Here is a 60,948-nt window from a genome sequence, read left to right as displayed (position 1 = left end):
GGTATGTCCCTTGTATGCCTATTTTGTTGAGAGTTTTAATCATAAAGGGATGCTGTGTGGGGGGCACCCAAGATGGCCGAATAGGAACAGCTCCAGCCTCCAGCTCCCAGTGTGAGTGACACAGAAGACAGGCTATTTCTGCATTTTCAACTGAGATACTGGGTTCATCTCACTGGGGCATATCAGACAGTCGGTGCTGGTCAGCGGGTGCAGCCTGACCAGCGAGAGCTGAAGCAGGGCGAGGCATCACCTCACCTGGGAAGTGCAAAGGGGAAGGGAATTCCTTTTCCTAGCCAAGGGAAACTGAGACACACAACATCTGCAAAATCACGTAACTCCCACCCTAATCCTGTGCTTTACCAAGGGTCTTAGCAAACAGCACACCAGGAGATTATATCCCACACCTGGCTCAGAGGGTCCCACACCCATGGAGCCTCCCTCATTGCTAGCGCAGCAGTCTGAGATCTAACTGCAAGGCAGCAGTGAAGCTGGGGGAGGGGCGCCTGCCATCGCTGAGGCTTAAGTAGGTAAACAAAGCTGCTGGGAAGCTCGAATTGAGTGGAGCCCACCCCAGCTCAAGGAGGTCTGCCTGCTTCTGTAGACTCCACATCTGGGGACAGGGCATAGCTAAACAAAAAGCAGCAGAAACCTCTGCAGATGTAAATGTCCCTGTCTGACAGCTTTGAAGAGAGCAGTGGTTCTCCCAGCATGGAGGTTGAGATCTGAGAATGGACAGACTGCCTGCTCAAGTGGGTTCCTGACCCCTGAGTAGCCTAACTGGAAGACATCCCCCACTAGGTGCAGACCAACACCTCACACCTCACATGGCTGGGTACACCTCTGAGACGAAGCTTCCAGAGCAAGAATCAGACAGCAACACTCACTGTTCAGCAATATTCTATCTTCTGTTGCCTCCGCTGCTGATACCCAGGCAAACAGGGTCTGGAGTGGACCTCAAGCAAACTCCAACAGACCTGCAGCTGAGGGTCCTGACTCTTAGAAGGAAAAATAACAAAGAGAAAGGACATCCACACTAAAACCCTATCTGTACATCACCATCATCAAAGACCAAAGGTAGATAAAACCACAAAGATGTGGAAAAAACAGAGCAGAAAAACTGAAAATTCTAAAAACCAGAGTGCCTCCTCTCCCTCTCCAAAGGAACATAGTTCCTTGCCAGCAATGGAACAAAGCTGGGTGAAGAATGACTTTGATGAGTTGAGAGAAGAAGGCTTCAGATGATCAAACTTCTCCAAGGTAAAGGAGGAAGTTCGAACCCACCACAAAGAAGCTAAAAGTCTTGAAAAAAGATTAGACAAATGGCTAACTAGAATAAGCAGTGTAGAGATGTTCTTAAATGACCTGATAGAGCTGAAAACCATGGCATGAGAACTACGTGACAAACGCACAAGCTTCAGTAACCGATTTGATCAACTAGAAGAAAACATCTCAGTAATTAAAGACCAAATGAATGAAATGAAGCGAGAAGAGAAGTTCAGAGAAAAAAGAGTAAAAAGAAATGAACAAAGCCTCTAAGAAATATGGGACTATGTGAAAAGACTAAATCTACATCTGATTGGTATACCTGAAAGTGACGGGGAGAAAGGAACCAAACTGGAAAACACTTCAGGATATTATCCAGGAGAACTTCCCCAACCTAGCAAGGCACAACAACATTCAAATTCAGGAAATACAGAGGACGCCACAAAGATACTCCTCAAGAAGAGCAACTCCAAGACACATAATTGTCAGATTCATCAAAGTTGAAATGAAGGAAAAAATGTTAAGGGCAGCCAGAGAAAGGTTGGGTTACCCACCAAGGGAAGCCCATCACACTAGCAGCAGATCTCTTGGCAGAAACACTACAAGCCAGAAGAGAGTGAGGGCCAATATTCAATATTCTTAAAGAAAAGAATTTTCAACCCAGAATTTCATATCCAGCCAAACTAAGCATCATAAGTGAAGGAGAAATAAAATCCTTTACAGACAAGCAAATGCTGAGAGATTTTGTCATCACCAGGCCTGCCCTACAAGAGCTCCTGAAGGAAGCACTAAATATGGAAAGGAACAACCTGTACCAGCCACTGCAAAAACATGCCAAAATGTAAAGACCATCGATGCTAGGAAGAAACTGCATCAACTAACAAGCAAAATAACCAGCTAACATCATAATGACAGGATCAAATTCACACATAACAATATTAACCTTAAATGTAAATAGGCTAAATGCTCCAATTAAAAGACACAGACTGGCAAACTGGATAAAGAGTCAAGACCCATCTCATGTGCAGAGACACACATAGGCTCAAAATAAAGGGATGGAGGAAGACCTACCAAGCAAATGGAAAACAAAAAAAGGCAGGGGTTGCAATCCTAGTCTCTGATAACACAGACTTTAAACCAACAAAGATCAAAAGAGACAAAGAAGGCCATTACATAATGGTAAAGGGATCAATTCAACAAGAAGAGCTAACTATCCTAAATATATAGGCACCCAATACAGGAGCACCCAGATTCATAATTCCTAAACAGTATAATTGTGAATTAGTGATGTTTGAAAGTTCTTTAAGAGATTCAAGCAAGCACCTAGGTTTGAGAGCCATTGATACCAGGCAATCCTGTCACTCACAGATGAAGCTGTCAAGACATCCAGATGAGTCAGATCTGATAGTCACTGCACACTGGCGGATGTGCCATGGGCACTGCTGGTTGTTATGACCACAATCTTTTCTCATTGGTCAATGGCCATCCTGTGTCCATAATGATGGTTAGTGTCCATGATAAAAATTTCAAATACAATTATATTTTGTAGCTAATAAGTAGTAACATTGAATTAGCACTCAGAGTCTTCCTGCCATGAAGTCAGTTGTGTGTTCTCTGCATTCCCTGACCCTCACTTTTTGTGTAGAGTTTTGTTTGTTACCTGATGAATAGGACAAAACTTGTTTTTGCCCATTAAACAGGTAATTCATGTTTTTGAAAGATAAGCATTATCTTTCCTTTATCACTTCTAATAATTCAACTCTGTAGTCCTGATCAGTGTGGCTTACAAACTGGAAGACAAAAGACATTTTAAAAAACCTAATAGCTAAGTTAGTTTTTGAAGCTATTCATATTGCTAAAATTAATGCTGTAGAGAAGAGAAAAAAGCATGCTGAATAGAACTCTGTTCTTAGAGATTTTTCCTGAAAAAGTCACATGTTATTTCTTCTCACCTCCATTGGCAAAAAAAAAAAAAAAAAAAAAAAAAAAAAAAAAAAAAAGGCTATGTGGTCATGCCAAAATTTAAGTAGGATTGGAATGGTCAGAATGCATTCATAAAAACTGAACTGAAAATATCTGGAGAACAACACCAATGACTATCGTGAATGCCAACATGCATCCCTAACAACCCCGTGCTGTCTGCAAACTTTTTATGTCTTGAAAAGTATTAGAACTTCCTATCTGAAGCCATACCACTCAGAGGGACTGCAAAATATATAATGACATCTCCTTTAGGGTGTCCTTAGAGAATTCAAGGAAAAGAAATTAAATAATTTAAAAAGTGCTTTTGGGTACAGCTATTCAGCAGTAGGGGGTAAGATTAGAGATAGATTGTAAAGATAATAGTAGGGTTAGGGTTGGGATTAGGGTGTGGGTCAGAGTCAGGGCCGGAAGTATGGTTAGAGGTGGGGTCATGGTCAGGGTCAAGATCAGAGTCAGGGTCAGAATTAGGGACCAGGGTAGGGATCAGGGTTTAGGGTCAGGGTCAAAGTCTGGAGACAGGATTGGGGTTAGGATTAGAATCAGAGCTTTGTTCTCCTCAGGACCCACCCAAGGCGAGGCCATGGCTTTGGAGCACCTGGCAGTGTGTCCACAGTGAAGACCAGAGTTTCGTTGTCCTCAAGACTGACCTGGGGAGACGCGGCTGCGGGCCAATGAGGAAGGTGAGGCAAAAGCTTCCTGTCTGCCCCCGTGTGCTAAAGAGGGAGTTCTGCCATGGGCTTTACTTCACACGTTATGTTCTACAAGTCTTGTTTTACAAAAGCATCCCTTCCTCGAGGCTTTGGTTGCTCATCATCATAGCGTGTCATAACATATGGTAAGATTTGGGTTTGCTTCAGTGGGGAGATCTTGGTATAGAGAAAGGAGAAATGCTTAGAGCCACCTCAGGACAGTTAGGATGAAAGCTGGGGATGGGCAGAGGCTGGAGGAAACATGTGCACCCCCTGTAAGCACTTTTATTCATGTTTTCATTACCCATTTTTCTTACAGTGTTAAAGTAGTAAAAATAGTATTGAAAAATTGAAAAGTAGGCATATTAAAACTTGCAACATTACTTAAGTTTAAATATATTATTTGTACCTCATCAACATTTTTTATTTTGTTGAGAAAGTCTAAGGTTAATTGGCAGCATATTTTAATAGTAGATAGAATAATGTCTGTTTTATAAACATTGACATCCTGCATTACATGTGTGAACCCTGAAAATCCGAGACAGGTCTCAGATTTTTTAGAAAGTTTATTTTGCCAAGTTTGAGGATGTGCCCATGATGCCTCCGCAGGAGGTCCCAACAACATGGGCCCAAGGTGGTTGGGGCCCAGCTTAGTTTTACACACTTTAGGGAGACATGAGACATCGATCAATATGTGAAAGATGTACCTTGGTTCAGTCCAGAAAGGTGAGACAACTTGAAGAGAAGGCCAGACAGGGAGCTTCCAGGTCATAGGTAGGTAAGAGACAAATGGTTTCATTCTTTTGAGTTGCCGGTTACCCTCTCCCCATGAGGCACTCAGATACGCATTTCTCTCAGTAAGCAGACGGGTGACTTTGGACAGAATGAGAGGCAGGTTTGCCCTCAGCAGCCCCAGCTTGACTTTTCCTTTTAGCTTAGTGATTTTGGGTCCCCAAGATTTATTTTCCTTTCACAAGGTCTAACATGTTTTCCTATGAGCATTAATTATTCATTGTGTATTTTATTACACAAGGCACGGATTTTTAAAAAATCATCAACTTCATGACTAACTAAATAGACATAACTACATAGAGGTTCAACTAAATTTGGAAACATTCCAGAGTTTCGGTTTCTAATACTTCTTTGTGATTCTTTAAAAGGTAAAGTATTTTTTTTCCATAAAACATAGTAACATATAAAATCACCCGTAGAATGTCCTGCAATTTTTTTTCTGTAGTTTCCCCATTTTCTGCAAAGCCTCACTGAGGAAATTGACTTTGAATATCCTTTTACACTCTTCTGTTTTAGAAAGCTTTGTGGTAAAACATTGAATCTTCATGGTCACAAGTTCTGTTCACATCCTTTCTTTCTTTGAATATTTTTTCCTGGTGGCCAATATTTGACTCTGTTGTATTATGGCTAAAAGGTAGACATGGAACAAAATAAAGACAAGAAGTCTTTGGAAGAAGTGATCCAGTCACAATGAATCAATTTGCCATTGGAACATATTTTTACAAAGTCACTCTTTTGAAAATATTTAGTCATGAATTGAAAGAGAGTCTGGTAGGTTATTTTTCTTCCTGGTCTAAGGTGAACAGCATTTTAGAGAATGAACCCAGGACACAACCGCAGCACAAGAAAAAAATATGATAAATAAGTTTACACATATGTGTTACCACTGTAACAGAAAACATGTAAAGAACATTTATTTTGATTTATATATCAGTCTGCATTGTTTAATTTTTTGTGTCATAAATGCTCTTTTTCAAAAAACAGGACTAGTTAACAGTGTCAATTACTAGCAATTCATGGTATAAATAATTAAACAAGGAAGTGTTCAAAAAATATAACAATGTTTTAAATACAGTTATATTTTATAGCAGTTTTGACTTACACAGAAATTGTAAAAAAGAAAAAATGCAGAGATTTCCCTTGTAGCTTCAACCTACTTTCCTCTCTTATTAACATCTTCTGTCAGTGTGTCTCACATGGCTTATTAATATCTTACATAATGTGTCACAGTTAATGAACAAATACTGATAGAGTATTATTAACTAAAATTCATATTTCATTTGGATTCCCTTAGTTCCATCTTACCCTGACCCATCCAGGATCCCGCATGACATGTAGTCATCACGTAGGCAGCTCCTGGATGTGACAGCGTGTCTGGCTTTCCATCTCAGGATGACCTTGACAGTATTGAGGAGGACTGGTCAGGAATTTTGTAGAATGTCCCCCATTGTGATTAAACATGGAATTTTTCTTATAATTAGACTGGGGTTCTGGGTCTGGAAGAAGTAGATCACAGAGGTGAAGTGCTACTCTTGTCACTTCATTTTCTCAAGGTGAACTGTCACCTTTGATGTTCACTTGGATTGTTCGGCAGAGCTAGTTTGTCAGGTTTCTCCACTGTGAGGTTATTTTTTCTCCTTGTCCATACTGCACGTGTTCTTTTGGAGCAAGTCACTATGCGGATCCCACACTTAAAGAGTGAGGAGCTCCACCTTCTTGATGGCTGACTGTCTACATCAATTATTTGGAATTCTTTTGCAAAGGAGATTTCTAATCAACTCCATTTGCTTATTCACCTATGTATACAAACACAGACACCTAGATAATTACTTAAAGCTTTAGTTACTATTCAGCACTACAGCATTATGTTGCACAATTCATTCCTGTGTTGGTCATGGGTAGCTCTTTTTATTGGTTCCTGTTTTTCTTTTAATACAAGAATTAATTTTTATTTTTATTACATATTTTAATTTTTTTTCGTACATAGTTACTTTCTGATACTTCAAGATTATCCTGGCTCATATATTTACTATCCCAGTTCTAGTACCAGACATTTCTTCAAAGAGCCTGATTCCTTTGAGAATGGTAGGAAAACTTACATCTGACTGCTGAATGAGTACATTGTATCTTGTCCCTCCTTAGCAATCCTAGGAGGTATATGTGTGTATCTAACAGACCTATACACATCTAATTATAAAGGTTTCTGTATGGAACTGTATGTATCTACATTAAGCCAAATGTAAGTTTATGTTGATGTCTCCACCTCTGATGTACTATAACATGAATCATTCTAGCCTTCTCCCCTTGCTAATTTGTAACCTCCCACTTCAACAGTGAGAGACCTGGTTCCTACCATCTGCAACTTGTGTAAGTCATTGTTTCATTCCAGATACAGATATTGTGGTTTTACAATTGTTCACAATTACCCCTGTTGGAAAGAACCTTATAAAATGGAATCCAGTGATGAAGTATAGTTCATGTGCCTTCAGTCACAGATTCTATTCATTTTTGAAGTGACTTAGGTCAACACCATTTTCCTACACCTTCACTGAGTTTTTTCCTACATTTGTGTCTTAGTCCGTTTTGTGCTTCTGTAACAGAATACCTGAGGCTGGGTAATTTATAAGTAAAAAAGGTCCATTTTGCTCACAATACTGGTGGCTGGAATGTCTGAGATTGGGCAGTTGCATCTGGTGGAGTCTCAGTCTTTTTCACCTCATGGTGGAAAGTGGAAGGGGAGCAGGGGGTGCACCAGAGATCATATAGCAAGAGCGACAGCAGGAGGGAGGCCAAGGAAGCCAGACTCTTTTTAACTCCCTACTCCTGCAGGAATTAATCCATTCCTGTGAGAGCAGAACTCACTCACCCCCATGGAGGACATTAACCTATTCATGAGGGTTCCATCCCCATGACCCAAACACCTTCCACTAGGCCCCACCGCCCCACACTGCTACACTGGGGGTCAAATTTCAACACAAGTTTTTGCGGGGACAAATCACATCCAAACCATAGTAATTTGTAGCATAATTTCTTTTTCACATGATGTATTCTGCGTTGGGATACTCCACATCCTGAATAATTTTATTTAATTTGAATAGAGTTTGGCTTACCCGTTTGTCTGTAAAATTCTGTGTGTTTTGACAAATGCATAGTGGCAGGTATCCACTATTAAAGTATCATATGGAATGCTTCAAACCCCCACCCCATGGAGCCAATGGCTTCCCAGCTGTGTAGTTTGCCTTCTGCAGTGTCTCATTAAATGAAGTTACACTGTGTGTATTCTCCTCAGACTGTCTTCTTCCACTTAGCAATGTGCATGCAAGATTCACTCATGTCTTTGTGTGAGTTGATAGCTTGTTCCTTTCTACGGCTAAATAGTATTCCATTGTATGAATGTACCACAATTTGGTTATGCATTTGGGGGAGCAAAACCTTCCTCTTCTAACTTTGTTCCAGGGTTGGAGACCTTCAAATTAACTGACAATAGATACATTAATAGGAGAGACAGTATTTGGCTTCTTATTCCACAAGTATCATTGTAGGACAAAATTTATCAGATGGCAGGATCCAGTTTACAAACAGGTAAAACTAGCCCAAAGACAAGAAACTAGACTAGAATCTGATGACCCACAAGGGCTATAGATTTCCTTTTATTTATTTAAATTTTTTATTATATTTTAAGTTCTAGGGTACATGTGCACAATGTGCAGGTTTGTTACTTAGGTATACATGTGCCATGTTGGTTTGCTGCACCCATCTACTCGTCATTTATGTTACGTTTAGTTTTCCTCAAAGAAGTTTTTTTTTGAGACAGGGTCTGGCTCTGTCTCCCAGGCTGGAGTGCAAAGGTGCAATCTCAACTTACTGCAACCTCTACCTCCTGGGTGCAAGCGATCCTCCCTCCTCAGCCTCCTGATTAGCTGGGACTACAGGCACATGCCATCATGCCCATCTAATTTTTCTATTTTTAGCAGACACGAGGTTTCACCATGTTGCCCAGGCTGATCTTGAACTCCTGGCCTCCCAAAGTGCTGGAATTATAGGCATGTGCCACCATGCCCATCCGACTTACAGTTTTCCATTGAAACATAAAATTATTCTCTGTAGTAACCATCATTTTTGATCATAGATAATCAAAGAAAGATTATTCTTGTTTCAAAAATAAGTCTAGCCTTGTTAGATTTTGCCTGATCATTTATGTTAGTGCAGCAAGAACAAGAGCTGACCACATAGGTGCTTTCAAGCTTCCTTGCTGCAAGTTTTCATACAGAATCTCAGATTGGACTTTTAAAGGCCTTATTGAGGCTAAAAGCCAAGCCAAGAACATATTATCAAATTTCAGCTGCAGACCTTATAGCTTGTGTGAATTCTTCTCTGCTTGAGGCCCTCAAAATAGCCCCAAATTCCTGGGCCTACAAGGAAATGACCCTCCTTACTAATCTATAAGGCTGTGAACCCCATAAACTAGGTATCAGACTGGCTTTTCTCAGAGTGCTTTGTAAGCATTGACTCCATAAAAGTCAACCTTAGTTCCTTACAATTACTGGTCATAACTGGTCTGAGGTACACTTCCTAAATATGATATTTCAGTAAAAGCCTTGATAATATAGCCAAAGTTTCCAATTATGTCGTGTTACAAGGTGAACAGATTTTTACTGGACTTTTGCTAACAACTATATTGTCATGAAAGTAAGAGTATTCAGTAAGAATTTCAAAATTCTAGAGAAATCAGGTGGGGGAAAAAAGATAAATGCTCTATTTCTGTTTACAAAAGCATAATCTACTAAAATTGTTGTGATTTAGAGTTAGCTTAAGAGTGGCCAGGTGTGGTGGCTCATGCCTGTAATCCCAGCACTTTGGGAGTCCGAGATGGGTGGATCACGAGGTCAGGAGATCAAGACCATCCTGGCTAACACGGTGAAACCCCATCTCTACTAAAAAATACAAGAAATTAGCCGGCGTGGTGGTGGGTGCCTGTAATCCCAGCTACTCGGGAGGCTGAGGCAGGAGAATGGTGTGAACCCAGGAGGCGGAGCTTGCAGTGAGCCGAGATCGCGCCACTGCACTCCAGCCTGGGCGACAGAGCGAGACTCCATCTCAAAAAAGCAAAAACAAACAAACAAACAAAAAAACAAGAGTTAACTTAAGAGAAAGAGATTTCTTTTTTTTCTTTTTTTTTTTTTTGAGACCGAGTGTCACTCTGTCTCAGTTTCTCAGTGTGGTAGGCAAAAACATGTTTATTAACAGGCCAAAATATCTAGTTTCTCTGTAAAAATAAGAAGCCAAAAGTATGTAAACTTGAATTACTTATGTTCAGTAATTAATGTTTTAGTATTGTATCTTATTTATAAATGATGTAGATATTTAATGGAAATATTTTACTTAGCTTAACTTTAAGGTTAAAAATTACCAAAAGTATTTTGGAAACTACTATTAGACAGATTTACTGTAAAAAACTTATTATTGAAATAATGTTTTTCGCTTTTCACAAGATGGCACCAAAAATGAAGGAAGTTCCTGCCGCTCCTAAAGCCGAAGCCAAAGCAAAGGCTTTAAAGGCCAAGGAGGCAGTGTTGAAATGTGTCCACAGACTCCCAAAAAAAGAAGATCTGCACCTCACCTACCTTCCAGCGTCCCAAGACACTGCGACTCTGGAGGCAGCCCAGATATCCTGGGAAGATCGCCCCCCGGAGAAACAAGCTTGACCACCATGCTATCATCAAGTTTCCACTGACCACTGAGTCAGCCATGAAGAAGATAGAAGACAACAACATGCTTGTGTTCACTGTCAATGTTAAAGCCAACAAGCACCGGATCAAACAGACTGTGAAGAAGCTCTGGGACGTGGATGTGGCCACGGTCAACATCCTGATTCTGCCTGATGGAGAGAAGAAGGCATATGTTCAACTGGCTCCTGATTATGATGCTTTGGATGTTGCCAACAAACTTGGGATCATCTAAACTGAGTCCAGGTGGCTGATTCTAAATAGATGTATATCTTTTCACCATAAGAAAAAGGAAATGATGTTTTTCATAAGAATGACAACTTAAAATCTTAAAGCCTATAGATTTGATTCTAATTATCTAGTAAGTATAATATTAGCTTCTTGTAAGCACTCAAGCAGAATAGAAACTTGTTTGTTGGCCGGGCACGGTGACTCACACCTGTAATCCCAGCACTTTGGGAGGCCAAGGCGGGTGGATCACGAGGTCAGGAGATCAAGACCATCCTGGCTAATGCTGTGGAACCCTGTCTCTAGTAAAAATTAAAAAAAAATTAACTGGGCGTGGTGGCAGGTGCCTGTAGTCCTGGTTACTCAGGAGGCTGAGGCAGGAGAATGGCCTGAACCCAGGAGGTGGAACTTGCAGTGAGCCGAGATCGCACCACTGTACCCCAGCCTGGGTGACAGAGAGAGACTACATCTCAAAAAAAAAAAAAAAAAAAAAAGAAAAGAAAAAAAAGAAACTCGTTTGTTTTGTATTTAATAGTGGTAACTCTGAAGACATAGTTGTTTTATTACACAAAAAATATTAAATTTATCTTATTTAACTAAGTTTTATCCAAATCGTGTTAACTTGAAAAACATTTGGATCAGTTCCTATATTTCTAGGAGTTTGGGGAATATTTATTTATAAATGATTTTTTTTTTCCAAGCCAAGTTAGAATAGAACACTTTTAGAGGATTTTATAAATGAATTTTGCAGTGCTATCCAGAGTTAAGAAAAATCACATATACAGAACATACATTAATAGACATACAAACACAAATAGAGATCTCATAGCTTTCATCCTGAAATTTTAGCCATGAATCAGGCATAAATATTCTGATGGTTAATTTTAGATGTCTGCCTGATTGGATTAAGAGATACTAACATAACTGGTAAAGCACAGTTTCTGGGCATAAGTGTGAGGGTGTTTCTGGAAGACACTGAGATAAGGAAGATCCTCCCTGACCCAATGTGGATGGGCACTGATATGGTATGACTGTGTCCCCACCCAGATCTCATCTTGAATTGTAGTTCCTATTATCCCTACATGTTGTGGGAGGGACCCGGTGGGGGACGATTGAATCATGGTGGTGGTTACTGCCATGCTGCTCTCATGATAGTGAGTGAGTTCTCATGATCTGATGGTTTTATAAGGGGCTTTTCCCCTTTGGCTTAGCACTTCTTGCTGCTGCCATGTGAAGAAAGACATCTTTGCTTCCCCTTCCGTCATGATTGTGAGGCCCCTCCAGCCATGTGGAACTGTCAGTCCATTAAACCTCTTTGTTCTTTATAAATTGCTCAGAGTCAGGTACTTCTTCATAGCAGTATAAAAATAGACTAATACAGGCACCATCCAATTGCTTGAGAGCCCAGATAGAACAAAAAGGAAGAGGAAAGGTGAATTATCTCCTTCTGAAACTGAAACGTCTTTCTCTTGCCTTTGACATCAGAACTTCAGGGTCTCAGGCCTTTGGCCTCAGAATGAGAGTTACACCATTGGCTTAACTGATTCTGAGTCTTTTGGACATGGACTGAGCAATGCTACCAGCTTTCCTGGTTCCCCAACTTGGAGACAGCCTATCGTGGACTTTGTCAGCCTTCATAATTATGTGAACCTTCTCTCATCTGTCTATCTACATATATCCTACGGATTGTGCCTTTCTGGGGAACCCTGACTAATGTGATGACAATAATACAAAATTCACTAGTTTATATCAAAGACTTGGTTTTTGTCTTTACCCCATTTTATGTTTGTATTATAACTGTGTTTCTGGAAAATGGAACAAGTTTTTATCTTCTTCATATGAGGGCTAAAGCTTTTTTTCACCAATGTTTTTGGAGATTTTTAAGATTTTCAAGATTTTCTTTTGACATATAATCTTATGAAGCTGAGAATTAAATTTTGTTTTATTTTTTCTATTTTATTTTTCAGCCTCAGGTGTTTGCTTTTGCAGATCCTTGAGCACACTGAGAGCTTCCAAGGCATGGAGTGGGGTGCCTAAAGTTTCAGTGATTATAGGGAGTTGAGAGACTCAGTTAGGAAAGGAAAGGTCTAAAGGACGCAATTTGGAAGATCAAAATTTTCTTGAAAGAACTGTTAAAGTTCTAAATAATTGTTGGTAAAGTCATGCAAACAGGAAAGGAAGTAGACAGAATTAGTTCCATATTGGTGGAACACACAGTCAGCAGAGGTTTGAGAAGGGAAAATTTAGTCAACTGAGAAGTTCCCATGAAAGGAGCAAGACCAAGATCACAGAGACACCATGAAACAAAAAGCCAGGAATAACTTCCAACCCAAGAGGAGAACACAGAGGCCTCAAAACCAAAGCTAGGATAAGAAACTTCTAGCCCAAGAGTTACCTTTCAGACAAAGAAGCTTGAGATTCCAACCCACCTTCAGAGAGTACTCAGTCAAAATGTTACTCAAACTGTAGACTTTTCAATGACTTAGCCATGCATGCAAAAGGCATTCCCTAAGGTGGCACAGAATATGGAGCCCCCATATCCAAAGATAGCCAAGGAGAAAGAAAGACCCCAGTTGCCAGAGCCAGTGGGCAAAGGCAACAGAGAAAGAGACAAGGGTCCTTATGGGATGAGACCCTTGCAGATTTAGACTTATACAAACTCCCGAGAACTGGCAGGATGACAACCATAAATGGGGTACCAACATTTCTACTCATTGGATTACAAGTTCTCAGGCATCCAAAATGATTAACAAAATGGAGATTTCTAGGACTTCTGTGGGAGAGTATGGAAGGTCTTTTTGAACTTTTTAATGCTGTCAACTGAAGAATGATGAGCTTCCTAAAATCGGAAAGGAGAGATTTCATTATGTTTTTGTTTTTTTGAGTCGGAGTTTCACTCTTGTTGCCAAGGCTGCAGTGCAGTGGAGTGATCTTGGCTCACTGCAAGCTGCACCTCCCAGGTTCAAGCGATTATCCTGCCTCATCCTCCCAAGTAACTGGCACTACAGGCATGCGCCACCATGGCCAGCTAATTTTTGTATTTTTAGTAGAGACGGGGTTTCACCATGTTGGCCAGGATGGTCTCGATCTCTTGGTCTCAGGTGATCCACCTGCCTCGGCTTCCCAAAGTGCTTTGATTATAGGCATGAGCCACTGCACCCAGTGAGAGATTTATTTCCTGTAAAGGGTTGCAGCCTGCAGGATAGTTCTGACATGCTAGGAAGCATAACCTCCAGCCAGAAGTCAGAAACAGACACTTCAAGGGAGAGGTAAAGGAAATAGTAATTTATACTGAGTGGCATGGCCAAATACACATATTTAATAAGCTCTAGGAGGAGTCATGCATATTTATAAAAGGAGAAATGCATGCATGCGCAATTGAGTTTCTTGCTCCTTCATGGGTCCAATGTACAAAAAAATGGCAGTGTTAACATGATCCCAGGGTGGAGTTTTCAGCCCTCTGACATTAAAAGTTGAAGCAGAGGATATGAAAACTCGCTCTGTGCATCCTGTGTACGCTGTCCAGAACCTCTCCATCATGGGTGGTCTCTTATTAGGCAAGAGAGGAGAGGCAGCTTCAGGCAGTTGGTTGAAATCAGTGGTGGAGTCTTTTGAAAGGCTTGTTTCTGTTAAGTCCTTAGGGAAGAAAGCCTCGTCATGGTTAGCAAAGGAGGGGATATAACGAGGTGTATCTGACCCCTGTCATCCTATCCTGCCCAACTTGTAATAGGGGAGGAAAAATAATTTTCTCTCTACCTTTATGGAATTCTAAGATGGGACCCTCTGTAAATCCGAGAACTCAGTTTTGAAAGTCACTCTGGGATCCCCTCAGCCAAGAGGGGGTCCGTTCAGTCAGTTGGGAGCTTAGGATTTCATTTTCATTTATCAGTGCTAATGGGAATTGTGTAGGCTGTCTTCCTGGCAGCTGAATTTGAAAGAAACTCCTTGGATGGGGTTAATGGCAGCTGTATTTTCTGGGAGCTCTGCTTTCATTAGATAAAGTAAGTTCTGGTAAGATTTCTTTCTTCATCTTTGGTATCTCAAATGTTTTCATTTAAATAATCTTTATAACAACTTTTTTTTTTTTTTTTTTTTTTTTTTTTTTTTTGGAGAGAGTCTTGCTCTGTTACCCAGGCTGGAGTGCAGTGGTGTGATCTTGGCTCACTGCAAGCTCCACCTCCCAGGTTTATGGCATTCTCCTGCCTCAGCCTCCCGAGTAGCTGGGACTACAGGTGCTCGCCACCACACCTGGCTAATTTTTTTTGTACTGTTTTTAGTAGAGACGAGGTTTCACCATTTTAGCCAGTATGGTCTTGATCTCCTGACCTCGTGATCCACCTGCCTCAGCCTCCCAAAGTGCTGGGATTACAGGCATGAGCTACCGTGCTCGGCCCCTATGACAACTCTTGATGTCTGAGTGGGTTCCCACACAGTCATCTGTTGTAAGACTTTCTGATTCCTTTTTTTCCTTTGGTCACTATGAATAGGGCTTCTGTACATAATTGCATGGTAGCTTTTGTTTGGAAATAATATCAAAGTAGCTGTCAAAATACTTATGAATGTGACTTTTGGATTGTAAGATGAGACTTGTTTAGCTTTGGGAAAAACTGCCCAACTTGTAATAGGGGAGGAAAAATAATTTTCTCTCTACCTTTACGGAATTCTTAGATGGGACCCTCTTTAACAAATTACAGATTAAAATGAGAAAAAAGTAGACAAGTTTAAAAACATGTATACCTTATGGATACATGGGAGATACTCAGAGAAAAATGAGTAAATCCTCAGCAGGTGGCTTTCAATTTAAGTGTAAATGCTATCTTCAACTTAAAGAAAGAAGAGTTGAGGCTCAGTAGTGGGGAGGTAACAAGCAAAAGCACAGTAGACAAGGGTAAGTTTTCTTATACAGACTTAACTCCATGCGTTCTCTGTTCATAAGACTCTTCAGTGATTTAGTCATCCTTCTTTTCTTGGTTGGTGCCGAGAGAGAGAGAGAGAGAGACAGAGAGAGAGAGAGAGAGAGAGACAGAGAGAGAGAGAGAGAGAGAGAGAGAGAGAGATCTTTTAAATGGGGATTTCGTTTATAGATGTAAATTTTTCTTACACAAGGGTAACTTCTACTCTGTTTTCAGAACTTCCTTTTTTAGCATTTTTTCAGAGTAATCAGCTCAGAATAGTTCTTATGCCAAAGGGACATATTTTGGGGTGGCATATTCTGGTTTCCTACCATCATATTTTGGGGTGGCATATTCTGGTCTTACACACTGTCTCCCACCAGCAAAGAAGAGAGTTCTTGTTTTTCCTTCAGCAATTTGTCATTTTTTTTTTTTTTTGGAGTTTAGCAGTTCTAACAGATATAGACCAGCCATGCTATCTCATTGTGGTTTTCAGTTCTCTAGTACGTTGAGCATCTTTTTGTATGTTTACTTGCCATCTGTAGATCATCTTTGGTGAGGTATCTGTTCAGAACTGTGTGCATTTTTAATTGAGCTGTTTAACTTATTGCTTAGTTTTAAGAATTTTGTATATATTTTGAATACAAATTCTTTCTCAGATCTGTGTTTTGCAAAATTTTTTTTTCAATATGTGGCTTGTCTTTTTGTTCCCTTAACATGGTCTTTTCCAGAGTATAAACTATAAATATTAAGAAATCCACATTGTCATTTCTTCTGTGTATATCAACCTTTTATGTCATTTGTTAAAATTCATTACCAAACCCAAAGGCACATAGCTTTTCTTCTATAGTTTCTTCTAGAAATTGTATAGTTTTGCATTTTTAGTGTAAGGATGATTTTGAGTGATTATTTGTGTAAGTTGTAAAGTTTTCATCTACATGCATATTATTTCCTATGGTTTCCAATAATCGTTCCCTCACTGTTTTTGGGAAAGACACAGGGTAGTGGGCTCTGTTAGAGCAGATAGATGGCTAGACATGAACAGGAGGGGGAGCTCCTGGAAAAGGGAAAGTCTGGGAAGGCTCACCTGGAGGGACGACCAAAAATTCACATTTGGTGGCATCTGTAATGCTGGAGTGGATGGGCACTTGTCAATTGTGGGTAGGAGGGAGAAGAGGTACCTATGCAGAAAGAAACATGCTAGAACTCCTCTTAAGATGCCCCAGTCATCATTCACTCTGCAGTAATAATGTCACAATATTGGTAGCTACATGCTGATAAGGACAAAGGGGACATTCTTAAAAGAAACCTTGCACCAGAAGTACAGATTAGGGCAGAGAAACACATTCAAAAGAGATAGACGCAGTAGGTACAAATGTGACCACTGTCACCCTACCTGGGATGGCAGAAAGGAGCCTGGTGCCAGAGTGGATTCGGATCGATGACCACACATGTGCCTCAACCCACAGTGAGGAGGTCCCACAAGCCTAAGTGGGGCAAGTTGGGGACCTAAGGCAGTAGCAGGAAAACCAGACAAAGAAAACTGGTGGAGACCTGAGACAGAGGCAGGAATGTGAAGAAGTCCAAAATAAAATTCCCTGCACAGGACTCTTAGGCTGCTTTCCTGCATGATCAGCCTACTCCTCTCTATTTTTCTACAATAAGCTCTTCACACTGTATTTTTTTTTCAGTGAAGTTGTCTGCCATCTTTGTATTGCCTCTTGGTGAAAACCTTTCTTCCAAGTTAGACAAGAACTGGGACATCAATTTCCAGAACTGATGGCGCTTAATAACTGGCACTCCAACTTTAAATGGTGCAGGAGGCGGCCTTTAGGGGGCGCCAGCCGTCACACTTGGAGCAAGAGGGCCCTGCATAGTCCCCATCTGCCTGCAGGTGTTGTGCTGCGACGACACTGCCAGCAAGAGGGCCGGACAGTGTCCCCAGCTGCTAGCAGGGGGCGTACGACGAGTATACTGTGAGCAAGAGGACCCTGCAGTGTCCTTAGCTGCCAGCAGGTGGCGCACGGGCACCACACCATAAGCAAGAGGACCCTGGAGTGTTCTGGTTGGTAGCAGGGGGCGTGCTGCCACTCCACTGTGAGCAAGAGTTTCCTGTAGTGCCCCCAGCGGCCAGAAGGGGGCGTGCCCCCACTACAAGGCAAGCAAGAGGGCCCGGCAGTGTCCCCAGCTGCCAGCTGGGGAGCCAGCTGCCACTTCACTTGGAGCAAGAGGGCCGGGCACTGTCCCCAGCTGCCAGCATCGGGAGTGCTGTCACTACACTGTGACCCAGAGAGCCCTGCAATGTCCCCAACTGCCAGCAGGTGGCGTGCTATCACTATACTGCGAGCAACAGGGCCCTGCAGTGCCCCGGCGCCAGCAGAGGGCGCTGGCCACCACTGTAAGAAAGAGGGCCCTGCAGTTACTCTAGTCGCCAGCAGGGGGCGCACTGGCACAGCACCGTGAGCAAGAGAGCCCTGTAGTGCGCGGCTGCAAGCAGGGGTCACCTGAGCCCGGCTTCTCAGATTACTGATGTTTCGCCGGTCTCTGCGCCGCTCCCCCCCGCAGCATGCGTCTCTGCGCCTGCACCCGCCCCTTCAGGCCCACGCGGCGTGCGTCTCTGCGCCTGCGCCGCGACTCTCCCCCGCCCCCACCGCGCGGGCGTGCGACTCTGCGCTTGCGCCGCGCCGGCCTGCGACTCTGCGCCTGCGCGCGCCTGCGCCTGCCTGCGCCGCGCCTGGCGCGCGACTCTGCGCCTGCGCGGCCCTGGCGTGCGACTCTGCGCCTGCGCAGCCCTGGCCTACGACTCTGCGCCTGCGCCGGCCTGGCGTGCGACTCTGCGCCTGCGCTGCGCCGGTTTTCGACTCTGCGTCTGCGCCGGCCTGCACTGTGCCTGGCGTGCGACTCTGCGCCTGCGCCGGCCTGGCGTGCGACTCTGCGCCTGCGCCGCCCCGGTCTGCGACTCTGCGCCTGCGCTGCGCCGGCCTCTGACTCTGCGCCTGCGCCGACCTGGGCCGCGCCTGGCGCGCGACTCTGCGCCTGCGCCGGCTTGCGCCGCGCCTGGCGTGCGACTCTGCGCCTGCGCCGGTCTGCGACTCTGCGCCTGCCCCGCGCCGGCGCGCGACTCTTCGCCAGCACCAGCTGTACGTTTGTGAGGGTGGAGCTGCATTCTCAGCCCAGACGCTGAGAGCATCGCGAGGGCGGAGCTGTGTTCTTCTCTGCACAGACCTCGGGGGTACCGTGAAGGCGGAGCAGCGTTCTACTCAGCCCAGACCCTGGCGTGGGGGGCACCGCGAGGGCGAAGCTGCGTTCTGCTCAGCACAGACGTTGGCGGCACCGCCTCGCTTTGGGACAACTCGGGGCCGCATCCACAGTGAATAAAATCCTTCCTGTTTCTAGCCCTGAATAACGAAGGTCAGAGACTACTTAGAATGGTTCAGTGTGGAAAACGGGAAACCGAAATCCCTTCTGAATCCCGCGCACAGAGGTTCTCTCCACCCAAGGGTTAGGGTTAGGGTTTTAGGGTTAGGGCGAGGGCGAGGGTGAGGGGTAGAGGGTAGAGGGTTAGAGGGTTAGGGTTGTGAGGGTTAGGGTTAGGGGTTAGGGTCAGGGGTCGGGTTAGGGGTTGGGGTTGGGTTAGGGTTGGGTTTTAGGGTTAGGGCGAGGGTGAGAGGTAGAGGGTTAGGGTTAGGGTTGTGAGGGTTAGGGTTTAGCGTTAGGGTTAGGGTCATGGTCAGGGGTCGGAGTCAGGGCGGGTTAGGGGTTAGGGGTTAGGGTTGGGTTTGGGTTAGGGTTAGGGTTTAGGGTTAGGTTTAGGGTTTAGAGTCAGGGTTAGTGTTAATGGTTAGGGTTTGGGCTAGGGCTATGGTTAGGGCTTAGGGTTGGGGTTAGGGTTAGAGGTTGGGGTGAGGGTGAGGGTTAGAGTTAGGGTCAGTGTTAGAGGTTAGGGTCAGCGTTAGGGTCGGTGTCAGGGTTAGTAGTTAGGGGTTAGGGTTAGGGCTTAGGGTTTAGGGTTAGTGGTAGGGTTAGGGTTGAGTTAGGGTTAGTGTTAGGGCTAGGGTTAGGGGTTAGGGTTGGGTTAGGGTTAGGGTTTGGTTCCATGTTAGGGTTAAGATTCGAATTAGGGATCGGGTTCTGTTTTAGGTTAGGTTTAGGTTTCGGGTTCGGGTTCAGGTTAGTGTTCAGGTTTGGTTTTAGGTTAGGGTTCAAGCCATTCTCCTGCTCCAACCTCTCAAGTAGCTGGGATTATAGGCACACACCACCATACCCAGCTAATTTTTGTATTTTTGGTAGCGACATGGTTTTACCATGATTCCCAGGCTTCTCTGGTACTCCTGACATCAGGTATTCCACCTGCGTCCGCCTCCCAAAGTGCTGGGATTATAGGCATGAGCCACTGTGCCCAGTCTTCACTTTCTTCTCTGAGTCAGAGATCTCTAGCAAGATAGCCTTTTCACAACTTTTATTGCAACGGAAGTATTTCAGAACTTTGTCAGGTTAAACTGTTAAGGGTATGTCTGTTTTTCTATGATACACTGAATTTAGGAATGTATGACTCAGTAATGAAAGTTGATCTGGCATCACCCTTGGCATTTGAGTTCCCAGATGGAGAAGGGTCTGTTTTTCTGGCTTGATCATGGCTTACAGGAATGCAGCACCCCAAGAGGACCCTAGCTATTGAGAGAATTTTGTTTACATGACACTAAGCCCCAAATATCCTTAAATTATAAATAAAAGTTCCAAGGGTAATTTGTATAAGGGTCTTGTTTTTTGTTTTGAGATGGAGTCTCACTCTGTCACCCAGACTGAAGTGCTGTGGCGTGATCTCGGCTCACTGCAACCTCCACCTCCCGAGTTCAAGTGATTCTCCTGCCTTAGCCTCCAAAGTAGCTGAAATTACAGATGCCTGCCACTATGTCCAGCTAATTTTTTTGTATTTTTAGTAGAGACGGGGTTTCACCATGTTGGCCAGGATGGTCTCGAACTCCTGACCTTGTGATTTGCCCACCCCAGCCTCCCAAAGTGCCGGGATTACAGGCGTGAGCCACCGCACCCAGCCAGGGCCTTGTTTTTAAAGAAAATAAATTATATGACAGGTTTGTTTCATATATATATACACACACACACATACTATACTCGTGAACATTTTACTCAACATCTAAAAATCTTTAAGACCTTTCAGTACATAAAGCTTACATAACAAAATCTAGCAAAAGTGTATAAAATCTAAACACATTTCTAAAAGAAAGAGTGAGGCTTTCAGGGTGGCTATGCTGTGTTAGACATGGGCAGTGTTCTCTCTCTCTTGTGGTTTTGCTTATATGGCAGTTCCAGCTCACAAGAGCCCTCGGAGCCTGTCTGTCGGCCTGCATCCTGTGGCATTTGGCAAGTGAGATCTGTTTGATATAAGGCGTCCATAAAGCCAAAGTTATGATATCTAAAAATAATCAACACTAATTCCCCAGAAATTTTGTCTTTTTTGACCAAGCCACTGGTGCAATGTGGAGTCACTGCATTGTATGCAAAAAGAATAATGCCCTCACTCCAGAGTCTGAACCAGAACTGACACTCAGTGGTGACTCCCCCTTTATTCTAGGAGGTGTTAATATTAGCTATGGCAATGTAAAAACAGTGTTTCTGGAGGCAGCGGGGGCCGAGAATGGAAAGTCCTCTGCAGCCGTCAACATGGAGAGTGAGACAATGCAGGTGTTGACTCATGGAACTGGACGAGAATCTACTACTCCTTCTCTAGTGAGAGTCTCTGTCATTTGCATAGAAGGCTTAAACACAGGGAGGGCATGGAGATTCCGTGTAAACTTCAGTAAGCTGCATAAACAGAGGGCCGTGATGTGTTTTGTCTCTGACCTTTTCCAGGGAGATCTGACCCCAGGGTTGCAGCGTGATGCTCACTAACAGAAGCTGACTCAATTGTGTTATGTCTCTGATCTTTTCCAAGGACATCTGGACCCAGGGTCGCAGTGTGATGCTCACTAACAGAAACTGACTCAATTGTGTTTCCTGGTTGTGGGGAATGTCTTTAATTACTGCATGAATGTTTATAAACTGTTGGAGCTAAATACGAAAGTTGCTCTTCAGGTGCCGTCTCCACCGAGCCACTGTGTACATTTTCTTTCTCTCTCTTGCAGCTGTTCTCTTCCTACATACTGAACGAAAATGAAAAGGAAGTCATTTCTGCATGTGTCACAGAGGCATCCTTTGGTTCCAAAGGGAGCTGAGTTGGATTCCACAAGCGTATGGTCCTTGTAGCATGTGAATAGGATTCAGTCACAGACGAGAAGGAAGGGTTCGGGGGAGACTGTCATCGCCCTGTCCAGGCTAGCCCTCCAGCTGCCCAGGTGACAGGCTGGCCTGTGTTTCTGTTGTGTAAGTGTGTACAGCTGCTAATGTAGGATCCAGAAACATCTTACAAAGTAAGCCTATCCCTACATGTAGTTTTATGTGGGTATAAATTCATTTCAGTTCTTAACATGAACATTTGTACAGTGCTTCCAAGTGAGGGTTTGACTGCCTCACATCTGCAATCCTTCAAGTTTATCCTTCTTGGAGTCAGTGTCATGAACGTTTTCCCCTAGGTCAAGAGTCTGCTGTCAACATGATGTTCTCTAATTACACGGCTTCATACAACTCCCAGCTCTGTGGACATATATTTTTGTATTTAAGGTGTTCCTTCTTTTACTTCTGTTTATAGTTCATCCTTGACACTGCTCTTTTCCCACTGCCTTTATCTCAGGTCCTTCCCAAGCTTTCATCCTGGCTGACTTCTTTTGAGTAATGGAAGGAGAGGATGTGGGGTCAGTCAGCCCGACTTCTGATCCCTTCTCCACCCATTACTTGGCAAATTAAAGCTGTGTTTAGGCTTCATTTATGTCATCCTGGATTTCTCAAGAGTTACAATTTTTTGATATATTAATTACAATTATAGGATTGTTTAAAGATCAAACAAGACAATGTATATTGATGTGTTTTGTAATCTTTGTTGTTGTTTGTTTGTTTGAGACTGAGTCTCGCTCTGTCACCCAGGCTGGGGTTCAGTGGCGTGAGTGACCTTGGCTCACTGCAACCTCCGCCTCCTGGGTTCGAGCGATTTTCCTGTCTCAACCTCCCGAGTAGCTGCGACTACAGGTGCCTGCCACCACACTTGGCTAATTTTTGTATTTTTAGTAGAGATGGGGTTTCACCATATTGACCAGGCTGGTCTTGAACTCCTGACCTTGTGATTCACCCGACTCGGACTCCCAAAGTGCTGGAATTACAGATGTGAGCCACCGCGCCTGGACTGTAATCTTTAAAGCTCAATAGAAATGTAAGATCTTGCTATTATTATGCAATGATAAAATCTTTCATTCTTTGCTTTTTCCTTGGTTGCTGGCCTAGAAATTGAATCAATTCTGTTCTCTCTTTTTTAAAAAAAAAAAAATCTTGAACGTGTGAAATTGCTGATATTTTAACGATATGTTGCTGATGTTTGATCTATTTGAATGGTAGCTTCCTATGGTTTCTTCTTCTAATAGTTAAAACTCTATCAGGCCAGGCATGGTGGCTCATTCCTGTAGTGCCAGCACTTTGGGAGGTCAAGGTGGGCAGATCGCCTGGGGTCAGGAGTTTGAGACCAGCCTGGCCAACATGGTGAAATCCTGTCTCTACTTAAAATAAAAAAATTGGCAGGAGAACCACTTGAACCCGGGAGACGAAGGTTGCAGTGAGCTGAGATTGCATCACTGTACTCCAGTCTGGACAGCAGAGTGAGACTGTGACAAAAAACAAAAACAAAAAGAAAAAACTATGCTAAAGTGATATATTTGTATAGTGAAACCCCAGACAGTGCCACTAAGTGAATGATGATATAATACTCTTATTTCTTATTTTGCTATGACGTTAGTTTCTCAACAATCACTCCACCTGCCGGTTTGGTCTTTTTTCCCATTGGGATTGGTTTCCCTTAAATGTCTGGTGATTCTTCATTGTTCACATTTAGTAGTGACCCAGGAAGAAGAAGACAGGAGTCTGTTATCATTAGTAAAAGGCTCATCTAGAGGTTTTTTTTTTCTGGGAGTCGATAGGGTTTCCACATGTTAGTAAGTGATGACTTTGGTCTAGATGGTTTCCTTTCTCTGGAGAAAAACTTCTCCTCTCCTCTCTGGAAGGCAGGTGCTTGCTGTTGGTTGTTGGTGTTCTACTCACTGGTTACCTGAGGGGTGGGGTGCAGGCATCGGTGAGGGAGGATAATAAGGGTTGACTGTTAATGTACAGATTTTAATCAACCCTCCTGTTTTCTGACACCTGCCTCACTTCTCTGCCCCTCACCCCCAGGAAGGTCCACAGATGATGCTCCTTCTCAAGGCTACGAGGCCATCAAATCACTTTTTTGTCTCTGCTGCTCTCTCTACATAATGAATAACCATCATGGTTTCTTGGGAGGGCAAGGAAACAACTGGGTCAGTATTTGGTCTACCATCTTTAAGTTGGAAGCTTCTTCTTCCAACTGAAGCTAGAATAACAAAGCTTGAGAAAGGGTTTTTAAAATATCTAGTATCTCAACTTTTGGGGACAATTTGAACATCTTAAGGCACTAAGTTACTTAATTTTCTGAAAAGGGTGATGGGGGAACCATTAATTAATCTCTACTTTGTTTTAAATATATTCCACCACGTTTGTGTATTATAATTCACACTCAAAAAGTACAGATTTAATTTTGATATATTTTCTTTGAATAAATAACTTAACTACTCTTCAGTGCTGCATTTACGATGTGGCCAAATCTTTGAGACAAAATTATTTCTCTCTATGTAAATTAAGATGTTGTACTTTGAAAAATCATTCCTTTCGGCATTTTTAGATCTTTCTCAGTTTTCTGGAACCTTTTGTGCAAGAGCAATGACCTTATATTTGTCACATTATTCCTATTAAACACTTAGCTGTGGGCCTGAAAGAAATGTGCAGTTCTGTTAGAAAAAAGGTGGAGAAGGTAGTATCACTATTCCTCTTTCATGGATGGGCAAACAGGTTCAGGAATTTTCCAGAACTGAGGTTTTCTTATAATTGGGTGTTCTTTGTCTCACAATGTGCACTTCGTCCTTCTGTATGGATTTGTTTGCTGAGGCTGACTGAATTTCGGCTCTCACATGCTAAGTACACATTAATTTCTCTTATCCTTTATTCCCACATAGTGTACGAGTGATTTTGAGAGGGTCCTGTATGGCATGGTCCTCAGGTGCTTGGCAAAATGGGTCCACTCTTTCCCAGGTAATCCTGGCTCTAGGCCCTTTTCCATGTCCTGGCCTTCCCCAGCAGTCCCTGGAGCCCTCTGCTGACCAAAACTCCACAGTGAAGCACCACCCGAATGGTGACCTGTGAAGGGTTCCCAGTTTGGGACACGTTATTCCTCTTCTGTAAAAACTGCACCACTTTCAGATAGACTCTCAGGCAAAGGCACAGAAAATTATGATTAGATTAATGTTCTTTCAGAGGTTTCCTATAGCTGAGGTCATCTGAGCCAGTTGTTTTCAAAATGAGTTGTGGGCTTCATATCCTCAAATGTTGCATTTAAATTCTAGTTAAAAATAGTTTCACCACTGTATTTTTCCATTCTAAGACAGATTTTTTCCCATGCTTTACTTATTCTGGAGTTAGCCTGCATCTTACAATTGATCCACTGCGTTTCATATGATGAGATCTCTTCTGTTCTTCTAAAAAATTATCAATAGTTTTGTGATGCATATTGATTTAATAGCATCTCAGAATGTAAAACATCCAGGTTACAATCATTAACTCTTCTACAATATTTACATGCAAGAAGACAATATTTCTTTCTTTTTATAAGCCAAATTATATCTAGCAGAAACTCCCATGTATCGAGATGTGGAAGATTCCAATTCGTGGAAGTTCCTCATCATATTCTGTGCCAGACACTGGAGGCTGGGATGATGGCACTTCATGCTCCTCACCTTCCTGTCTCACTACTTTTCCTGTGACTGCTGACTGCTGGCCCTTTACTCTGAAGGGGGTGAGAGGACCACTGCCCTGGCACTGGGGAGGGGGATGCTCCTCACAGCACAAGAAGTGCCAGGAAGGCAGCCGTCACATGCCGGAACCTTGGCCACACCAACCACATCTGGAGAACTGCATGTGACTAGGGCCTAGCCCATTAGGAGTGCTACTGTTCTGGGAACATCTCCCCAGCATCCTCATTTTGTTTTCCCATTGGCTAGTCCAGATTAACTTAACCCTTAGATGATTCTAGATCTCCCTAGAAAATACCTAGGTGAGAGTTATCCAGGCAAAGTCTCTTTTCCTCCTTTAAACCCCTAAAGGCTATATTGTGTGTGTGTGTGTGTGTGTGTGTGTGTGTGTGTGTGTGTATGTGTTACAGAAAGACCTAATCTGCAAAAGCACAGCTTGGCCTTCAGGAAATAGATGGGAAAAGTGCTGCTTTATTATTTCCTGGTGCCTCCAAAGCACACACAAAGAGGATATAAGTTAGTACTTTCTCTAATAATTCCATCTGTAACATTGAGCATTTAAAAGTTTTAATAATACATTTAAATACCATGCCCATACAAGTGCATCATAAAAGGTAGCATGAATGAAACAATTAAATGTCTCAACCTGTCTTCTTGTAAGCCATGAAATAAATTTCTCTCATTATCTCTATGTATATGTTTACCATTTGTGCAAATATACCACTGAATAGAGATTGTAGACAATTTTTATTTTGACAACAGTCCACTCATGTAAAATTACACACAAAAATAGTACTGTAACCCAGGTGCATTGCCAGATCCAAGTAAATGTGAGCCAAGGCCCATGTGTTCATGCATGTGTTTTTATGATTTTGTCTGTTCCTTTTCTGACTTACATATTTATAATACAGAATGTGAGAAGAGGTAGTTCTTTGTAGTTATTTAGCTTTAAGACATAGAAAACTGTTCTAGAATCTTTAAAACTAAATTGCAAGAATTTTTTGAAAGTTGCTTGAAATTACAAGTCAAGATTTTTAAAAAATTATTCTTTGAAACTACTTTTCTGTATACATCAAGATTTATCAATAGCATATAAAATAAATCAATAGCAACAAAATAAAATGAGAAAGGATGGTAATGGCCACCTCATATTGCTTATTTCTTTTTTTTTTTTTTTTGAGACGGAGTCTCGCTCTGTCGCCCAGGCTGGAGTGCGGTGGCCCCATCTCTGCTCACGGCAAGCTCCACCTCCCGGGCTCACGCCATTCTCCTACCTCAGCCTCCCCAGGAGCTGGGACTACAGGCGCCCGCCACCTCGTCCGGCTAGTTTTTTTGTATTTTTTTTATTAGAGACGGGGTTTCACCGTGTTAGCCAGGATGGTCTCGATCTCCTGACCTCGTGATCCGCCCGTCTCGGCCTCGCAAAGTGCTGGGATTATAGGCTTGGGCCAACGCGCCTGGCATTGCTTATTTCTTTTATAATAACTGTCATATAAATTGAGCTCACAAAAATATTTATATTAATAAAATTATAATTTATCGTTGGTAATATTTGAGGTTTTCTTGTACATTTTTATGTAGCAAGAAAAACAGTTTTTACTGTTAAAATTGGTTTTTAAAAAATCAGAGCAAGCCTAAGCCCCTTCAGTTTATAAATACAATAACCTGAGGCTCATCAGTGCTGGTGACTCACACAGGCACACACTTAGCATTGCTGGATATCAGCTCAGGATCCAGAATGCATTTGAACAATTCATGCTAAATTAATAAATGCACTTTAAAATAGGCCCATATTAATCCCAAAATAAGTAAACCTGTGGAATTTGTAAAATAAGATGTTTATGAATGAGGACATGGCATTTCGACTTAGTTCTGATTCCCCCCTTTCTGAAAGCAGAATCTACAGTCTATTTTCCCATTGCTAGATTTCAGAAGAGAGCCTGATGTCACTTACAGCAGACATTGCAGATGCCTCAGCATTTCAGATGAAGACGGTAAAGACCTTCTTTGTTTCATAAAAACCTTTGTTTTCCAGGGGGAGAAAACACAGGTTGGATCTAAACTCAATCCTCCTACTGAAATATTTTAATGACACTGAAAGAGGTTGTTGCATTTGGCAGGTGCAGGTGGAGCTGTGCGGTCCTGCACTGAAGCCCTGCAGTCCTGACTTCTGAGTGGAGCTAGAGGAGAATTATATTAATGTGTTTGCACTACTTGCTCAATTGTAAAGCATAACAAATATATTTAAGGCATGTTTTTTAAATGAGAATAAAATAGTTTAACAATGTTTACATACCTATTTTAGTTATTACATTCTCTAATCTATTTTTATCCTCACACCATGGAAGCGCTCCACCATCTCCATTTCTGAAAGTAGACAGTAACTGAACAACACTATCTTTTAAAAAACATTTATTTCATTATGAAAGTTTATGGTTTATGTAATTAATACCTTTTTGTGGTCTGCATTCAATGGGTGTGGGCATCTGCACACTGTCGTGGGTCCACCGTTGTGAAATCGCACACAGTGGTCTCACTGCCCTAAACAGCCAGGGCTCTCTGTCCATCCATCCTTTCCTCTCCCCAACCCCTGTCAACCACTGATTATTTTGCTATCTATGTAATTTTCCCTTTTCCAAAATGTCACATAATGCCTACAGCAATGAATGCGAGTTTCTGTTGCTCCACATCCTCACCAGCATTTGGTGTTTCTGGTCTTGTGGATTTTGGCCATTCTAATAGGTATGTAGTGGTATCTTACTGTTGTCTTAATTGGCAATTCCTAATAACACATTATACAGAGCATCTTTTCATATACTTAATTTCCATCTGCATATCTGTTCAGCTTTTGCCCGTTTTTAATTGGGTTATTTGTTTTCTTATTGAGTTTTAAGAGTTCTTTGCATATTTCAGATATGAATCCTTAGATATATTTTGCAAATATTTTCTCACAGTCTCTGGTTTGTCTTTTTATTCTCTTAACAGTATCTTTCACAAAAGTAAAGTTTTTTTATGTTAAAGTTCAACTTCCCAATATTTTTCTTCGTGGATAATGCTTTTGGTGTTGTATCTAAAAGAATCACCAAATCCGAGGTTATCTAGAGTTTTTCCTTATATTATCTTCTAGGAGTTTGAAAATTTTGCATTTAATATATTGATCTAATATCTACTTTGCATTAACTTTTGTAAAAGGTGTAAGGTCTGTTTATAGATTTTTTTTTTTTTTTTTTTTTTTTTTGCACATGGATGTCCATTTGTTCCAGCACCATTTGTTAAAAAGGCTCTCCTCTCTCCATTGAATTGCCTTTACTCCTTTGTCAGAGATCAGCTGGCTGTATTTCAATGTGTTTCTGGGCTCTTTGTTTTGTTTCACTGATGTATGTGTATATGTCTTCTGTTTCGCCTTCAGTTTTGTAATTGCTACCTCAATGTAATTGCTACCTCAATTTGCTTATGAATTCTCATTTGTAAACAGAAAAGCATAAATTAATGCCTGAGTACATTTTAGGGTAGATGTTGCCTTGAATACAATGAGCAGATGAGTTATAATTTTAAAGTGAATATAAAAATTTGACCATAGTGGTAACAGATTTGCGAACTAGTGATATCAATGACAGAGTCCATTGCAATATTGCTTCATCCTTTGGCTCAGCTCTGCTTCACACCAGGTAAGTACCAATCCCTTTTGTGATTCATTCAAGGATTTCTGTGGGGTGGAAAGTAGAAATATGATATCAGTGGAGGGAGAGAAGGCAATTTCCCAGACTGGGAGCAGTCAGATCTCCAGTGGGTCCCAACACTGCTCTGTGGCAATACCTAGAGGGTGATGGAAACAGAGACAGGGTGCAAATGAGGTGGATGCTGGCCCTAGGGTTCCCAGTGTTTTCTGGTTCCCATGGTCTATAAGACGTCCAAAATGAGACCTTCTGGGCTTTGGGGGGCCCCCTGTGGAATTGGAAAATGAGGAAGTGAGCAGTGACAATCTAGACTGTTTATTAGAGGTACATCTTTCATTTTTCAGCAACCAAGGAGCCTTTGATTAGTAGTGAAATTGTGGCACCCCAACAATGGTGGAGTGGAATGTCCTGCTACTCTGGAGGGGTGATGGCTCAGGGTCGAGACTGAAATAATTAGAAAAAAGAATGCACTCCAGGAATATCAAGTCCAAAACGAAGCTCTTCAAACCATCTGGGAAGACAAAACAGCATGACAAGGAAAGGTATATTTGTCTGATCCCAGGAATCAATATAAACATCCATGATAACCCCACCTATTTTTTAAATATATGATTTGGATGAAACAAGAGAAAGAGACTGATTGTTGCTGAGTCCCTGCTGCAGTCCCGACACAGCTGGAGATGCCCTGCTCCCCTGCTCCCCTGCTCCCCTGCTTTCCTGCTCTCTTTATTTTGTTGATGCTCATGAGGACCCTGATGTCTGAGGAAGAAGGTTCCCGTCCAGCTCTGCCCCTGATGTGTCACGTGCCAGCCTTGTCAACGCACACGAGAACCTGACAGGGTGAGTGTTATAACCCCAGTCATAGAAAAGGAAACGTCTCTAAAGTCTTTAGCATCTTGCCCGAGTTCGGACACTTAACAGAGGCCTGAGTTTAGATGTAGCTCCGTCTTGCTCTTTGACAGCCTCAGCACCACGTGCCCTGGGTGACCCACGCAGTGAGTCACTGACAACCCTCGTGGTTGGCTCATGACACAGCGTGGAGCGAAATGGCCCACTGACCTCTCCAGACACTTGGACAATTCGTGATATAGTTTATGCGGTCACTCCCAGTGAGTTCTATTGTTCAGTTTAATAGAATACCTAATTCTGTGTTTATTATGAATAAAGGGAGATTTCTTGTGGTTTTTAAGAATATGAAGCATATCTATTTTGTATACAAGTTGGAAGTTCCAATACTATAGGAAGCATAAGTGCAGGTTATAATGATGGGTCTTTTATAAGACTGAATTCACATCAAACTGAATCAGTAACTCCGGCTGTATGAACAGGGTGAGACATTAAACATTTAATGAAAAGAATTCCTTTCTTAGGTCATAGCAAGGACTAAATGTGTCTAATTATCATGCCCGCTAAGAAGATGTATTGTGATATTTGCAGTTAATCACTCATTCAGTTCCAAGGGTATCTATTAATTGTCTGCTCTGGGCATAACAACAATTGGAAGCAGTATGTTCACATGAAAAAAAAACTTACCTGAGGCTCTAAGTCACAACTTTCCATGACCAGCACACATTTCTGATTTGAAATACATATCTAAAGTTTCAAATGCATAAATAGATATCCCAATCTAGAACTAAGTTAATAGTTGCTTAGAATTAATTGTTTAAATTATCCTGGGAATCAGAAAGGTATGTCTACATGAAACAATAAAGGTTATGTTAGAATTAATAAACTTTAGAAGACTATTTTAATCTTAATATATAAGCATACTACCTAGGCACACTGTTTAAATACATCCGCAACCTACTATTTTTAGATTTAGGTAAATCATTAATCCTTAAATTTGGAAGATTCCAGTGTTAGAGCTCTAGACTATGAAACTTGGATGTTTTTCTAAAATTTTTGAGTTTTTATCCAGAAATACATATTTTCCTGGTACTGAGAACTGCAAGAAATTTCACTTGGAGTCTCCAAATAGTCAACCATGTGTGATGTCAACATCAGTGTAATAGATACTATCACAAACATCCTGTGACTTTTGTTTTTTTTTTATACTTTAAGTTCTGGGATACATGAGCAGAACGTGCATGTTTGTTACACAGGTATACACGTGCCATGGTGGTTTGCTGCACCTGTCAACCCATCATCTATGTTAGATATTTCTCCTAATGCCATCCTTCCCCTAGGCCCCGACCCTGCAACAGGCCCCCGTGTGTGATATTCCCCTCCCTGTGTCCATGTGTTCTCATTGTTCAACTCCCACTTATGAGTGAGAACATGCGGTGTTTGCTTTTCCGTTCCTCTGTTAGTTTGCCAAGAATGATGGTGTCCAGCTTCATCATGTCCCTGCAAAGGACATGAACTCATTCTTTTTTATGACTGCATAGTATTCCATGATGTATATGTGCCACATTTTCTTTATTCAGTCTATTATTGATGGGCATTTGGGTTGGTTCCCAGTCTTTGCTATTGTGAATAGTGCTGCAGTAAACATATGTGTGCATGTGTCTTTATAGTAGAATGATTTATAATCCTTTGGGTATATACCCAGTAATGGGATTGCTGGATCAAATGGTATTTCTGGTTCTAGATCCTTGAGGAATTGCCACACTGTCTTCCACAATGGTTGAACTAATTTACACTCTCATCAACAGTGTAAAAACGTTCCTATTTCTCCACATCCTCTCCAGCATCTGTTGTTTCCTGACTTTTAAATGATCGCCATTCTAACTAGCATGAGTTGGTATCTTATTGTGGTTTTGATTTGCATTTCTCTAATGACCAGTAATGATGAGCTTTTGTTTATATGTTTGTTGGCCACATAAATGTCTTCTTTTGAGAAGTGTCTGTTCATATCCTTCACCCACTTCTTGATGGTTTTTTTTTCTCCTTGTAAATTTGTTTAAGTTCCTTGTAGATTTTGGATATTAGCCCTTTGTCCGATGGATAGATTGCAAACATTTTCTCCCATTCTGTAGGTTGCCTGTTCACTCTGATGAGAGTTTCTTTTGCTGTGCAGAAGCTCTTTAGTTTAATTAGATCCCATTTGTAAATTTTGGCTTTTGTTGTCATTGCTTTTGGCGTTTTAGTCATGAAGTCTTTGGCCATGCCTATGTCCTGAATGATATTGCCTAGGTTTTCTTCTAGGGTTTTTAAGGTTTTAGGTCTTATGTTTAAGTCTTTAATCGATCTTGAGTTAATTTTTGTATAAGGTGTAAGGAAGGGGTCTAGTTTCAGTTTTCTACATATGACTAGCCGGTTTTCCCAACACCATGTATTAAATAGGAAATCCTTTCCCCATTGCTTGTTTTTGTCAGGGTAGTCAGACATCCTAAACTTTTAAATTTAAGAATTTACATTTTTTTAAAGTAACTGACAACTGACAATCATTTAAAAATCCATAACTTAAAAAAATAATAATTCCTCCTAAGTTTTCAACCAAGATAAGTGAAAATCTGTTGACACAAAGGCCTGAATGTAAGTATTCATAACAACTTTCTTCTTAATAGCCAAATATTTTTAAAATAGCCTATCACTGAAGAATAGATAAGCTGTAATATATTCCTACAATGGTTACTGCCCAACATAAGAATGACATATACACTGGAAACCACATGGACATGTCTCAAAGGTATTAGAATACATGAAAGAAACTAGTATAAGAGAATATTCTATATGATTCCATTTATATCAAATACTTCTTTTTTGAGATAACATCTCACTCTATCACCAAGGCTGGAGTGCAGTGATGTGATCACAGATCACCACAGCCTTGACCTCCCAGGCTCAGGTGATTCTTCATCCTCCTGAGTATCTGGGACCAAAGGGGTTGGGACCAAAGTGGTGTGCCACCACACCTGGCTAATTTGTGTGTGTGTATTTTTTTTTTTTTTTTTTTTTTAGAGATGGGGTTTTGCCATGTTGCCCAGGCTGATCTCAAGTTCCTGGGCTCAAGTGAACCCCGCTTCTCAATCTAGTGCTAGGATTACAGACTTGAGTCATTGCACGTGGCCTGTATCATATTCTAAGACAGACAAAACTAGAGTGAAAGAAAGCAACTGCCGGGAGCTGAGGTGTGGGGCAGGGGTCACTGACTACAGCAGCATGCAAGGGAATTTTGGGGGTAATGAAATGTATTTTAATGGTAGTGTTGTGTACATGACAATATGTATATTTGTCAAAATGCATTGATTTGTACACTTAAAATTACTAAATTTTATATGTAAATTAAACTCAATTAGATAATAAAAAATAAACTTTTGATCCTGAAAAAATACCTACATACATACAAACTACCTCTGAAACAAACTACGTTTTCAGAATTTCTAATTTAAATATTCAGAAATATGAATGATGATGATGAATTTTAACAAGGCTTACATAATTCAATTCTGTTTTGGATCATGTCTGAGAGGCATATTAGCTGCTGGACTTATTTGGATTTCCTTACCTCCTTTGCATATGAAAAAATAAGAGGTTGAGACAGAAACAAGATATTAATTTATGTACAATGAAACTTTCTACTGCCCAGGAAATGAGGCTTTCTATTGTCCAATGAATTGTGCCTGGCAGCACAATTCACTGCTTCACAATTGATCGTTCTTTTTACCCTCAGAGCATCCTTGAAATGATTGACTCAACCATGAGAGAAACACTGTAAATATTCTCAGATGCAAACTCACAGTACCAGCTTCACAGAACACCTGCAGGTGCAAGTAACTAAAAATCCAGCTCAATTTGACTTTAAATACAAGGGAATTTATTGACTCAGGTGGGTAGTTCAGAAACAGGCCAGGCTTCAGGGTGAATCTGAGCACAGAAGCTCATGGATGCTACCAGGACTCAGTCTCTTCCCAATTTTCTGCTCTGCCTTCAGTGAAGTCAGAATAATTCTGCGTGTGGCAAAATCTCCAGGAACAATTTCTGAGGTTGCATTCTTCACCAAAGAGGGAGCATGAACAAGCACACTCTTGTTCCTAAAAACCTAGCACAACTTGTATTTGACTCTAATTGGAACAACTCAGACCCTTGCCCATCCCCAAGTCCATTAGGGGGACCAAGGGAGTGCTGTGTGGCACCTGGCATGAGCCTCAGTTATGCACCCACTTTGGAACCAATAACTGTGACACGGGGTGAGACAGTGCTGGTTAAGTCAACCAGGACCCACCCCATGTTTCAAACCATGTGACTGAATAATTCAGGGCTCTGTTAGGAAGGAGAAAGGGGGATGTTTCTTAAATAGCACCCAACACTCAACTACAATTTAATTTGACAGGAACCCGGAGGCGCTGCCATAGAAATCTCTCACAGTTGCTTGGAATGAGAGCACTCAATATAAAAATTCTATGGTAGCAACCCTATGGCCTCAAGGGCGCCACGCAGTTGGTGTGGAGGGTGGGGCAAGGAGGGTGGGGAAGGGCTCAGGGTCTTCGGAAGATGAAGCCAAAGAACAGATGGCACTGACTTAGCAGAGTGGAAAATGTTTAACCCCAAGGGATGCCTACAGAGGCAGCTAAGCCACACCACAGACTCCTAGAAGGGCTTGTGTTAGGGTTCCCAAGTGTCTAGGTAAGCTGAGGAGATGGTGAGGCAGACACAGAGGGTCGGTTCAAAGCACATTGGGAAGACTGTGATCCCAAGACCCCTCAGTCCACACTGGCAGTCAAATGCTCCTCCCTGACATCGGAAAAAGAAACAATTTATTTTCTTCAGATATTGAAACAGAACTTTTCTAAGCTCCAGGACACTGGATAATGCTGCTTATGCAAAGACAGTATTTAGTGAAAGCCAGTTTACTGAGCAGGGAGATCTGCAGACTCTTTCTCCCTCTTGGCTCCCAGAATGCTGGGGTCAGCTTGCAGTCTTAGGAGACTGGCGACCTCTTTTTGGAGAGGATCTGCAGATACCAACATTTTCAGGGTTTCCTCAGGTCCAGCAGTGCCAGGCTCCTGTGGGCTCTTCCTTTGAGGAAGCAAAAGAAGACTCCATCTGTGCACACAGAATGCATTAATTATATTTTCTTATTTTCTGTTTTCTTGATGCTCTAGCATCTGGTGTTTACTGGGAAAAGATTGCCTTTCCCAGGGCCAGCCAATTAAACTACCAATTCAGAACCCATACTCCTAACCACCTACTTTATCTGGCTCTGATACTGTAGGAGACAATACCACCCTTCCTTAATCACCACAGGGTGAGGTACTAGGCAACTAGAAATGGCCCCTATGCCCCAGAGCCTGCTGAAGCTATTAACGCTGGACAGCCTAAGCCTGCCTGCCCTGCCTGCCCTTGCTGTCCCACAGAGACCACAGCAGAGGATCCTGCCCGTGCCTTCCCCTCTCCTGCCTCTGCCTGGGGCGTCCCTGTGCCTCCTATTTCTAGGAATCTGTGAGTATGAATAAGACAGTCACTTCCATGTCTGCAGGTCTTAATATCCCTGATTAAAACAAATTCTGAGTAAATTTTAAAACATAAGGCTTCCAATGGAATTTTTAAAACCCTTATATGGAGAATTTTAAACATATATGTAAATAAACATGAATATAACAAACCCCTATATATCTATAACCCTTCAGAACAACAAGAAACACATGGGCAATTCTGTTCCGTCTATATTCCCAAATAAAATTCATACATTGTGATTAGCTGATGTGTTTTTAAGTCTATATAATTTATACATTTCCCTTGTATCTCCTGTATATCATTTTCTTGTATTTGTTGAAGAAGCTGCTTTGATTTTCCTGATTCATCTTCAGAGTTTAAAATAGAATTTCACAAAAAGAAAAAAATAAAAGCAGACGGAAAGAATAAAAAGTCAGAAAAGAAATCAATGGGATTTAAATGGTACAGCTGCTTTGGAAAACAATCTGGCAGTTCCTCAAAAAGTAAGACATAGAATTACTCTTTGATCTATCAATTCTATTCAAGTCTTCATACTGAAGAGAATTAAAAACATATGTCCACACAAAAACTTGTAGAGCAGCATTATCCATAATAGCCAAAAAGTAGAAACAACCCAAACGTCCACCAACTGATGAGCGAATAAATAACGTGAAGTATTTCCACACAATGGAATATTACTCAGCCTCAAAAAGGAATGATTGCCAGAGGTTGGAGGAGGAAAAAATGGAAAATGCAGTTTCTTTCTTGGGTGCTGAAAATATGTTAGAATTAAGTAGTGGTGAAGTCTGTGCTACTTCCAGAAAGTGCTAAATTGAACACTTTACATGAGTAAAATGTAGTATGTGAATTATATCTCAACTTAAAAATCAAGAACATTTTCCAGAAATAAAGTTTATGATTTTCAGGTTTAAAAGATCTATTGAGTTCCTCTCAAAATGAATTTCAAAGTTCTTCTACACTAAACACATTATTGTGAAATTTGATAACATCAGAGATAAAGATCTGAAAAGCTTCCAGAGAGGTGAAAGAAAAAGATCACCTGCAAAGAATCAAGAATGAAAATAGCACTGAAGTTTTTCACTGAAATTCTAGATATAATAAGAAAATGAAATTTGGCCTTCACATTCTGAGAGAAATATATATATTTTAAACCCAACTAAACTGTCAACCCAGTGTGAGAATAGTGCACAGGCATTTTTGGATATGCACAGCATCAAAGCTTTACCTTAGATCAGGAAGCTACAGTAAAGTGGCAACCTAGGAAATGGGATAAAGGAATTCCAGGAACAGGTGATCCATGCAGGAGAGAGAAGCAGCATTGCCGAGAGCCAGGGGTGAAGCAATTCAAGCTGGAGACACTGAGACAAACACAGGAGCCCCTGGCATTCTCTGAGAGGCAGTGCAATGGTTCTGCACTGTGTGCAGAACTAAATGTGGCATTTACCTCTTATTGGTTACAATGTGCCTTCCCAGGCCTGCCAGCAGAGATTCTAAATCCTAGTGCAAATGATATGGCAACACTTGTGATTATAGACATGAGTGTTTGAATTACAGATCTAAGTCCAAACCCAAATCCTCTCAGTAATTAACTGTATGCTGTCATTTAATTACTTAATCTCTCCAGCATGCCACTTCCTCAGACCAATTCGTATGGGAATATAAATTCATAGGAGTGTTATAAAGGGTAGTTTGTACAATGAGCTTGTGACTATGAAATGCTTAGCATGGCATCCAAAAAGTCCTCAATAAGTGGTGCAACAATACCTTTTTATTACAGGAAACACACCCAACTTAGAAAACAGCGTTCATGGGGGATTAAGAGAAGTAACTACAGTCGGGTGAGCAGAGGGAGCCAGCGTAGGGAGGGCCTTTCCTAGGTGAGGCATCCACCGCATTTGAAAGTGGGATGCGGGGCCAGAGCTGAACATCAACCAGGACAGGCAGGAATGAAGTAAACAGCTCATACCTATTCCTTCATGGGTCAGTTCCTTTCATTTTCACTTTTGACTCTGATGCAAAATTAGAACTCTTCTCTGCTCAAATGTCACTATTCTTAATAAAGTAAATAAGTAGGATCCAAAAACTTCAATTGCGTAAAATACATGCTTTTGTTATTGCAAGGCAAATGGGAAATATTTTGCAGTTGGTCATCGCCATCACAATAACACAAATTCTAAAACTTACACTGTTTACAACTGAACCACGCCCTCAAATAATCAAAAAATGGTCCCTCCCTAACCTCTCTCCCCGGCAAGAGAAGGTCTTTGGCCGCCCCAACCTTAGCAGGAGAGGAGGAGGAGAGTGGGAGCCCACAGTTGCAGTGGCAAGAAGCCTGAGGGCTGATGGCTTTGACCAAATAATAGGGAATTGGGTTGACTTGTTTGAATCATTTTCCAAAAACTGATTTATAAAACAGATCAGACTCATTGAAGGAGTTGGGGAATGGGAGCCCACCCCTCAGTCTCCAGCCTCCCCAAACTGTGTGTTTCTCCAGAGTAACCTTGAGCCTCTCCCAGCATGGATTAAAACCCATGGCTCTTCCAGATCTAAAATCTGAGGCTCTACAATTTAAGTCATAGTTAGGCACTTCCATACCTGTGATGGTAACATGCTTACATACTCAGTCTATCATTGTTTAATATTGAATGAAAGACACACATTTTGTTTACTTCCTTTTTTTTTTTTTTTTTTTTTTTTTTTGAGATGGAATCTTGCTCTGTCGCCCGGGCTGGAGTGCAGTGGCCGGATCTCAGCTCACTGCATGCTCCGCCTCCCGGGTTTACGCCATTCTCCTGCCTCAGCCTCCCATGTAGCTGGGACTACAGGCGCCCGCCACCTCACCCAGCTAGTTTTTTTTTTTGTATTTTTTAGTAGAGACGGGGTTTCACCGTGTTCGCCAGGATGGTCTCGATCTCCTGACCTCGTGATCCGCCCGTCTCGGCCTCCCAAAGTGCTGGGATTACAGGCTTGAGCCACCGCGCCCGGCTTGTTTACTTCTTATGCAAGAGGTTAGCTGTGTTCACCTGTGTTGTCTCAGGGTCAGCTCTTTTTTTTTTTTTTTTTTTTTTTTGAGATGGAGTCTCGCCTGTGGCCCAGGCCGGAGTGCAGTGGCGCAATCTCCGATCACTGCAAGCTCCGCTTCCCGGGTTCATACCATTCTCCCGCCTCAGCCTCCCGAGTAGCTGGGACTAGAGGCGTCCGCCACCACGCCTGGCTAATTTTTTGTATTTTTAGTAGAGACAGGGTTTCACCGTTCACAGGGTGGTCTCAATCTCCTGACCTTGTGATCCGCCCGCCTCGGCCTCCCAAAGTGCTGGGATTACAGGCATGAGCCAACACGCCTGGCCAGGTCAGCTCTTTATTTTCAAGAATCCTGTCCCATTTCCTGCAGTCTATTGACTGGGGAAAAGATGTGTCAAAAGTTAAAAGTATGTTGGGCAAAGCCTTAGAAACACAGCTTTTCTGACAAAAACAAGCAATGGGGATAAGACTCCCTATTCAATTAATGGTGCTGGGATAACTGGCTAGCCATGTGCTGAAGATTGAGGCTGGACCCCTTTCTTACACCATACACAAAAATCAACTCAGGATGGATTAAAGACCCAAAAATATAAAAACCCTGGAAGACAACCTAGGCAATACCATCCTGGACGTAAGAACAGGCAAAGATTTTGTGACAAAGACACCAAAAGTAATAGCAAGGAAAGCAAAAATTGACAAGTGGGATCTAATTAAACTAAAGAGCTTCTGTACAGCAAAAGAAACTACCAACAAAGTAAACAGGCAACTTATGGAATAGGAGAAAATATTTACAAACTATGCATCTGACAAAGGTCTAATACAGCATATATAAGGAACTTAAACAAATTTATAAAAGAAAAACAACCCCATTAAAAAGTGGGCCAAGGACATGAAGAGGCACTTCTCAAAAGAAGACAAACATGTGCCAGGCGTGGTGGATCAAGAGGCTAGGTCCCCACCAGCTCTAAGGTACACAATCTCAAAGTAATCTCAGCACTTTGAGAAGCCAAGGTGGGCGGATCAAGAGGACAGAAAATCGAGACCATCCTGGCTAACACGATGAAACCCCGTCTCTACTAAAAATATCAAAAATTAGCTGGGCGTGGTGGCAGGCACCTGTAGTCCCAGCTACTTGGGAGGCTGAGGCAGGAGAATGCCATGAACCCAGGAGATAGAGCTTGTAGGGAGCCAACATCCTGCCTCAGCTTTCCAAGTAACTGGGACTACAGCTGTCCGCCACCACACCAGACTAATTTTTTATCTTTTTAGTAGAAACAGGGTTTCACCATGTTAGCCAGGATGGTCTCGATCTCCTGACCTCATGATCCGCCCACCTCGGCCTCCCAAAGTGCTGGGATTCCAGGCGTGAGCCGCATCGCCCAGCTGGAAAATATTTTCTTCTAAGGTGAGATGCAGCCCCCACTGGAGAGGAAAACACCAGAGAGTTTTAAAAAGGAAAAACCAAGGTAAACTGAGGAGCTTCTTGACAGGAGACATAGCAGAGTCCACTCAGCTGGGGTGAATCTCTGCAGCTCCCCAACAGGACAGTGAGCAGGACCCCCAAGTCACTGGTCCCTGCAGCATGGGAGCAGCATGAGCCATCTGTGGTCATATTGTCTCCTCTGGCAGCAGCCTCCAACCAGAAATCCATCTCGGGGTCTGTCCTCACAGGAACCTGATGCCAGAGCTGTGTGCTGAAAGGATTTGGACACAGGTATTTTGTGAAACTGAGCATTTTCCAGGTCTTGCTGGAGGTCATTCTGTGTGAACTTGATGGAGCTCTTTCTCATGGGCTTTTTTTCTAAGTGCGGGAGAGCATGGCCTGCGTGACTGCTGGCTTTCAGCACGTAGTGTGCAAACCCAAGCCAGGGTGTGTAATTCACTGTAGCCCTTGACAAAATAGCAGGGGATAAAAGTCATTTCTTAATCTTCTGTTTATTACTCTCAGCCAATTAACTTCTATCTATAGAAGATATTTTGCCATTTTTTTTCAAAATGGAGAAATACCATGCTCTTTAAAAAGTCTTTTAGAGGCACAGACTTCTCAATTTCATTACTTTAAAATCAGTAAAAGATAGAAAAAAGTGAAATTTACGTATCAAAGACATTTTCTTTTGGCAAAATATTCTATTTTGTGTTTTTTTGTTTGTGAATTTTCCGTGCATGTGTCCAGATGCATAAGGAGTTTATTCATTCAATTAAGTTAAAACATTAGATAACATGGTACATTCAAAAAGTAGTGAGGATACATTTTGTTTCTGTCTCTTTAACTGAGAAAACTGGCTGATGCCTCCTGTGTGCGAGCACTGTGTAGCTGATGCAGATACGGAAACTGAGGTTTTCTTACTTGCTGCCACTGGCCTGGGCACTGGAAGTTGACTCCAGCAGGGCAGGGTGTCTGTTTTTATTACCACTCAGCAAGCACCATATACGGGTGTGTCTGCCCTCTAGTGGATGCTGGCAGGCACTGTTCTTATTACCTCTTAGCATGTGCTGCACAAATACACAGGGGTGTCTCTGCCCTCTAGTGGATGCTGGCAGGCACTGTCGTTATTACCACTTGGCAAGGGCCGCACAAATACACGTGGGTGTGTCTCCCCTCCAGTGGATGCTGGCAGGCACTGTTCTTATTACCACTTGGCAAGCGCTGCACAAATACACGCGGGTGTCTCTGCCCTCTAGTGGATGCTGGCAGGCGCTGTTCTTATTGCGACTCAGCAAGCACTGCACAAATACACGCAAGTGTCTCTGCCCTCTAGTGGATGCTGCCAGGCACTGTTCTTATTACCACTCAGCAAGTGCCGCACAAATACACAGGGGTGTGTCTGCCCTCTAGTGGATGCTGGCAGGCACTGTTCTTATTACCACTCAGCAAGTGCCGCACAAATACACACGGGTGTGTGTGCCCTCTAGTGGATCCTGGCAGGCACTGTTCTTATTACCACTCAGCAAGAGCTACACAAATACACGCAAGTGTCTCTGCCCTCTAGTGGATGCTGGCAGGCACTGTTCTTATTACCACTCAGCAAGTGCCGCACAAATACACAGGGGTGTGTCTGCCCTCTAGTGGATGCTGGCAGGCACTGTTATTACTACTCAGCAAGTGCCACACAAATACAAACGGGTGTGCCTGCCCTCTAGTGGATGCTGGCAGGCACTGTTCTTATTACCACTCAGCAAGCACCACACAAATACACGCTGGTGTCTCTGCCCCCAGTGGATCCTGGCAGGCACGGGTCTTATTACCACTCAGCCAGCACCACACAAATACACACGGGTGTGTCTGCCCTCTAGTGGATCCTGGCCAGCACTGGGAGCAAATGTGACTATAAATAAAATTAAAGATTTTAAAAATACCCATTATCTCCAGAAGGGATTTAATTCTAAGAGGAGGCTTTTTTGTTTTCTTTTTCAAATGGGCTGATGTGTAAAAATAATACAGGACTGGAGATGATGGAAAAAAGCACGCTGCATTTGCCTTTCAGCATCTATAATGACTGAATCCTTCCTCAGCGCTGCCACAGGGAGCACATTCACACTTGTGTCACACAAATACCAGGGCTAGGTCAAAAAACCAAGTGTTACCTGGAGGAAGCCACAAAGGCTATGAGACTAAGCCTTCATCTAGAAGACACTTGACAGTTCAGAAGCTGAGATCCTGCAAGGTGTCTTGGAGAGCTTAGCTGTGACCCTGCACTGTATGGAAGGGTGGGCAGTGGGGCCCAGGCAGGTGAAGAGAATTGTCCACTGTTGAGCATCATCAGCCTAAAACCCACATGCAATGCTGTTGCTGCAAAACCACCGACTGTTGAAGACACAAACCACAGAAACAGAACACCTTTATGGTCTCACTGTGCACCTGGTGACTTTTCAGAAGATGAAGATTAAACATATTAATCATAAATTCAAAGTGTCAGAAGAAATACTAGGAGATTTTCTAATCTCTGCTACCATGACTTTTTTTTTTGCAAGATTCTTGAATTATTGTAAATAAGCTCACATAGGCCAAAGTGCTCCCCTGAAGTCATCCAGAAAGAGGCAAGCTGCTAATCCCCATGTCTGACACATCTGTGTTTTCTCAGGATAATACAAAAATTAAAGATAAGGGAGAGAGAGAGGGACAGAGACAGAGAGAATTGGAGCTAAGAGAAAACACTTTCATGTTTTGACCCCCAAAATTCCCAGTGAACATTCCCGTTGCCAGCAGGTGAAATCCAAGGCCCTGGCTCTGGGATCCTGCTCTTTCCTATGTTGATTCCTGTTCAAATTTGGCATAGAAACAATATGGAGCTTGTTACACTTCTCTGGACAAGTCATTATGCTTTTGGCTCATAGGCTCCACTTCCCCAGACACTCCTTTGTCCTAAACTTCAAGTAATTCAGCTTTACCCTTCGGAGAACAGCTCAGCTGTCACTTCTTCTAAGGACCCTCCCTAGCTGTCTCTCCAACAGAAGGGCCCCCACTTTGTTCTTTGCACCTCTGTCCCTCGAAGTGCTGCTGTTGTCTGTGGAGGGTGGGACCCCGGGGACTAGAGCCCCTCTCATGCTGGAGACACTCAGCACTCAGTAAGTGTATGCTGAGTGGATACAAGTGCAGCAAGCCTGCACAGTCTTACAATGTGTACTCTCATGTCTGGAATAGAGCCCCATTTTCATTCTTTGTAAAATGAGTAAGTGGGGCTGGGTGACCCATACTCTCTTTTCAACTCAGAAGTCCACTATGAGCCTGACATCAAATAGCTTCCCAGCCAGCACCAGGCCAGGACCCAGGTTATTCAATGTGCCTGTGTCCCCCACAGCATGGGGAAAGCATGGAGAAATGGGACCAGTTCTGCTGCCTGCTGCCCAGTACCAGCCAGCAACTCCAGGCTCAAAAAGCCAAGGCACCTGCAGGAGATCTTGGTTATTTAGTAGCTGTGATTGGGCTGGGAGGGGAGTGTGTTCACTTCTAATTTTCCAGTGACTAGCACGAGACAGTTTGAAATGTGATTTTTTTCTCTTGGCCCCCCCAAAAAAAAAAAAAAAAAAAAAAAGGCTTTTTTACCTTCTCATCCTTGGAGCCATTGGCATTAGCTATGGGCCTGATAGTTTAAGAAAACTTTATTCTCCAAAGTAACATTTTGATAAATAGTGTAATTATTTATTACAGCAAAACCATTGCTTAAATGGGCAAAACTCTAGAGGATAGGAAAACACACTCTTGAAAAAAGGTGGTGATGCCCTGAAATTCAGCAAACTGCAGGGGCATGTGTTGTTCTATCCCAGGTCAGAGTGTGTCAGTGATCACTCAATGCCACTCACAGACCACCAACTTCAGAATATCTAGGTGTAAAGGTCTGTACAATAGTCGTAACATAATAATGTAAACAATTTTACATTATTAATAATTATTTATATTATACAATTACACAATGTAAACACTATTAAAACATGTTTGTCTTCAAAGAATGGCCTTGGTTTCTGTGGGCAGTGTCTCCTCATGGAAAGGTTGTGCATTCCTGCTAAATCACGGACAAAACGGGCCCCCAGGAGCTCCAGGCTGCAGCAGCAGCTTCTCATCTATGTCCTTCACTGCATGATGTTGTTGTTGACTTTGAAAGCTCCTTTTCGTCTAGTTTTATCAACAGAGCTGGTATTTCATGAGGATCTACTACATGCCAGGTTCCAGAAAGCTAAATGCTTTTTGTTTGTTATTCACTAAATACAAATAACAACTCTCTTCTCGTTATTCATACAACACAATTTAGTGGAGGGAGATTGAGCGACTTTCCCAGGGTCACACAGCTACTAAGAGCAGAGTTGTGTTTAGATTCATGTCTGAATACTGAACACCGAAATGAACCAGAGGAAAAATCATACATTTCGAAAAAGCCTATTCAAGCCATTTGTTCTTATTTTAAGGAAAATCTTTATGCTAATTTTAAACTCCAAATACTTATGAATGGCAGAGATCTACAGATTTGATTCTGGTGTAAGAGATGATGCTCCCCAGCTGGTTACTGCTACTACCCCACAACCCTGAGCATACTGGACAAATGTCTAAGCCTGGTAGTTAGTGGGGACAATGCTGGTGGAGTCTGAAGTTGTCATGCAGTGACTGATGAAAGCTTAGGCAGATTTGGTGATATATGACACAGAGATGCAAAGAAATGCAGTAGCTGACAGACACAGGATGGCTCTGGGAGATGCAGAAGGAGCATGTCACCCAAAATAGAGCCAAACGGATATCCTTAAGGAAGGAGCAAAGGGGCTGAAGAAGGGATTTGTCATGAGAGATGGGACAGAAAGTTCTCTAGAGTCAGAGGGAGAGCATGAGAATGTCAGGAAGGGACGAGAGATTCTCGCATATCTGGGAAGCTGACAATCCATCAGCATGGCCACGAGGAAAATAAGGAGAAGCGGAAATAATAGATGAGGCTGGATATAGAAACAGGGTTCAAGCTGTGTCTATTGTGGTAAAGAGTTGTGATTCTATCCAGAAGGCAATAGGTAGCATTCTAAACAAAGATCTTTTAAAACAAGGGTCAGAAAATATTTTCTGCAAAGGGCTAAATGTTAAACATTTTAAGTTTTCCAAGCCATATGGTCTCTCTGTTAATGATTTAGCTCTTCCATTGTACCATGAAAACAGCCAGAGATGTCATATAACACATATATGTGGCTATGTCCCAGTACAACTTTACTTACAAATGCAGACTGCGTCAGACATGGCCCATGTATGGTATTTTGCCACACCCTGTTTTAGAAAGCTCAGGTTTGTGATATGATGGAGAATGCCTACGAGATTTCTTGTTTTAAATGGTAGAGTGAACATACACTGCAATTCTATCCTGCTTGACCCAAGCTCTTGATAGTGAAAGGTAGAAAAGATAGTAAATAGATAGATGATAGGCAGGTAGATAGACGATAGATAAAGAAAATATGTAGCTGTTCCAGAAAACAGAAAGGGATCACTTCATGAACCAAAAACAAAGTAATATACTTTAGAAAGGAAGCAGGCTGGAAAACCCACAGTTGCAAAGCGAATAAAATTTCCAATTGCCTCTTTGAGTCCCTTCCTGGAAGTAGTCACAGCCAACTTCCTCCTCTGTTTTTTGTTTATTTGTTGTTTGCTTTTTTTGTGGGGTTTTTGTTGTTGTTGTTTGCTTTAAAAAAAAATCCCTTTCCCTGCTTTTTTGTCACAGCAGCCTTTGTCACTTCAAACACTGCAAGTGTTCTTTTAAAAAAATTATATCAACCTTTCAATTAAAATGCAACATGTCTGCAACCTGGTATCTAGAGAGGTGAGATGGACAAAGGAGCCCTTGTTACTGCACGTTTTCTTGCCCCAGCCTTCACCTTGCACACAGCAACAGACAATGCACAAAGCCACTTCCTTATGGACTGAAATTCTGATCCTTTTATGACCGGCCTTTCCATCCTTCACCTTCCCCTCTCCCACGCTGTGAATGATTGTATTGGACATTTTTGTTTTAATCTCAGTGACAGGGGAACACAGGTAGCTCTAATATAACTGTGACCCAGATGCTTCTGTTTCTAGCATGTATTTATTTTGTAGCAAACATTTACATCCATCATTTTTCACTGTCTTTTGAAAATAATTAGGCAATATCTCATATGAGGTAGAATGTTTCTTGTGGTTGTGTTCTGAGGGAAAAAAACTAATCTGTTCTGTATCCAATGCATTCCAGGAACAGTAAGAGGACTTTTGCTTGAATAATTTTTATCCACACTACAGAGTGGGTAATGAGCAGATTATGTAAAAACAATTCTGCTTCACTTCAGTAACAGCCTCCTCAACTCATTTTTTCTCAACAAACTTATTTTTCCAGCAGAAGAATCCCAGGCTTCTTAGAGAACCCAGTGACTTTTTGCACCTTAAATTGGTGAAATCATCATGTTTTCTTCGCCGTATCCACAGTTCAAACAAAGATGAGGCAAAGCTAGACTCATTCCTGAAGGAACCCAAGAAATTCCTCCTTTCTCTCTCTGGAATGCAATGAATTCTCTAGACCATCAGTTCTAACCTTCAAAAACCAAATCTGTTTGTGAGATCTCCTTCAAATACTACTGTAGACCCCAGTGTTTATTCATCAAATTTTTTGAATATTTGTTTTATTTGGAATCAATTTATTTGTAAGTTTAGTATTTCTATTAATATAAGGGAGAAATGTTTAAATTTGTCTATGTCATATGTGCCTCTGGCTTATTGCCCAATCAATTTTAGCCTCAGGCTAAACTTTGGTTTCTGTCTTTAATTTTTGTCAGAACAGATATAAGTAATCTCAAAACATCTGCTTTTATTGTAGGGAGTCATGCTGCCATCTCCATTCCTCTCTCTTTTCTTGCAATCTGGGTGGAAATTCTTTAATATGAACATTTCAACCACCTTCACTCTCTCATGTGCGCTATCGGCACATTCAAACTTATCCAGCCAAGGCTGTCATCTTAGGCCAGGGATTTTTTAGGAATCTATTTTGCTGTGATACGGCTGGCACCCCTTTGACTCATTTTATAACCCCAGGGTTCTTTTCATTTTAGGAGCCCAAGAGCGCAGAAAAAGAAGTAGGCAAGCAATTAAACCCTCTGAGTCAGGAGCGTCTCCCCTTGTGTTAAGCAACATTGTAGAATATCGTATTTAGTAAGCTCCTAGCAGATGAGCCACGTGACTGCTGAGCACACATGCCTGCTTGCTGCTGTGAGCTGAGACACCATCATCATTAGTCCTTTCCACCTCTGGAGGGAATTATAAAGGCCACTTAATAACCTGTAAATCATAGAGAGTTAAAGACGTTTCCCCAAAATGCTGATGACAGAATGAAAGGTGAGGAGTGTTAGCCACAGGTCAAAAGTGCAGGAAAGTCTCTCAATGTGGGTTGTTGAAGAAATGTAGGTCTTTTTTCTTTTGGAAGTCTCACTAGAATGGGGTCAAGGACTCTGCCAATTCTAGGATGAAAAATTGGGATATTAGACACCCTCAGATATTTATCCCAAGTCTTCATTTAGGGCTTTTAATTAGTTTGTTCAACCATCACAATCTCAAATGCTAAGCAGGGCATTTGAATCTCTCCACAGTCCAAATCAGCACCATCTTTTAAAGTTTAGTTTCTCATTATTCTCACCTGATATACCTTATTTATCCCACACCCACCCAATAACATGTCGTGCTCACTGTTATCTTGAGAAAACACTTGAATTTTACTCAACCTGGAGTGCTCTTCACATGTCTTGTCCAGATCCAGTTTGGACTCATTCTTCAGCCTTGCATCAGTCAATGGGAGCTAGGTTAAACTGTGGTGACAGACAACCTCCAAATTTCAGTGGCTCAAAAATCTTCTTCCTCATTTATATACATCTCATCATGGGTCAGGTGAGAGGTAGCTCTGTGCTGTATCATCCTAACACAGGAATCCAGACAGAAGGAGGGACCATCTATAAGATCCTCATTGCTACAGAAAAGAGAGAAAAGCATGTGGAATAGAACTCTGTTTCTTGGAAATTTCTCCTGAAAAAGTCACATGTTATTTTCTTCTCACCTCCATTGGCAAAGAAAAAAAAAAGTCATGTGGCCATGTGAAAATTTAAGTAGGTGGGATAGAACAGTAAGAATGCATTCATAAAAAGTGAACTGAAAATATTTGGAGAACAGCACCAATGGCTATCATGAATGCCAACATGCATCCCAAAAAACCCAGTGCTGTCACTCTCCAAACCTTTTATGTCTTGCAAAGTATTAGAACTTATCTGAAGCCATGCCACTCAGAGGGACTACAAAATACATAATGACATTTCCTTTAGGATGTCCTTAGAGAATTCAAGGAAAAGAAGTTAAATAATTTAAAAGTGCATTTGGGTACAGCTATTTACCACTAGAGGGTAAGACTAGAGATAGATCGTAAACATAATAACAGGGATTATGCTCAGAGTCAGGGCCAGAAGTATGGTTTGAGGTGGGGTCATGGTCAGGGTCAAGATCAAAGTTAGGGTCAAAGTAAGGATCAGAATTAGGGATCAGGGTAGGGATCAGGGTTTAGGTTCAGGGTCAAAGTCCTGGGACAGGGTTAGGGTTAGGATTAGAACCAGAGCTTTGTTCTCCTCGGGACCCACCTGAGAGTGAGGCACCATGGCTTTGGAGCACCTAGTAGCGTGTCCACCTTGAAGACCAGAGTTTTGTTGTCCTTAAGACTGACCTGGGGAGATGTTGCTGCAGGCCATTGAGGTAGGTGAGGCAAAAGCTTCCTGTCTGCTCCCCATGTGCTGAGGAGGGAGGTCTGCTATGGGCTTTACTTTCACATGTTACATTCTACAAGTCTTGTTTTACAAAAGCCTCCCTGCCTTGAGGCTTTGGCTGCTCGTCGCTGTTCATCATCACAGCATGCCATAACATATGGTAAGATTTGGGTTTGTTTCTGGGGAGAGATCTTGGTACAGAGAAAGGAGCAATGCTTAGAGCCACCATCAGGACAGTTGGGATGAAAGCTGGGGATGGGCAGAGGCTGGAGGAAACATGTGCACCCCACTGTAAACACTTTTATTCATATTTTAATTACTAATTTTTCTTACAGTGTTAAAGTAGTAAAAAATAGTATTGAAAAATTGAAAAGTAGCCATATTAAAACTTGCAACATTATTTAAGTTTAAATATATTATTTGTACCTCATCAACATTTTTTATTTTGTTGAGAAAGTCTAAGGTTAATTGGCAGCATATTTGTAATAGTAGATAGAACAATATCTCTTTTATGAACATTGACATCCTACATTACATGTGTGAACCCTGAAAATCTGAGACAGCTCAAGGTGGCAGGGGCTCAGCTTGGTTGTATACATTTTAGGAAGACATGAGACATCAATCAATATGTGTAAGATGTACATTGGTTCAGTCCAGAAATTTGAGAAGGCCAGACAGAGGGCTTCCAGATCATAGGTAGGTAAGAGACAAATGGTTTCATCCTTTTTTTTTTTTTTTTTTGAGACGGAGTCTCGCTCTGTCGCCCAGGCTGGAGTGCAGTGGCCGGATCTCAGCTCGCTGCAAGCTCCGCCTCCCGGGTTTACGCTATTCTCCTGCCTCAGCCTCCCGAGTAGCTGGGACTACAGGCGCCCGCCACCGCGCCCGGCTAGATTTTTGTATTTTTTAGTAGAGACGGGGTTTCATCGTGTTAGCCAGGATGGTCTCGATCTCCTGACCTCGTGATCCGCCCGTCTCGGCCTCCCAAAGTGCTGGGATTACAGGCTTGAGCCACCGCGCCCGGCCGGTTTCATCCTTTTGCATTGCTGATTACTCTCTTCAAATGAGGCAATCAGATATGCATTTCTCTTGGTAAGCAGATGGGTAAGTTTGGATAGAATGTGAGGCAGATTTGCCCTCAGCAGTTCCCAGCTTGACTTTTCCCTTTAGTTTAGTGATTTTGGGTCCCCAAGATTGATTTTCCTTTCACAAGGTCTAACATGTTTTCCTATGAGCCTTAATTATTCATTGTGTATTTTATTACACAAATAAGGCACAGATTTTTTAAAAATCATCAACTTTGTGGCTAGCTATATAAACATAATTACACAGAAGCTCAACTAAATTTGCAAACATTCCAGAGTTTGGGTTTCCAATAATTCTTTCTGATTCTTTAAAAGGTAAAAGTATTTTTTTCCCGTAAAACATAGCAACATCTAAAATCACCTGTAGAATGTCCTGCCATTTTTGTTTCTCTAGTTTCCTCATTTTCTGCAAAGCCTCACTGAGGAAATTGACTTTGAATATCCTTTTACACTCTTGTGTTTTAGAAAGCATTGTGGTAAAACATTGAATCATCATGGTCATAAGTTCTCTTCATGTACTTTCTTTCTTTGAATATTTTTTCCCAGTGGCTAATATTTGATTCTGTTGTATTATGGCTAAAAGGTAGCCATGGACACGAAATAAAGACAAGAAGTCTTTGGAATAAGTGATCCCATCACAATGAATCAATTTTCCATTGGAACATATTATTACAAAGTCACTGTTTTGAAAATATTTAGCCATGAATTGAAACAGAGTCTGTAAGGTTTTTTTTTCCTGGTCTAAGGCGAACAGCATTTTAGAGAATGAACCAGGAGACAACTACAGCACAAGAAAAAAATATGATAATTAAGTTTACACATATGTGTGACTACTCTAACAGAAAACATGTAAAGAGCATTTGTTTTGATTTATATATCAATCTGCACTGTTTAATTTTTTGTGTCATAAATGCTCTTATTTAAAAAAACAGGACTAGTTAACAGTGTCAATTACTAGTAATTCGTGGTATAAATAATTAAACAAAGAAGTATTCAAAAAATATAACTGTTTTCAATAAAGTTTTATTTTACATCATTTTTTTTTTACTGACTCAGAAATTGCCCCCCCCAAAAATGCAGAGATTTCCCATGTAGCTGCAATCTAGTTTCATCTCTTATTAACATCTTCTATCAGTGTGTCTCACATGGCTTATTAATATCTTACATAATTTGTCATAGTTAATGAACCAATACTGATAGACTATTATTAACTAAAGTTCATATTTCATTTGGATGCCCTTGGTTCTGTCTTACTCTGACCCAGGATCCCATCCAGGATCATGCATGACATGTAGTCATCACGTCCCTGTGGGCTCTTCCTGGCTGTGACAGTGTGTCAGGCTTTCCATGTCATGATGACCTTGATAGTACTGAGGAGGATTGGTCAGGAATATTGTAGAATGTCCCCCATTGTCACTGCATGTTCTCAAGGTGAACTGTCACCTTTGATGTTCACTTGGATCATTTGGAAGAGCTACTGTTTGTCAGGTTTCTCCACTGTGAAGTTATTTTTCCTCCTTGCCCATATTGCATGTGTTCTTTTGGAGCAAGTCACTGTGCAGAGCCCACACTTACGGAGTGAGGAGTTGGCTCCACATTATTGATGGCTGAGTGTCTACATCAATTACTTGGAATTCTTTTGCAAAGGAGATTTCTATGCAACTCTGTTTTCTTATTCACCTGTGTATTCAAATACAGACACCTAGATAATTACTTTCAGCTTTAATTATTATTCAACACTACAATTCATTCCTGTGTTGGCCATCAGTAGCTGTTGTTATTGGCTATTATTTTTCTTTGATATGTTTTAATTTTTTTTAGTACTTACTTACTTTCTGATACTTCAAGATTATCCCGACTCCTATATTTACTGTCCCAGTTCTAGTATCAGACATTTCTTCAAAGAGCCTGATTCCTTTCAGAATGGTAGGAAAACTTACATCTGGCTGCCGAATGAGCACATTGTTGAATGAGCACTTGTTCCTCATTAGCAATGCTAGGAAGTATATGTGTGTGTGTAACCTACCTATACACACCTAATTATAAAGTTTTCTATGTAGAACTGTGTGTATCTATATTAAACTAAACATAAGTTTACGTTCATGTCTCCACCTCTGATCTACTAGCACATGAATCATTCTAGCCTTCTCCCGTTGCTAATTTGTAACCTCCCACTTCAACAGTGAGAGACCTGGTTCCTACCATCTGCAACTTATGTAAGTCATTGTTTTATTCCAGATACAGATACTGTGGTTTTACAATTGTTCACAATTGCTTCTGTTGGAAAGAACTTTATAAAATAGAATCCAGTGATGAAGTATAGTTCGTTTGCCTTCAGCATACGGATTCTATTAATTTTCAAAGTGACTTAGGTCAACACCATTTTCCCTACACCTTCAGTGAGTTTTTTCCTACTTTTGTGTCTTAGTCTGTTTTGTGCTTCTGTAACAGAATACCTGAGGCTGGGTAATTTATAAATAAAAAAGGTCCTTTTGGCTCACAATACTGGTGCCTGGAATGTCTGAGATTGGGCAGTTGCATCTGGTGGAGTCTCAGTCTTTTTCACCTCATGGTGGAAAGTGGAAGGGGAGCAAGGGGTGCACCAGAGATCACATAGCAAGAACGAAAGCAAGAGGGAAGCCAAGGAACCCAGACTCTTGTTAACTACCTACTCCTGCAGGAATTAATCCATTCCTGTGAGAGCAGAACTCACTCATCCCCATGGAGAACATTAATCTATTCATGAGGGATCCGTCCCCATGACCCAAACACCTTCCACTAGGCCCCACTGCCCCACACTGCCACATTGGGGGTCAAATTTCAACATGAGTTTTTGCAGGGACAAACCACATCCAAACCATAGTAATTTGTAGCATAGTTAAATTATTTTTCACATGATGTATTCTGTCCTGGGATACTCCACATCCTGAGTAATTTTATTTAATTTGAATAGAGTTTGATTTACCCATTTGGTTGTAAAATTCTGCGTATTTTGACCAATGCATTGTGGTAGGTATCCCACTATTAAAGTATCATATGAAATGCTTGAAACCCCCACCCCATGGAGCCAATGGTTTCCCATCTGTGTAGTTTGCTTTCTGCAGTGTCTCATTAAATGAGGTCACACTGTGTGTATTCTCCTCAGACTGTCTTCTTCCACTTAGCAATGTGCATACAAGATTCACTCATGTCTTTGTGTGAGTTGATAGCTTGTTCCTTTCTATGGCTAAATAGTATTCCATTGCATGAATGTACCACAGTTTGGTTATGCATTTTGGGGAGCAAAACCTGCCTCTTCTAACTTTGTTCCAGGGTTGGAGACCTTCAAATTAGCTGACAATAGATACATTAGTAGGAGAGACAATACTTGACTTCTTATTCCACAAGTATCATTGTGGGACAAAATTCATCAGATGCAGGATCCAGTTTACAAAGAGGTAAAAATAGCCCAAAAACAAGAAACAAGACTAGAATCTGATAACCCATAATAGCTATAGCTTTCCTTTAAAAAAATTTTTTTTCAAGACAGGGTCTGGCTCTGTCACCCAGGCTGGAGTGCAAAGGTGCAACAATCTCAGCTCACTGTATCCTCTACCTCCTTGGTGCAAGTGATCCTCCCTCCTCAGCCTCCTGATTAGCTGGGACTACAGGCACATATCATCGTGCCCATCTAATTTTTATATTTTTGGTAGAGATGGGGTTTCCAACATGTTGCCTAGGCTGATCTTGAACTCCTGGCCTCCCAAAGTGCTGGAATTATAGGCATGTGCCACCATGCCCGGCCAAGTTATAGTTTTCCATTGAAACATAAAATTATTCTCTGTAGTAACCATCATTTTTGACCATAATCAAAGTAAGACTATTCTTGTTTTAAAATTAAGTATAATTTTGTTAGATTTTGCTTGATTATTTACGTAAGTGCAGCAAGAACAGGAGATGACCACATAGGTGCTTTCAAGTTTCTTTGCTGGAAGTTTTCATACAGAATCTCAGATTTGACTTTTAAAGGCCTCATTCAGGCTAAAAGCCAAGCTAAGAACATACTATCAAATTTCAGCTGCAATCCTTGTAGCTTTGTGTGAATTCCTCTCTTCTTGAGTCCCCCCAAATATCCCTAAATTCCTGGGCCTACCAGGAAATGACCTTCTTTACTAACCTGTAAGGCTGTGAACCCTGTAATGTAAGTATCAGGCTGACTTTTCTCAGAGTGCTGTTGGGAATGAAGTTTTTGGTGTTCTTAAAAAAAAAAAAAAGAATTAACATGGTAACAAATAATCTCTTAGCAAGGCGAGCTTTACTTTCTGCAGAAAGGGTGCTACTCAATAGCTGTCCAGCCACAAGAGCACACCGAACAAAGGAGACAGAGTTACTTATAACCTGATGTGTCTACCCTACTGCTGTGTCCAGTTACCATTGGCTGGAATAGGACCTCACATTTTACACTTTACCCAATTGGCTATTAGTTTAAAACTTTCTTAATTAGGTAAGGGGAATAGAACAAAGAAAGAAAAGGAAGTTGCCAGGGATAGTTAAGGAAGCATCTCCAAATAAGGAATGGCATACACTATGGGCTGGGGCTTGTCTAGTTCTGTCCAGGCATGCCAGAGCAAGCTAGGACAACTGATTTGGAACACACACACACACACACACACACACACACACACACACACACAAATAGTGGATAGCAATCTTATAGTAAGAAATTGTGACTTTTTACAATCTTTGAATAAGAACTTTCCCATTTCTCACAGTGCTTTGTAAGCATTGTCTCCATAATAGTCAACCTTACTTCCTTAAAATTGCTGGTCATAACTGATCTTAAGTACACTTCCAAAATATGATATTCCAGTAAAAACCTTGATAATATAACCAAATTTTCCAATTATGTCCTGTTATAAGGTGAACAGATTCTTACTGGACTTTTGCTAATAACTATATCATCATGAAAATAAGAGTGTTCAGCAAGAATTTCAAAATTCTGGAGAGATTAGGCAGGGAAAAAAAGATAAATGCTTCATTTCTGTTTACAAAAGTATAATCTACTAAATTGTTGTAAGTTACAGTTAAATTAAGAGAAAGAGATTTCTTAAATTCAGAAACTAGAACATTAAAGAACCAGCAATGCTCTAAAAAGCTATAAAATTATAATCAATTTTCATCAGTTCATTCAGTGCCACGTAATCAATTCCAGTCTTGCTGGATCTTGGGTTAGCAGTCTCATGACCCCATCAATTTCTCCACCAGGCTTCTGGAGATCTTCACTGAGTCAAGTGTATGGTCTTAAAGTTATTTAAGCAATATCATCAGAAGTCTTTAACCAGAGTACCTGTCATACTCTTTTCCATGAGTCTCAGAGGGAGTCCTGTATCGGAGATGAACATTCTGACCTGTGGCTGATCGCAGGAGCTTTCAGGAAAGCATCAGGGGGAAATAATATCTAAATGACAAAGAGTATGAAATGCCTGTGATTATACCACAGTTGAAAAGGATATTTGATTTTTTCTGTGGCATACAACATTTATTTATTTATTTATTTATTTATTTATTTATTTATTTAGAAACAGAGTCTCGCTCTGTCACCCAGGCTTGAGTACAATGGCGTGATCTCAGCACACTGCAAGCTCCACCTCCCAGGTTCACGCCATTCTCCTCCCTCAGCCTCCCGAGTAGCTGTGACTACAGGTGTCCGCCACCACGCCCAGCTAATTTTTTGTATTTTTAGTAGAGATGGGGTTTCACCGTGTTAGCCAGGATGGTCTTGATCTCCTGACCTTGTGATCCACCCACCTCGGCCTCCCAAAGTGCTGGGATTACAGACATAAGCCACTGCACCCGGCACAACATTTAAAATAATAATTGGAATTATGACTCATAACTCTATACTGGCACATAGCATGGATAAGGAGGACATTGACAAATTTCCAGGAGTTTTATATAATTTCTGAAAACAACATTTTACTGATACAAATATAACACAGGGAAGGTTAGATATCTCTTTTTATTTGTATTTTTTGTAAGGTTTTCCTTATAAAAAAGACATCCTACTTTACTTGTGAATCATGCCCTACTTTTCTTGCATGCTTTGCATAGAGTTGTTTCTAGTTATTCTATTGCTTCTAGTAGTTTTATTTTACACATATTGATTATAATTTTAATACTTAGTAATCTTTTATTTTCCAGAGAAAACTAACAAGTAAACAGTTATAAACTGTCATATATTAGCATTCCATAGTAGGTTAGAAAATGTATGAGTATACCATCTCCCAACATCTACATGGATGTGTTTCCTCATCGTACAATTTCTCATTGTGGTAGACAAAAACATGTTAATTAATGGTCCAAAATATCTTTAGTCTCTCTGTAAAAATAAGAAGCGAAAATTATATAAACTTGAATTATTTATGTTCAGTAATTAATGTTTTAGTATTGTATCTTATTTATAAATGGTCTAGATATTTAATGCAAATCTTTTACTTAGCTTAACTTTAAGGTTAAAAATTACCAAAAGTATTTTGGAAACTACTATTAAGCAGATTTACAGTAAACAAATTATTTTTGAAATAATGTTTTTCGCTTTTCACAAGATGGCACCGAAAGTGAAGAAGGAAGTTCCTGCCCCTCCTAAAGCCAAAGCCAAAGCTTTAAAGGCCAAGAAGGCAGTGTTGAAAGGTGTCCACAACAACATACAGAAAAGAAGATCCGCATGTCACTCACCTTGAGGTGGCCCAAGACACTGCGACTCCGGAGGCAGCCCACATATCCTCGGAAGATCACCCCCAGGAGAAACAAGCTTGACCACTATGCTATCATCAAGTTTCCGCTGACCACTGAGTCGGCCATGAAGAAGATAGAAGAAAACAACATACTTGTGTTTATTGTGGATGTTAAAGCCAACTAGCACCAGATTAAACAGGCTGTGAAGAAGCTCTGGGACATGGATGTGGCCACAGTCAACATCCTGATTCGACCTGATAAAGAGAAGAAGGCATATGTTCGACTCGCTCCTGATTATGATGCTTTGGATGTTGCAACAAAATTGGGATCATCTAAACCGAGTCCAACTGACTAACTCTAAATATATGTATATCTTTTCACCATAAAAAAGAAATAATGTTTTTCATAAGAATGACAACTTAATTAGAATCAAATTTAAAAGCTTTAAGATTTTACATTTCTAGTAAGTATAATATTAGCTTATTTGAGTAGAACTCAAGCAGAATAGGAATTTATGTTTGTTTTATATTCGATAGTGGTAACTTTGAAGACATAGTTGTTTTATTACACCAAAAATATTATATTAACCTTATTTAACTAAGTTTTATCCAAATCGTGTTAACTTAAAAAACATTTGATCAGTTCCTATATTTCTAGGAGTTTGGTGAATATTTATTTATAAATGCTTATGTTTTTCCAAGCCAAGTTAGAATAGAACACTTTTAAAGAATTTTATAAATGAATTTTGCAACGCTAACCTGAGTTAAGAAAATATCACATATACATAACACACATTAATAGACATACAAACACAAATAGAGATTTCATAGCTTTCATCCTGAAATTTCAGCCATGAATCAGGCATAAATATTCTGATGGTTAATTTTAGACATCTACTTGATTGGATTAAGAGACACACAGCTGGTAAAACACAATTTCTGGGCATATGTGTGAGGGTATTTCTGGAAGTCACTGAGATAACCCTGACCCAATGTAGATGGGCACAGATATGGTTTTGCTGTGTCCCCACTCAGATCTCATCTTGAATTGTAGTTCTTATAATTCCTACATGTCGTGGGAGGGACCCAGTTGGAGGTGATTGAATCATGGTGGTGGTTACTGCCATGCTGTTCTCATGATAGTGAGTGAGTTCTCATGATCTGATGTTTTTATAAGGAGCTTTTCCCATTTGGCTCAGCACTTCTCCTTGTTGCTGCCATGTGAAGAAGGACGTCTTTGCTTCCCCTTCCACCATGGTTGTGAGGCCCCACCAGCCATGTGGAACTGTCAGCCCATTAAACCTCTTTGTTCTTTATAAATTGCTCAGACTCAGGTATTTCTTCATAGCAGTGTATAAATGGATGAATACAGGCACCATCCAATTGGTTGAGAACCCAGATAGAACAAAAAGGAAGAGGAAAGGGGAATTATCTCCTTCTGAAATGGAAACATCCTTCTTCTCCTGCCCTTGACATCAGAACTTTAGGGTCTCAGGCCTTTGGCCTCAGAATGAGAGTTACACCATTGGCTTCCCTCATTCTGAGTCCTTTTGACCTGGACTGAGCCATGCTACGCTTTCCTAGTTCTCCAACTTGGCGATAGGCTATCGTGGAACTTCTCAGCCTCCATAATTATGTGAACCAATTCCCCTAATGAGTCTTCTCTCATCTATCTATCTACATATATCACATTGATTCTGCCTTTCTGGAGAACCCTGACTAATGTGATTACAATAATACAAAATTTACTAGTTTATACAGAAGACTTGGTTTTTGTCTTTGCCCCATTTTTTATTTGTATTATAACTGTGTTTCTGGAAAATGGAACAAGTTTTTACCTTCTTCATATGAGGGCTAAAGCTTTTTTCTCACTAATAATTTTGGAGATTTGTAAGATATTCTTTTGTTTTGACATACAATCTTACAGAGGCTGAGAAATAATTTTTTTTCCTGTTTTATTTTTCAGCCCCAGGTGTTTGCTTTTGCAGATTCTTGAGCATGTTGAGAGCCTCCAAGGCATGGAGCAGGGTGCCTAAAGTTTCAGTGATCATAGGGAGTTGAGAGACTCAAATGGGAAGGGAAAGATCTAAAAGGAGGCATTTTGGAAGATAAAAATTTTCTCAAAGGAGCCATTTAAGTTCTAAATAATTCTTAGTAAAGTCATGCAAACAGGAAAGGAAGTAGACAGAATTAGCTCCATATTGGTGGAACACATAGTCAGCAGAGGTTTGAGAAGGGAGAATTTAGTCAACTGAGAAGTTCCCATGAAAAGAGCAAGATCAAGATCACAGAGACACCATGAAACAAAAAGCCAGGAATAACTTCCAACCCAAGAGGAGAACACAGAGGCCTCAAAACCAAAGCTAGGATAAGAAACTTGTGTCCCAAGAGTTACCTTCCAGACAAAGAAGCCTGAGATTCCAACCCAGCTTCACAGAGTACTCACTCAAAATGTTACTGAAACTGTAGGCTTTTCAATGACTTAGCCATGCATGCAAAAGGCATTCCTTAAGGTGGTACAGAAGATGGAGCCCCCATATCCAAAGATAGCCAAGGAGAAAGAAAGACCCCTGTTGGCAGAGCCAGTGGGCAAAGGCAACAGAAAAGGAGACAAGAATCCTAATGGGATAAGATTCTTTCAGATTTAGGATCATACAAACTCCTGAGAATTGGCAGGTTGACAGCCATAAATGGGCTACCAACTTTTCTACTCATTGGATTACAAGTTCTTCAGCATCCAAAATGATTAACAAAATGACAATTTCATAAATTTGGAAAGGAGACATTTCTTTATTTTTATGGTTTTTTTTTTTTTTTTTTTTTTTTTTTTTTTTTTTTTAGATAGAGTTTCACTCTTGTTACCGAGGCTGGAGTGCAATGGTGCGATCTCGGCTCACTGCAACCTCCACCTTCTGGGTTCAAGCGATTCTCCTGCCTCAGCCTCCCAATTAGCTGGGATTACAGATGCCCACCACGAAGCCTGACTAATTTTTTGTATTTTTAGTAGAGACAGGGTTTCATCATGTTGGCCAGGCTGGTCTCAAACGCCTGACCTCAGGTGATCCACCTGCCTTGGCCTCCCAAAGTGCTGGGATCACAAGCATGAGCCACCACACCCAATGAGAGATTTATTTCCTATAAAGAGTTGCAGCCTGCAGGATTGTCCTTCTCACAGACTGGGAAGCATAGCCTCCAGCCAGAAGCTGGAGGGAGAAACAGATGCTTCAAGGGAGATGTAAAGGAAATAGTAATTTATGCTGAGTGGAATTGGCAAAAACATATATTTAATAAACTCTAGGAGGAGTCATGAATATTTATGAAAGGAGAAATGCATGCTTGTGTAATTGTTTCTTGCTTCTTCATGGGTCCCATGTACAAAAGATGGCAGTGTTAGCACGATCCCAGGGTAGAGTTTTCAGCCCTCTGACATTAAAAGGTGAAGCAGAGGACATGAAAACTCGCTCTGTGCATCCTCTGTACACAGGCCAGAACCTCTCCATCATGGGTGGTCTCTTATTAGGCAAGAAAGGAGAGGTTGATATCAGTGGTGGCACCTTTGAAAGGGCTGGTTTCTGTTTAATCCTTAGGGAAGAAAGCCTCATCATGGTTAGCAAACGAGGGGGAATAATGCGGTGTATCTGACCCCCATCATCCCATCCTGGCCAAGCTGAGAACTCAGTTTTGAAAGTTACTCTGGGGTTCCCTCAGCCAAGAGCTGGTCTGTTCAGTCAGTTGGGAGCTTAGGATTTCATTTTCATTTATCAATGCTAATGGGAAAGAGTACACTGTCTTCATGGCAGCTGAATTTGCAAGAAACTCCTTGGATGGAGTTAATGGCAGCTGTATTTTTCTGGGAGCTCTGCTTTAATTGGATAAAGTAAGTTCTGGTAAGATTTCTTCCTTTATCTTCAGTATCTCAAATGTTTTCATTTAAATAATCTTTATAAGAACTCTTGATGTCTGAGTGGATTCCCACACAGTCATCTACTATAAGACTTTCTGATTCTTTTTTTCCTTTGGTCATTATGAATAGAGCTTCTGTAAATAACTGCATGGTAGCTTTTATTTAGAAATAACATCAAAGTAGTTGTCAAAATACTTAGGAATGTGATTTTTGGATTGTAAGGTGAGAGTTGTTTAGCTTTGGAAAAAACTGCCCAACTTGTAATAGGGGAGGACAAACAATTTTCTGTGTTTTTGGAATTCTTAGATAGGACCCTCTGTAACAAACAACAGATTAAAATGAGAAAAACAGAAAAGTTTAAAAACATGTATA

At 41.4% G+C, this 60,948-nt stretch overlaps 2 pseudogenes; both read left to right on the top strand.

The window, feature by feature from the left end:
- The first annotated feature begins 10,219 nt into the window (after nt 1-10,219).
- Nucleotides 10,220-10,723, top strand: LOC112424630 (large ribosomal subunit protein uL23 pseudogene; annotated as a pseudogene).
- Nucleotides 10,724-18,682: 7,959 nt separating this feature from the next.
- Nucleotides 18,683-59,307, top strand: LOC139355717 (large ribosomal subunit protein uL23-like; annotated as a pseudogene).
- The last annotated feature ends 1,641 nt before the right edge of the window (nt 59,308-60,948 follow it).

This window comes from Macaca nemestrina, chromosome 8 (genome assembly GCF_043159975.1).
Source record: "Macaca nemestrina isolate mMacNem1 chromosome 8, mMacNem.hap1, whole genome shotgun sequence".
Classification (NCBI taxonomy): Eukaryota; Metazoa; Chordata; class Mammalia; order Primates; family Cercopithecidae; genus Macaca; species Macaca nemestrina.
Note: the sequence above shows the minus strand (reverse complement) of the source record. Positions and strands in the feature narration are given on the sequence as shown.